Source organism: Bos indicus x Bos taurus, chromosome 3 (genome assembly GCF_003369695.1).
Source record: "Bos indicus x Bos taurus breed Angus x Brahman F1 hybrid chromosome 3, Bos_hybrid_MaternalHap_v2.0, whole genome shotgun sequence".
NCBI classification, from domain to species: domain Eukaryota; kingdom Metazoa; phylum Chordata; class Mammalia; order Artiodactyla; family Bovidae; genus Bos; species Bos indicus x Bos taurus.
In genome coordinates this window covers 22,693,236-22,763,797 of record NC_040078.1, presented here as the reverse complement: position 1 = coordinate 22,763,797, position 70,562 = coordinate 22,693,236, and the positions used below count along the sequence as shown (strand labels likewise).

General features: G+C 46.6%; 15 non-coding genes across 15 annotated transcripts; 12 read left to right on the top strand and 3 right to left on the bottom strand.

The window, feature by feature from the left end:
* Positions 1-6,487: 6,487 nt before the first annotated feature.
* On the top strand, positions 6,488-6,560 carry TRNAV-AAC. The gene has a single exon. It is a non-coding gene; the product is annotated as a tRNA-Val (tRNA).
* A 10,791-nt stretch (positions 6,561-17,351) lies between these two features.
* On the top strand, positions 17,352-17,424 carry TRNAV-UAC. Its single transcript has one exon. It is a non-coding gene; the product is annotated as a tRNA-Val (tRNA).
* A 1,493-nt stretch (positions 17,425-18,917) lies between these two features.
* TRNAQ-CUG lies at positions 18,918-18,989 on the bottom strand. The gene has a single exon. It is a non-coding gene; the product is annotated as a tRNA-Gln (tRNA).
* Positions 18,990-20,177: 1,188 nt separating this feature from the next.
* On the top strand, positions 20,178-20,251 carry TRNAN-GUU. Its single transcript has one exon. It is a non-coding gene; the product is annotated as a tRNA-Asn (tRNA).
* Positions 20,252-20,853: 602 nt separating this feature from the next.
* On the top strand, positions 20,854-20,926 carry TRNAV-CAC. The gene has a single exon. It is a non-coding gene; the product is annotated as a tRNA-Val (tRNA).
* Positions 20,927-21,444: 518 nt separating this feature from the next.
* On the top strand, positions 21,445-21,516 carry TRNAE-UUC. The gene has a single exon. It is a non-coding gene; the product is annotated as a tRNA-Glu (tRNA).
* A 690-nt stretch (positions 21,517-22,206) lies between these two features.
* TRNAG-CCC lies at positions 22,207-22,277 on the bottom strand. The gene has a single exon. It is a non-coding gene; the product is annotated as a tRNA-Gly (tRNA).
* Positions 22,278-30,213: 7,936 nt separating this feature from the next.
* On the top strand, positions 30,214-30,286 carry TRNAI-AAU. The gene has a single exon. It is a non-coding gene; the product is annotated as a tRNA-Ile (tRNA).
* Positions 30,287-42,282: 11,996 nt separating this feature from the next.
* On the top strand, positions 42,283-42,355 carry TRNAV-CAC. The gene has a single exon. It is a non-coding gene; the product is annotated as a tRNA-Val (tRNA).
* Positions 42,356-47,494: 5,139 nt separating this feature from the next.
* TRNAN-GUU lies at positions 47,495-47,568 on the top strand. The gene has a single exon. It is a non-coding gene; the product is annotated as a tRNA-Asn (tRNA).
* Positions 47,569-48,171: 603 nt separating this feature from the next.
* On the top strand, positions 48,172-48,244 carry TRNAV-CAC. The gene has a single exon. It is a non-coding gene; the product is annotated as a tRNA-Val (tRNA).
* Positions 48,245-48,763: 519 nt separating this feature from the next.
* On the top strand, positions 48,764-48,835 carry TRNAE-UUC. The gene has a single exon. It is a non-coding gene; the product is annotated as a tRNA-Glu (tRNA).
* Positions 48,836-49,538: 703 nt separating this feature from the next.
* TRNAG-CCC lies at positions 49,539-49,609 on the bottom strand. The gene has a single exon. It is a non-coding gene; the product is annotated as a tRNA-Gly (tRNA).
* Positions 49,610-57,782: 8,173 nt separating this feature from the next.
* Positions 57,783-57,855, top strand: TRNAV-AAC. The gene has a single exon. It is a non-coding gene; the product is annotated as a tRNA-Val (tRNA).
* Positions 57,856-64,664: 6,809 nt separating this feature from the next.
* Positions 64,665-64,737, top strand: TRNAV-AAC. The gene has a single exon. It is a non-coding gene; the product is annotated as a tRNA-Val (tRNA).
* Positions 64,738-70,562: the final 5,825 nt, after the last annotated feature.

The window sequence follows — 70,562 nt, the reverse complement described above, 5'->3', positions numbered from 1 at the left end:
GATTTATTCTTTTCCCCTAATCTATTACCACTTCTCACTGTGTCTCTTCAAGACCATTGTTGGATGCTGAGTGGACACGGCTTGAAGGAGATGCTGCCCTTCTCCTACTGGTCTCTTCTGGCCTGGACGTTACTGCCCGCAGGATCAGAACCAGGGGGCCAGGAGGGCACCGGCTGCCTGAGAACCAAAAGTCACCGCGTGCACCCAAGTGCGCCGCTCACCTGCGCCTTGCCTGCTCCGGGCAATTTGAATTTATGCCCCCTCCAGAGCTTCTCCACAGGCTCCACGCGAAGTGTGGGGCTCTAGACCTGGTGACAGGGGCTGCCTGAGGCGGCCTGGCCCTGCCCCTGCCCCTGGAGGACAGGCCGGAGAGAGGCCAATATTGACCAGTCTGGCCAAGAGAAGTCTCAACTGTGGCCCAGCTCACACACTGGAGGTTAAAATTCTCAAACCCTCAACTTTTAGTGGAGCTAGATCTCGAGTTGAATCCATCTCCATGCCTTTATGAGGAAATCAGACCAAGAAAAAGATTATGTGTATAAAAATGCGCAACTAATCAAAGAAAAACAGGATTTTCTGACAAGTTGGCAGTGTGGTATGAAGGACTGGTGTTAAAGAGAAGTGTGTTTGGTCTGAGTAAACAGAGCATCAGATAAGATGGGAAAACACCCTTGTCACAGGGGTGGAAGGGGAAAGACCCAGAATTTTGCTTGGAGCCCTGGGGCCTTCCCTGATAGCGTTATCCATTGAGGCCATCCACTTTCCTGAATCCGCCATCCTTAGTGATATTTCGGAACCCAGGTCTCAGTTGGGGGCCTCCTCATCCCCCTCCTTTTTTCTTTCTGAAGACAGAATCCCAAAGGTTTCAGCACTATGATGTTTGCTTTTCACCTATCAAGCTACCTAGAGCACCTGGGCTTCACTAATTGAACAAGTAACTGACCAGAAGCAGCTCACTGACTTGCCTGAACTTCAAGCTTAGAAGAAGAGTGGAGGGCGAGGAGAGCAGATTGTATGGCTCCTGAGTGAATTCAAAGGTCTGATCATTTCTGAGAGCCGAGGCTACCGACTCCCTGTGTGATGAACAGGGCAACCCAGGTGCGGGTCCACAGCACTGGAGGATCAGGGTCTACATTGTTGCACAACAGGCTCCCTCGGGTTCAAACAAAGATAACCCCACTTTCCCCACTCCTGTAGCTTCCCGGAGCTGAGGCATCTGCCGGGCCAACTGCTGCTCTCAGGGGCATAGCAGTGGGACTGGAGACTCTGTGGTGGGTGTGGGATCTGGAAGCCAGACTCTGGGTGCTCAAGGATCCTGGTTTCAGGAGGAAGGGAGAAGCCCTAGAGCAGGGGCTGCAGTCTCCTTGTCTGACTTATCACTGGTGGTTCCAGGTTCATTCTTCAGTTTGAAAGACTGGTGACCAGGAGAATGTGGGCAGGACCAGAGGTTTACATGGACATAGCATCAAGCCAAACATAGGCCTTGTTTCCATACTGCAGTGGTTATCACGTTCACCTCACATGTGAAAGGTCCTGGCCGGAAACAGAGTTTCCCTTTTCCTGAGATTTACATTCCCATTCAAGAAATACAAAGCAGGGTGGAAGTTGTGGGGCATTTTCCTTTGCCCCAGAAACAGGGGGACAGAAAAAGAAAGGCAAAACGGTTGTCTGAGGAGGACTTACCAGTAGCTGAGAAAAGAAGAGAAGCTAAAGGCAAAAGAGAAAAGGAAAGATATATCCATCTGAATGCAGAGTTCCAAAGAATAGCAAGGAGAGATATGAAAGCCTTCCTCGGTGATCAATGCAAAGAAATAGAGCAAAACAATAGAATGGGAAACACTAGAGATCTCTTCAAGAAAATTAGAGATACCAAGGGAACATTTCATGCAAAGAAATGGTATGGACCTAACAGAAGCAGAAGATATTTTTAAAAGGTGGCAAGAATACACAGAAGAACTGTACAAAAAAGATCTTCATGACACAGATAACCACAATGGTGTGATCACTCACCTAGAGCCAGACATTCTAGAGTCCGAGGTCATGTGGGCCTTGGGAAGCATCACTACAAACAAAGCTAGTGGAGATAATGGAATTCCAGCTGAGCTATTTCAAATCTTAAAAGATGATGCTGTTAAAGTGCTGCACTCATATGTCAGTAAATTTGGAAAACTCAGCAGTGGCCACAGGGCTGGAAAAGGTCAGTTTGCATTCCAATCCTGAAGAAAGGCAATACCAAAGAATGTTGAAACTACTAAACTATTGCTTATCTCATATTTAGCAAAGTAATACTCAAAATTCTCCAAGTTAGGCTTCAACAATATGTGAACCAAGAACGTCCAGATGTTCAAGCTGGATTCAGAAAAGGCAGAGGAACCAGAGATCATATTGCCAACATCTTTTGGATCATAGAAAAAGCAAGAGAATTCCAGAAAAACATCTACTTCTGCTTTATTGACTATGCCAAAGCCTTTGTTGTGTGGATCACAACAAACTGTGGAAAATTCTTCAAGAGATGGGAGTACCAGACCACCTTACCCATCTCCTGAGAAATCTGTATGCAGGTCAAAAAGCAGCAGTTAGAACATGACATGAAACAATGGACTGGTTCCAAATTGGAAAATGAGTATGTCAAGGCTGTATATTGTAACCCTGCTTATTTAACTTTTATGCAAAGTACATCATGTGAAATGCCAGGCTAAATAAAGCACAGGCTGGAATCAAGATTTCTGGAAGAAATATCAATAACTTCAGATATGCAGGTGACACCACCTTTATGGTAGAAAGTGAAGAGGAAGTAAAGAGCTTCTTGACGAAATTAAAAGAGGAGAGTGGAAAAGCTGGCTTAATACTCAACATTCAAAGAACAAAGATCATGGCATCTAGTCCCATCACTTCATGGCAAATAGATGGCGAAACAATGAAAACAGTGACAGACTTTATTTTCTTGGGCTCCAAAATCACTGTAGATGGTGACTGCAGCCATTAAATTAAAAGACACTTGCTCCTTGGAAGAAAAGCTATGACCAGCCTAGATAGCATGTTAAAAAGCAGAGATGTTACTTTGCCAACAAAGGTCCATCTAACCAAAGCTATGGTTTTTCCAATAATAATGTGTGGATGTGAGAGTTGGACTATAAAGAAAACTGAGCACCAAAGAATTAATTGATGCTTTTAACTGTGGTGTTGGAGACAACTCTTGAGAGTCCCTTGGACATCCAGAAGATCAAAGCAGTCAAACGTAGAGGAGGATATCAGTCCTGAATATTCATTGGAAGAACTGATGCTGAAGTTGAAGCTCCAATACTTTGGCCACCTGATGTGAAGAACTGACTCTTTGGAAAAGACCCTGATGCTGGGAAAGCTTGAGAGCAGAAGGATAAGGAGACGACAGAGGATGAGATGGTTGGAAGGCATTACCAATTCCGTGGACATGAGTTTGAGAAAACTCAGGAACTGGAGATGGACAGGGAAGCCTGGAGTGCTGCAGTCCATGGGGTTGCAAAGAGTCAGACAGGACTGAGCAACTGAACTGAAGAAATTTGGGAGGAGTTCCTTACCACCTGAAAGCCCAATGGGCCTACAACCAGCCCTCCTCCTTTCTCTGCTCTGAGTCACCTTGCAGAACAAGCCACAGTCTGAATCCAACGAGGGCACAGGACAAGGCTGACTGCAGGATACTTTTATCTCCTGATATCCCCTCACCTTTTCATCTGGGCCCTACATCGTCTTTAATGGTGACATCTATTATCTCTCTGAAAACCAAGAAGTTCATCCCTTGTGAAGAAACTTAGCTTTCCATCAGCCTGGCCCACCTGTGGGACAAACAGATTTGAGGTCAGAGAACAAAAGAGAACAAATTCAACTCTCCCCCAGGGCTCAAGCCAGAGACCCAAAGGTGAAGACGGTCAGGCTCTACAGATTCAGCTGGTCGCGGAGGAAAAACAGTTGGTCCTCCTGCCATTATCAGGGGAGGCCCCGGAGTCAGGATAGAGCTCAGGGAGTAGATTGACACGCTCTTCACCGGCTGAGAACCAAGTGGCCCCTGCTTCACAAGAAAATAGGTTCGGGAAGAGAGCTTGACCTCTCACCACACCTGGATTGCAGGTCTTCCCCCACGACCTGCGGCACTTACTTTGATCGGCCTAGGATGAGGCTGAACCTCTGATCGAGATGAAAGGCAGCCGGTGTTGCGATTTGTCTTGGGCTGCGTCTCTCTTTCGGGCATTTCTTCGGGGGCAGGGGATGGATCCCTCCCTTCAGCGCGCTCCAATCGCCGGCTCTGGATCCCCGCCCCTTCCCCTGGTGCTGCAGGGCGCTGTGTGTCTGTGGTCCCTCGGGCGCCCGCTGTGCGTCCATCCTGACCGAGAGAGGACCACCGCACCCTCGTCAGGTCCAAGCAGGAAGGCAGCACGCCGGACGCGACAGAAAGACGACGAACCCGTTTCCTCTGTCTGGACGTGGGAGGTGAAAACTAGGACCTGTGGGGGAGGAAAGCAAGGGGAAATCTCATGAAACTGAAAGGTTGTTGTTGAATCATGCAAAGACACCGGGATTCTTGGCCCCCAGAGGAGAAGAATTCAATCCAGAGCCAGAGACGAGGCTTGATCGCTCAGAGCTTTTGTGTAATAAAGTTTTATTAAAGTGTAAAGGAGATAGAGAAAGCTTCTGACATAGGCATCAGAAGGGGGCAGAAGAGTACTCCCCTGCTAGTCTTCGGCTGGATGTTATATAGTCACTAGCAAGCAGTCTGTTAATGAAAGAAAGGAATGTCTTAAAATTCAGAATGGCACCAGGCCCCTCACCCATAAGATGCATTTTGGGATAATCTTGGCACCAAATGGTTTATCCTGGGCCATAAAATGATTAACTTGAATCTTGAAGAAGGGCAGACCACCATACAAATAGTTTCGTTTACATAGATTAGGGGAACAATATCTGAGTATAACAAACTGGTTTGTCAAGTAGGTTCTGAGCCAAGAGGCAGAACCGACTTGAAGAGAGTTTGGGGGTAAATGCATAGTACATTAGCATAGCTTAAGACAAACATTTCCATAAGAAAAAGGCACTGCTTAACTTCAGGTGAAACCAGGTGTCATGGCAACACAGTATTTTAAGAGAAACCTGCTTTTAAATTTGTATAGAGAAGGAAAAAATATCGCTAGTTTGTTTCCTCCTGCCGCTTAAGAGAGAGAAAAATGTCTGACACTTGCAGGCTATTTCCTCCGTTTGGAGACCCCTGGCCTTCCTGCCTGTTACCCTCTCAAAACGTCCTGATCTAAAGCCATTTTCAAGTCCGCCTCTTTGGGGACTCAGACCTCCAGACGCACTCGGAATCCACGCGGAATCAGCCGGAGCCCCGCGGCCCTGGGGGCCGGTGTGCACCCTGGGTTCGCCTTCCTGGGGTTTAAGCCCCTGAACCTCAGACGGGAAGGAAACGCAGTGACCGCCGCCCTAAGAAAAGGAGAAAAGCCACTGCTGGAAAAAACGGCACATGCATCCCTAAACTTGAGAATATTTATTTCTAAAGGAAACCAGAGACAGACAAACACACAGACAACATTGCATTAAAGTCTTTCAGCGAAAAGAAATTCTGCCTGCTTTGAGGTGAACAAGAAAACTCTTCAAGACACCTGCTTTCTGAGAAAACCGCCTTTACCTCTCTGTTAAAATTCACTCTCCATGAAATGTTGAACTGGAAAATTATAAAAGGCAAACAAAAGACGTTTCAGACATTGTAAAACGTAAAGCAAAGCTGTCCTTCAAGAAGAATCCCAAGTTTGATGAGAAAGGAATGAAGACCGTCAGATCTGCGTGGACCGCGCCTGGCTCCTCCGCGGCTTTATGCGGGGTCAGGTCGGCAAACGAATTAAACAAATGACCTGAGCCTCAGCCTTTGCTGCACTTCCTGCTAAACGTGAAAATGTGATGCAAGTCTTGCATTATCTCAGTGGTTCCTGAGGAACCCCTGCCCCCACCCCCGCCCAGTACCCCACGGCACCATAGAAGTGCTGTGATGGGGCTGTGAGAGAGCGCGGGGTCAGGCGCATCGGAGCAGAGGGGAGGGCAGGTCAGAGGAGAGGGCATGTCATTCATTTCACGAGTGGAATTTAAAGCATCGAGCTCCCTGCCCGCTGGCGCCATAAAGAGGGACTGTAAAGCGCGCATTCGCAGCCTGAAAGGGCTGTGTCCACCTTGCAGGACGTCGGGCGGCCTGGGGATCAGACTCACCTAACTCCCCTGGCTGCTAGGGCTCCTGAAAACTGAGGACTCAGCGGAGGCGACCTCTGAGCTTGGGCGCAAAGCTGGCACACAGGGACCTCGCTCCTGGAGAGGCGTGGAACCCTAAATCAGCCTCTTTCAGGAACTGCAGATCCTTACTTGACGGATTGCCTGTGTTTCCAGAGTCCTCTTCCTTTGAAAATTTGAAGGGCAGGTGTGTTCCAATATGCAATTCTTCTGTACGTCTCTGCGCACTATTAACCGCGTGGTTTCCGTAGTGTAGTGGTTATCACGTTCGCCTAACACGCGAAAGGTCCCCGGTTCGAAACCGGGCGGAAACAACTCCACTTTCCCGCAAACTTTTAGATTCATATTTTAAACATAAAATGAAGGCCTGCCGCGTGGAGTGAGACTTGGAACTTCAGCTTCACCGTCAGTCCTTCCAGTGAATATTCAGTGTTGATTTCCTTTCCTGACTGGTTTGAACTTTCCTTGACCTGCATACAGGTTTTTCAGGAGGCAGGTAAGGTCGTCTGCTATTCCCATCTCTTGAAGAATTTTCCACAATTTGTTGTGATCCAAACAAAGGCTTTAGCGGAGTCAATGAAACAGAAATAGATGTCTTTCTGGAATTCTCTTGCTTTTTCTATGATTCAATGAATGAAAAACGGAGGAAAAGAATAGAACAAAATTATTCGGAAAAATATATGGAAAAAGTTAAATAGAGACTACTACTAACAGTGGAAGAAACTTCATTGGTAAAAGGAGTTTACAGGATGATGATGATGATGAGCCTACTCTTTCATGAATTCTAGGATTCCCAGTCAACCTGTTTTCCTGCAGAGATCCTCTCTGAGGATCAGGTACTATCTGGTCGTACGTCCTTCTGTGTGTGTGTGTATACAAGACACAGTGGAGTAGGGTAGTAGTGGAGCTTGGGAGAGGATGCCCAGACTGGAAGCAATCATACATCATTTACATTCTAAAAGAGAGAAACAAGTCCCTGGGTGGGCTCGAACCACCAGCCTTTCGGTTAACAGCCGAGAGTGCTAACCGATTGTGCCACACAGACCTGAGACAAGTTATTCCTCCCTCCCACCGAAAGCAGCATCTTTGGGACCTAGGCAGAGCCACCTGTGTTTCACAGCATGCAGTTTCCGCCTAAAATTGTGTCCCTAGCACGGCGTTTCTCCAGACAACTGGAGAGATGCAGTCCACTCAGCCTGTTCGTTCCCGTCGGGAAGCCGAGATGTTCCTAGGGCAGAAGGTCACCTGAGCGCCCCCGCCGCGCATTGCGCCCAAGAGACGCCCCGAGCTTGAGCCGAGGGGCCCGAAGGAAGCTGCTGGCTCTTGGTGTTTGCTATCCCTTCATCCGACCATTTGTGCTTCTGGGCAGCGGTTTAGTGCGTGTGGTCCGTGTGGCTGCAGCTGGCAAGAGATCAGTTTGTCGTGATCCACACAGTTAAAGGCTTTACCTGTCTTTGGACTTAGGGAAAAGAAAGGTGTGAGGCCGGCGAAAACATCCGAGGAAGGACAAGACCAGGAGAGAACAGAGAATGAGCCAGAAGAAAGAAAGGGACTGGAAGGGAGAGGGGCGGGCTGGTACCGCGGTGGGAGCCGTGGCTGGGTTGGGGGCATCGCAGCGCCTCACTCAGGAGCCATGCCCACCCTTTACTGGGGTGTCCAGGAATCCGGTTCACCCCAAATTGCAAAGCTGCTGGCCTGGCATTTGTTCTGGCATTTTCCTTTGCCAGTTCCATGAGGAAGTGCGAGGTGGGTGGTGTGGGTTAGCAGGTGAATGCAAGACCTATGGGCTACCTTGGGGATGACTGGTGGGAAAGGAAACACACAAATTCACTTTCCCCTTTGCAGGCTGGTCTTCAGGGTCTGGGTGGGAAACTGGAAAATCTGAGTGCCGATATCAATACTAGTTTTGAGATAAGGAGATCAATAGCCAAGCAGTCAGTGAAAGTGGTTATGTTGGTGGGGTAGTGGGAATGGGAACCTGACTGGGGCCAGTGGAGTACTCTTTGGGGTATATGTAACTTGGTATCATTCACATGTGTGTTTGTGTGTATACAAACATATATACATAGTAAGGAGCACTGCTTATATTTTAACTTTAAATTTTTACATAGTCATAAATAAATATATATCTTATCTAAAATTCTGGGTTTTGTGTCATGTGTAAGAAGGTTTTCCACTTAAAACCTTAATTTTTTTAATTGGGGGATTTTTGAGGTAAGGAATTGGACTACTGTTCTTTTGATGAGCTGAGCAGATGAACTGGTAAACTGGCAGATCCCACTAGCCCAGGAGGCTACCACTGCCACTGTAAGGTATCAGGAACTTAAAGCCACACCCAGACTTTATGCAGTGCAGTGCCCAAATGCAAGACCTTACACTCAGTGGTGACATGCAAAGTGCCATGTGCTGAGGCATGGTCTACAAGTTTTACATGGGTGTACTCACTTTATTCTTTCAACAGGCTTCTATCATATCATCATCCTCATTTCACATATGAGAAACCTCAGATATGGAAGGTTAAGTAACTTGTCTAGTCACTCAATCAGTGAGTGGGAATCTGAAACCAGCATTTTGAACTGGAAGCCTGCCTGGCTCCACAGGATATGGTGCCCATCAAAGAGGAACACAAATAGTAAAAATGTTTGGCAAGAAATTTAAGACTGTATATGTCTTTCACAAAACACCAAGGAGGAGTCACGTAACATGAATAAAATTGTCTGCAATATTCTCATGAACCACTTGCCTCCCAAACACCTTTCTTATTCCAAGAGCTGCTCCCCTTGAATCCCCAACTTAAACACACCTTCCGCAAGAACTAGATTTTCCCTCCCTTTGATCCTTTCCTCTCACCTTTCTAATACCTCTTCCATAGCTCTTCTGTTCTTTCACTTCCAGGTCATTCATTTTTTAAATTACAAATATTAAATATATCTAAAGAAGGAAATAAGCAGTCATCCATAGTCCCACCTCCTGGAAGGGACCACTGTTATCATCTTTGCATGTTTTCCTCCAAATCTGTTTTTAAATTATTCTAAGCTGTAGCAAAAGGTGCATGGGTTCATGCTAAGTCATTTCAGTCCCGTCTGACTCTTTTGGACCCCAGTGACTGTAGCCTGCCAGGCTCCTCTGACCGTGAGAGGATTCCAGGCCAGAATATGGAGTGGGTAGCCATGCCCTCCTCCAGGGAATCTTCCTGAACCAGGGATAGACCCCACATCTCTTGTGTCTCTTGCATTGGCAGGTGGGTTCTTTACCATTAGTATCACCTGGGAAGCCCCTAAAGTATGTAGGTTTATTTTTAAAATTTCAAATAATGCACAAAATACAAATATGTAAAATTTTGAAACATCTTAAATTCAAAAGTAACTTCTGTTAATGTAGGTAAATGCTGCTGGAGTCATTTAGTTATATCAACAGAGAAAATAATATATATAAATATGCTTTTATATGATTGAGCTCTTATAGGTTCTATTCCTATTTTCAAGTATTTCAATTTAATAGTGCATAAATTTAATGAAAAAATACAAAAATGAAAAAACTGTTGAACTTTCAGTCAAATTGTTTACCTTAAGAGATATACATTTCTAAAAGAACCCTCTAATGCTAATAATAATTATAATTGAATTAAGTTATTAAAATTTGGAATGATTCTTCTCATTACTTTTTAAAAATCAAATTTTTAAGACTTAATTTAAAAATACAGTCTATCCATTTCAAGATTGATGACTTTTGACAACTGAACATGCCTATGTAAACATTACCATGTTCAAGAACATCTCCAGCACTCCAAAATAGCCTCTTGAGCCCCTTTGCCGACAATCTCCCTGCCACGCCCAGTCCCAGGTGCTCAATGATCTAGTTCTTTTCACTAGGGATTAGTTTGCCTCATCGAGTAATTTGCATAAGTGGATCCACAGAGTATATACTCTTCATCATTCAGGGTGACGTTTTAATCCGTATTGTTGCCATGTATCAGGAATTTGTTTCATTTTATTGAAGAGTAGTATTCCTTTGAGTGAATATATCACCATTATATCTATTCACTTCGTGATGGACATTTGAATGGTTTTCAATTTGGAAACCATTATGAACAAAGCTGATATTAGCAGGTTCCTTTTGTGGGTATATGGTTTATAAATTCCATTTAAAACTTTTTATAAATTCACAAATTTATTTTGTGAATGTGAATTCATTCACAAATTATGAATAAATTCATAAAGACAAAATTTATTGAAATGTTTAAAAAATGTATTCAAATATTACAAAAGACTGATCTGTGTGCTTGAGGCTGACCCTAGCAACCAGCATTTCCAGGTCTTTTGCTCATGGACTCCAATGGGTGCAGCCAAACAAATGAGATCAGAAGGGAGAGGGGAGGAATGTGAATGAAAAAGGTTGCCTGCCATATCAGCAAACAAAGCATGCTGTGCCATCTAGCCACCAGCCACTACCAACTTTAATAAGTGCATTAAGAATAAACCTATCTGTTGTTGGAGTAGGAAATGGCAATCCACTGCAGTGTTCTTACCTGGAAAATTCGATGAAGAGAAGAGAGTGGTGGGCTACAGTTCATGGAGTAGCACAGAGTTGGATATGACTGAGCATGCATGACTGAACACAGACTGTGGTATCTTAAGTCCACAAACCCTGGCCCACAGCTGTGAAAGCACCAAGTTCCAACCACTAGACTGCCAGGGATTTCTTATCACATCTTAAGATATCAGTTGCTGCTGCTGCTAAGTCACTTCAGTCGTGTCCTACTCTGTGTGACCCCATAGACGGCAGTCCACCAGGCACCCCCGTCCCTGGGATTCTCCAGGCAAGAACACTGGAGTGGGTTGCCATTTCCTTCTCCAATGCATGAAAGTGAAAAGTGAAAGGGAAGACACTCAGTCATGTCCGACTCTTTGCTACCCCATGGGCTGCAGCCTACCAGGCTCCTGCATCCATGGGATTTTCCAGGCAAGAGTACTGGAGTGGGTTGCCATTTCCTTCTCCAAAGATATCAGTTACCTGGGTGTAAACTTTGTTGAAGCACTTCATTATATGTTTATTTGAAAGATGCAAGAGACTGGATTGTAAATATTCTCATCACAAAAAAGAAATGAGAATTATGTGATGGGATGGAGGTGCTAGTTAATGCTCTGGTGGGAATCATTTTGCCATATATAACTGTATCCAATCAACGTGCTGCACACCCTAAACTCACACAGTGTCATATGTCAATTATATCTCAATAAAGCTGGAGAAAAAATTTATGAAAAAAGAAAGAAACCTATCTCTTGTATCTTTGGAACCCATCAAAAGCCTAGGGAGACACATTCCAGTGCCTCGAGTTCAAGTGCTACCCAGCTGGGGAAGAAGAAGGCCTGCTTACTCACTGGCCGCCTAGCCAAGAATGTCTGCTTTGGCTCCAGCTGCTGAGGACAACTCCACCCGCCTTCACCGGTGCCAGGAGGGCCTGGTCCCTGCCTATATTCACTTCATCCTCAGGAGTGGTTTAGATGAGGAAATCACCGAGGATTCCTTCTTTTCCCCTAGTCTATTCCCACTCTTTCACTGTGTGTCTTCAAGACCACTGTTGGATGCAGAAAGTACAGGACTTAAAGGAGATGCTGCCCTTGTCCTACTGGTCTCTTCTTGCCTGGACGTTGCTGACCCGGGGTTCAGAACCAGAGCGGCCGGGAGGCCACTGGCTGCCTGAGAACCTCTGTCGCCAGGTGCATCCAAGTGCATTGTGCACCTGTGCCTCTCCAGCTCCCTGCAATTTGAATCTGCTGCCCCCGAGCTTCTCAGGTGGCAAGAGAAGAGTAAAGCAGTCCTCTTTGACCTGCAGTTATCTCCAGGGCTGGGAGGATCTGTGAGTTTATCAGCTCATCTGATCAGATCAATGAAAGAGCAATAATGGTCCAACTCCTTCCTTCCGGAATGCTGAACTTTTTCAAAAAAAATCATGGTTTTACAGTGGAAAACACTCCCCTACACATGACAATAGACCCAGAATTTTTAAAGACTGATACTTATGACTACACACAAATTTAAATCCAAAATACAAGCAATGAACTTTTGAAAATATCCTGTATGTAATACAATGTTACACACGCCCCCAAACAGTAGTTTCCTGATCCCTTCCCATGTTCCTTTTTTCCAGGGATAACCATTTTCACTGACTGTTTGGCTGTAAATCTCCTTATCTCTAAGCAAATATTGACACTCCGATTTTCCGGAGCCCGACGCTGCAGACCAGCCTGCAAAGCTGAAAGTGGAGTGTCTGTGTAATTCCTGCCCTCCAGTCATCTCCAAGGCAGCCTCCACCTGCAGATCTACATAACCCACTTCACCACTCCACACGGAACCCGCAAAGGGAACTTTGTCAGAACAAATGCCAGGCCAGCAGCTTTGCGATTGGGGTGAATCGGGTCCCGGGACACCTCAGTAAAGGGTGGGAGCTGCTCGCAGTGAAGCGCTGTGGTCGCCCCAATCCAGCGACCGCCCCACCGCAGTACCTGCCCGCTCCTCCCTCTTCCAGTCCCTTTCTGCTTCTGGCTCATCCTCTGTTCTCTCCTGATCTTGGCCCTTCCTCGGATGTTTTTGCCGGCCTCATACCTTTCCTTGTAACCTCTGAAAATTTCAAGTTATAAAGATAAGAGAGATGCTTCTCAGCACCGCGAAAGGAAAACTAACTAGCTATTCTGGTCCATCACGGGCCTCATCCGTACTTTTCTCCCAAGCAGTAAAGGACACAAATGTTTCCATCCGCTCACGTCGTGACAAATCATCTCGGCGGAGCAGAGTCGCGGCAGAACGAAGGGAACCCAGCCCTCGGCTCCGGACTCCCAGCGGCTCGTCTCCCCTTCTGCCCCGGAGCAGCCTGGCCGGGCAGCCCTGGGTCAGGGACCTGGGTCTCAGACGCCGAAATCTGCGACCTCTTTCGGTCTGAGCTTGGGACCAAAGGAGGAGATTTCCAGGAGTGAAGGTTAGAATCTTGACCAAAGAGCGGCTTTGCGTGTCCAATGGTGACTTAAGAGCAAGAAACTCTGAATAAAATCATAATAAACTGGGACAGGGCCAATAAAAAGTCGGAAGAATAGAGAACTTGAATAAAACACAGTTCTTCTCATTCAGGTCTGGAACCCTCGACCCTAAAGCTGTCGAGATTTCCGGCTGATTATCAACATCGCAGCCCCTCCACGTCACCATTTAGTCACAGGGACAACTTTTCTAATTAAACAGAAAGGTTCCACGAGATTTGAACTCGGATCGCTGGATCCAGGGTCCTCACCTTACACCATGGAGCCTATTTGGCAGTTCCTGTCTCTCCACTGCCAGGGAAAGGGTATCTGTTTCTTCAGCCTCCATATGTCCCATTGACTTGAACACAGTTGACCCTCACCCCTTTTGCTTTCTTTCAGCTCCTTTTCTTTGATAGGCTCAGTTCACTCTCACCTCAGAAAATGAGGTAAAGTCCACCATTCTTCTGGTTAAGCAGAATGTCCCATCTTGAGGTAAAATTTCTGCAAATAAGAGTGCTATTTGCCTTTTCCTTGCCTTCACCTTTTCTCATTGCTCCAAGAGGGCAGATGGTTGTCAGGGCAGGAGGCAGGATTTCCTGGGTCCCTTAGTTTTCCCATAGTACAGATTACCCTCCAAAGCCACTGCCACCACCTCTTATCTGTAACATGTAAAGTGTGTCGGCAGTGAAGTGGGAATGGAGGTAGGAGAACTCGCCTTTTCTTCATACATTTCTGATTTGGGAGGGGTAAGGTTTTCTCACAAGTGTATATTTGTTAGATTTACAATATAAGTAAAAATAGCCATTTACATCAAACACTCAGACAAACCAGCTATACTCACCTAGAAGTGAAGTGAACCTCGCTCAGCCTAGTCTGACTTTGTGACCCCATGGAGTGGAGCATGCTAGGTTCTTCTGTCCAAGAGATTCTCCAGGCAAGAATACTGGAGTGGGCGGCCATTCCCTTCTCCAGGGGATCTTCCCAACCCAGGGATTTAACCTGGGTCTCTTGCATTGCAGGCAGATTCTTTACCTGCTGAGCCACTAGGGAAGACCCAAAGTCACCTGGGGTGACTCAAAATCAACCACATGTTGAGGAGGACATGAGGCACAGCTCTGACACTTAGGCAGTCACAGACTCTTTGGTCAGGTCGGTCAAGTCAGTTTCTCTTCCATTTCTTAACATATCAAATCTAGAAATTGCAGTTTTAAAAAAGGCGTACAAATATCAAGGTACACAAGAGAACTGTTTGCTGAATCATAGAGGATGCACATCCAAGTTGTCTTACAGTACAGACGGTACTTATGTACCCAAAATACCACCACATTAAATATTTGCATGTATAATAGGTATAAATCGTATCAGGGCTCAGACTAATAATCTTTACTTCTTCATTGTATCTCAAAAGTGTTTCTTCCCTAAGGCAATACACATAACAGAAAATATAGCACCAGTTTTTGGCCGGTCAAAAGAGTCGGAAAGATGGCTAGTGTTGCCTTGAGACATATTGTTTCCAGAGACTGGAGAGAGGTTGACTCAAAGAGGAAGGAGGCAAAAGGGATGCTCTTGTTATGAGGAGGAAGTTCACAGCTCCAGGGTGAGAATATGAATCTTCTTTTTGGAAAATCAAGTTGCTGAGTGGTAACAAACAACACAAAGTCAAGGTTTATGAGTTCAAGGACCTGAAATGGACTCTGACTCATTAAGGAAAAAATGTTACATAAGAAAATATGTTGAGGGATCCCAGAATGGCCAGGAAACCTGGAGAACAGGGCTCTCACAAGGGGCAAGGACAGAATCATGTGAGGTTAGAACTGGGATGGGTGGAGATGTGTGTTCTTCCCATTTCCTCCAGCCTGCACATCCGTCCTGATCTGCAAGCAGAGAACTGGCAATGAAGGGTGGTCAAGCTACATCAGAGCAAACTTCAAGAACACTCACAGAGCAAACTGCAAGAGCAATCATGGGAGGCTTTGTCTTGATTCTGTTTACAGAAATTTCTAGAAGTATCAAGTTAATTCAAGGTGAAATAAATAAGGGTAGAGTTTGTCAAAAGATTCTGAGAGTAGTGACAACAATATTTATGATTTCACAGCTGATAACATGATTCATCCAGTAGTTTCTAAACCCAGGCACATCTGACAACAAATGCTTACATTCCTCCCATTTTAAAGAAGAAAGAAGGGAGGCACAAGAAATTTTCTTAATTTGTCTAAGGCCACATAAGGACAGAACTATTTTTACAACCCGGAATTTGTACACAGATAGTTGGGTCTCTCTTCTCAGAAGGTGGGTGTATCAAGATTTCTCAGTTGTAGGGATGGGAAGAAGACCAAGAAGAGGAGAGAAGGCAAGAGAGGGATGGGGGAAGGGTAGAAGCACAAATTCTTTTATTCTCTCCTTCCTCCCCTCTCCTTAGGCCTCCTTGATTCTTTTTTTTTTTTTGGCCTCCTTGATTCTTGCCTGCACCAGCCCTTTCCCTCCTTCCCCACTCTGCTACCTGGAGTGGAGCACTGTTCAGCTCTAAGGATTCCTGCCCAAGCCTCCTGGGAGGTCTCAATGCCTTCCTCCCAAACCAGCCTTCCCAGCTTGGTTTTCACCCTTTCCCGCTCCCAGGCAAATCTCACAGAACGCAGCCTACCCAGGCTGGGATGCAGGAGCTCCAACCTGCTGGGGCTGCTCTGGGGCCTTTCTGTTGCCCAACCCACTGGATGCTGCGGATTCCAAAAACTGGGATGAAGGCTTTCAAAAAGAAACCGTTCACTTGGAAAACTTTTCTCTATTTCCCTTCTCAACAGTCTTCATGGGACGAAGGGCTAAAGACGACAATGTATTCATCCAAGTCTTAGAGCATCGCAGTGAGTGCGGGACTCTGTCGCCTGCGCGGACACAGAACGACTATCCCCGAGATCTCTGTGCTTAGTCTCTAAGTCCTGTCCGACTCTTTGCCACCCCATGGACTTAGCCCGCCAGGCTCCTTGTCCATGGGGATTCTCTAGGCAAGAATCCTGGAGTGGGTTTCACACCCTCCTCCAGGGGATAGTCCCAAACCAGGGATTGAAACTGGGTGTCCTGCATTGCAGGCAGATTCTTACCGTCTGAGCCCCAGGGAAGCCCACTCTGGTGGAAATCGCCTGGTGGACACAGGAAACCTAACACAGCCCCGGAGGCCTGTGCCAGGGTAGGCAAACTCTCATTCGTTGGGTGTAGGCGAGGACTTGGGAAGAGCCATCATGGGAACCCACCGTGTGTTCAGCTGTCCTTGGATCTATTTCGGTTCAGGCCCACAGGATTGGAGCCCTGGTTCCTGGTATCTCTGGGGGATCTGGCATCTGTGGTCGGTAGACGGCACGGAAGTGGCACCGTTTCCCTGGGATCAGGGGTCTTATGCTAGGAAGAAGTGTCAACCCCAAAGATTCCAGGAAAAGCCGGTACTACTCTCTCCGTAGCGTTCGGCGGTTAACCGTAAAGGTTTTTGGTTCGAGCCCACCCAGGGACGAAGGGGTGGCATTTTAGAGGCCACCAAAGAGACTCCCTTTTGCCAGGAGAACATCAGAAAGTGCAGCGGCGAGCCGGCATGCAAGAGCCCAGGAGTCAGGTACAAAAGAGCAGCGGAGAGGGCGGGTCCCAGGAGATTGGAAGCGTCGATCATTCCTGAGAGCCCAGAGTACTGACCGCCGGCGCTGTGAAAAGGGCCACCGCGGCGCGGGACTGCAGCGTGGGAGCGGCGGGGTCCACACCGCTGGGCCCCGGAGTCTCCTGGCCTCGGACACACCCACCGTCCCCGCCTCCTGGGGCTTCCGGGAGCTCGGCAATCGGCTGGGGCCACACCTGAGCTCGGGGGCGGAGCTAAGGGTCTGAGGCCTCTGCGTTGGGTGCGGGACCCCGAATGCAGCCTGTGGGGGCCCCAGTGTCCTCACTTGAGGAGAGATGAGGAACTGAAAGGCAGGGGCCTCGGGAACTGGTGTCTCCGCGTCTGAGCGAGCTTGGGGCTTCAAGGTTCCTGTTTGAGTGTTAAAATTAGGTGGTCTAGATGCTGGTGGCAGCATTCGGGATTTCATGAATACAGTGTTAAGTAGTGGAGGGTGTCCCGATTCCGTAGTGTAGTGGTTATCACGTTCGCCTTACACGCGAAAGATGCCGGGTTCGAGACTGGGCGGAAACAGGTTGCTCTCCCCCACCACCCCACCGCGGAGATTTCTGATTGGTGGAACCACCTCGTCCTCACCCCCACTGGCTCAGTCATGTCGTACTCTTTTCAACCCCATGAACTGTAGCCAGTCAGCCTCCTCTTTCTATGGGATTTTCCCGCTACTTTGCTAGAAACCCATCGGGTCAGTGCAGCTGCCCCCTTCACTCTTGCCTGGCTCCCTGTGTCCTGCAGGGATCATAAAGTGTTCTGTCAGGACACAGAGGTGAAAAGTTCTTCTCTGTGGCTGGTGGAATAGAGAACCAGATGGGAAACGCGTCCACAGGAGGGGGAGTATCCTCAAGAGCTTTCCAGGACTGTTGAGTGGATGCTGTCAGATGGGTCTAAGCCCCAGGATAATAATGCTTAGTCTTGTGTTGTTCTGGCCTTGACCCAGTCCCAGGTCCAGTCCGAATTCAAGCACAGAGGCATCCAGCTTTACCACACATATTCCACTCTCCCTCTCTCCAAAGTGGGGTAGTGAACCACCTTTTCTGTCTCAGTGAATAGAACCCATGTGGGTTGGGTTCTTTTTTTTCCCCCTTGAACTTTCTGATTTGCTGAAATGTAACTCAGGAATATAAAAAACATTTAGCTTCAGATAAATTAGTTCTCTCCGTGCTACTTACAAGAAAAAATTTCAAATTGATAATAAGGATGAATCTTTAATACTTTTAACACTCTAGACAATTCTAATAATTGATATATAATTGCATAGAAAATGTCCTGTCATACTCTCAGAGATGACTCCTGGTACACCTTACCCAGCTTTAATAATTTTGGTCTAAAACCTACTTCATGTTGACTTTCAGATTTTCTAAAAATGTGGAAAATATTGGAGCCACTCTATTAGACATTGTAGAAGTCTTGCATTTATTTTCTATTCAAAATCCTAATGAAAGTGAACTGCCTAAATTTTCTGTAGTGCTTTGATTCCCTTAAGCAAACTCTAATTCCAAAAAAAATTTCCATTTATAAAATTCAAAATTTGTGCCACAGAAAATTAAATATACCATATAATATTTTTTCAACGAAGATTAAGTCATATAATCATAGAAATCATAGTTACTTATATTCCCCTTTCAAAGTGGGGGAAAATGTTTTTAGGTATCATCTATTATGTGAATATCTGACCGGCAACCATTTACCCACAGGGATACCTGTGCAGTTACAAGACGGGCAGTGCGCAGTCCCCTCGCGGGGCAGGACTTTGTGAGCTCAGCCTCTGCCTTTTACGCCAAAGACCCAGGGCACCCGACGATGGGGCGGCCCTGGCTGGGCGGCTGCGCCCATGGCCGGGGCTTGGAAGGCAGAGATGGGCAGAGCCGCCCGGGTCCAGCGAGGACGCCCCGGATCGGTCCCACAACTGTCCGCCGTGTCCGTGTGAACCACGCCGCTGAGGGTCGCGGGAGACCTCAGGTGGGTCCTATTAGAGGAATAAAAAGTGTTTCTTTTCTAACTAGGCAGAAAGGTCCCACCGAGCTTTGAACTCGGATCGCTGGATTCAGAGTCCAGAGTGCTCACCATTACACCATGGAAGCTCCTCAGGAGCCATCTGGCCTCCATCGCCAGAGAACGGTATCCGCTTCTTTAGCCTCCATACGTCCCACCCATAAGCTCAGGGCAGTTCTTCTAAGGCCCTGAGGAGACTCCAATATGGTTGACTCCCCTAGGTGCTCAACCCTCTCACTTTCTCTCTGCTCTTTTCCTTTGATCGACTCAGCTCACTCTCACCTCAGAAAATGAGGTGAAATCCACTTTGGGTTTTGTGCCAGGGAGGACCCCCTAGGTCTCTATCACCAACCACATATTCTGTTTAGGTTAACCAGAGTGTCCCATCCGGAGGTAAAATTTCTGCAAATAAGAGTGTTATTTTCCTTTTCTTTGCCTTCACCCTTTTCCCATAGCCCAGAGGGGGCAGACGGTTGTCAGGGCAAGAGGCAGGGTTTCCTGGGTCCCTTAGTTTTCTCACAGCGCTGATCACACTCCTAAGCGGCCACCACCTCTTACCTGTAACATATAAAGTGTGTCAGCGGTGGAGTGGGAATGGAGACAGGAAAACTCTTATTTTATTCTTCATATATTTCTGATTTGGAGAGGGATAAGTTATTCTCACAAGTGTATATTTGTTGAATTTACAAGGTGAGTAAAAGTAACCATTTGAAGAAAACACTCAGACAAACGAGCTATACTCAATTAAAGTGAAGTCAATGTCGCTCACTCGTGTTTACTCTTTGTGTTCCTAGGGACTGTACCTGCCAGGCTTCACTGTCCAAAGATTCTCCAGGTAAGAATACTGGAGTGGGTGGTCATTCCCTTCTCCAGGGGATCTTCCAAAATCAGGGACTGAACCAGGGTGTCCTGAATTGTAAACGGATTTTTAATGTCTGAGCCCCCAGGGAAGCCCACTCTGGTGGAAACCGCCTGGTGGACGCAGGAAACCGAAGCACATGCCCGGAGGCCATTGCCAGGGTGGGCAAACTCATTCGTTGCGTTTAGGCGAGGAAACGGGAAGCGCCATCGTGGGAGCAACCCGGTGTTCAGCTGTGCTTGGATCTATTTCGGTTCAGGCCCGGAAGTTTCGAGGCCTAGATGGCGGTTTCTCCAGGGGCGCTGGCATCTGTGGCGGGTAGGGGCAGGGAAACGGCACCGTTTCTCTGGGGGACAGAGCGCTCACCCCGGGAATGAGTGTCTACTCCAGAGAGTGTCCAAAAGAACCCCGTAGTGCTGTCTCTGTGGCGCAATCGGTTAGCGCGTTCGGCTGTTAACCGAAAGGTTGGTGGTTCGAGCCCACCCAGGGACGAAGGCGTGGCATTTTACGCAACACCAGAGAGAACTCCCTTTTGCCAGAGGACACCGGAGAAGTGATGCGCCCAACGGACTTTCAGAGAAACACAACAGGAGTCAGGTGCAAAGGAACAGCGGGGAGGGCGCGTCCCGGGGGGATTGGAAGCGTCGGTCATTCCTGAGAGCCCAGAGCGCTGATCGCCGGCGCCGAGAACAGGACCACCGAGGCGCGGGTCCGCAGCCATGGAGGGGCGGCTTCCACACCGCTGGGTTTCGGGGTCACCTGGGCCTCGGGCGCACCCACCGTCCCCGCCTCCTGCGGCTTCCGGGAGCTGGGGAGTCGGCGGGGGCGACCCCTGAACTCAGGGTGCGCAGCTGAGGGTCTGAGGATTCTGCGTTGGGTTCGGGGCCCCGAAAGCAACCTGTGGGGGCCCGAGGGTCCTCACTTCATGCGAGAGGAGGAACCCTAAAGCAGGGCCCTCCGGAGCCGCCGTCTCCGTGCCTGAGAGAGCTTGGGGCTTCAAGGTTCCTCTTTGAGTGTTAAGAGTTGGTTGTGTGGTTACTGGTGGCGGGACCTCGAATTTCATGGATACAGTGTTCAGGAATAGAGGGTGTCCCGTTTCTGTAGTGTAGTGGTTATCACGTTCGCCTCACACGCGAAAGGTCCCCGGTTCGAAACCGGGCAGAAACAGGATTTTCTCTTTCTTTTTGCCCCCCTGAGATATGTCTTCTCATTGGAAAAACCAACAGGCGCGAAAGGCACGGGGTGAGGCATGGGACGCAGCTGGAGGAAGACTTGGTGACCACCTGGAAGTCTCTTTATTCAGCTCTCGGAGAGGCCCCGGAGCCACGTCAGAGATCTGGAGGTGGACGGATCCGCTCATCACCCGCCACTCATCACCGAGCCTGACGACAAAGAAAACCGAGGTTCACAAGGAGAGCAAGACCTGGGCCCGGCAAAACGCAGCGCTACAGCTAGACCAGGAGGGACCCAGTCCGCTACTTTGTGTCCTTGCCCCAGAGCAAAAGCGACGCCCAAGTAAGGAGACGTGAAGGGCGATGAGCAGCGGGGCAGGGCTGGGAGTCTTGCATAGCGGCACACAGCCCTGGGCCGCTGCGACATTGCCTTTCCCGCTTTCTGACTTTCTGAAGGGTCATCTTCCACTCACCTTTCACCTGGAGAAGCTAAATAAGGTATTTGTCTACAGCTCCCTGGTGGTCTAGTGGCTAGGATTCGGCGCTTTCACCGCCGCGGCCCGGGTTCGATTCCTGGTCAGGGAAAACTTTCTTTCTTCCAGCGTCTGCACTCACACAAGTCTCTCTCTTGCTGCCCAGATCGGAACTGTATTTTGCTTAAAGGTCCAGTGCAGAACATTTCTGCACAGAGTTTCTAAATGCCGCTGAGTCCGGGCCTCAGGGTCCTGGACCTCGGGCTGGCTGTTGGAGCTGAGATGCCGTGAACAGCCTGTGCTGGCCAGCTCTGGCCTCCACTCTTTTCTCCTGGCATGGTAAACCCAGAGTCTTACTTAACAGTTTTCATTCAAAGAGAATGTGAGGCTTCAGTTCCAAAAATTCATTAAAATCCAATACCAAAAGCTTTTGTAAGATACCAAAAGTTTGCAAGAATACGAACATCGTATATTCTGTACCTAAGTGCTCGGTTAACATCACATTCTTTCTTTATGTAAGAGTCATGACATCAGTTGATAGTAACGTGCCGGTATCTCGGGATTGTTCCTTTCCTTTGGCGTCCCTCTGAAAGCTAACTTCTGTGGGAAGGCCAGGGAACAGCTTTCCCGTCCGGAAAGGGGCCCGCTTGGCCCTTCAGGAACCTGGAATCCGTTCTCTTTAGGGTGTAGAAAAGGTACATATGTGTTAGTCGCTCAGTCCTTTTGGACTTTTGGCCATCCCTTGGACTGTAGCATTCCTCTGTCCATGGGCCAGTGAAGCTCAAAACAAACACAAGAAAAATGCATTGGCCGGAAATCGAACCCGGGTCTCCCACGTGGGAGGCGAGAATTCTACCACTGAACCACCAGTGCCAATATATAAAGCATATTTGCAAGGATAGCCAAATGGAGTTTTATTCAGGTCTTTCTCAAGTTGCAGGCCACTCATACCCTGTGCTTGTAGACGGCCTAGGCTTTCATCCTCAGCCCTCAGCTGTACCGGCTGCCCTCTGCCCTCTGGCCTCCTGCGGGTTGCTTTGGGGGGCACTCAGGTGGGCTTTGGATCCGTCTGAGTGGTGGAACAGCCTGGTGCTCGTGCTCACTGGCCCAATCTTGTCCAAAACTCTTTAGGATCCCTTGGACTCTAGCCCACCAGGCTCCTCTGTCCATGGGATTGCCACGCTCCTTTGCTAGAAACCCATCGAGGCAGTACAGCTGCCCCCTTGGCTCTTGCCTGGCTCTCCGCACCCTGCAGGGAGCATAAAGTGTTCTGTCAGGACACAGAGGTGAAGAATCCTTCCCTGTGGTTGGAAGATGAGAGAACCAGATGGGAAATGCTACAAAGGGAGGGGAATATTCTCAAAAGCTTCCCAGAACTGCTGTGTGGGTGCTGTCGGTTGGGTGGCTGCCCTATGACAATAATGCTTAGCCTTGTGTTCTGGCCTTGATGCAGTCCCAGGTCCAGTCTGAATTCAAGCACAGAGGCACAGTGTGCTTTCCCACACATATGTCATTGTGCCTCTCTCCAAGGGGAGTTCTGAACCACCTTTTCTATCTCAGTGAAGAGCAATCATGTAGGTCTTTTCTTTTCTTTTTTTTTTTCCCCTTTGTTTTGTTGAAGTGTAACTCAGGAATATAAAAAAGGTTTAGCTTTAGATAAATTAGTACTCTCCATGCTACGAACAAGAATAAAATTCAAGTTGATAATAAGGATGAAACTCAAATACTTTTAACACTCTAGAGAATTCTAATAATTGATGTGTAATTACATAGAAAATGTTTGTCCTGTCATGCAGCCAGAGATGACTCTTGGTATGCACCACACTACTTTAATAATTTTGGTCTAAAAATTACATCATGGTTACTTTCAGATTTATTATTATTTATAAAGTTTAAAATTATGTGTCCCAGTAAATTAAATATACCATATAATATCTTGTAAATCAGGATTAAGTCTTTTGAGTCTCGAAATCATAGTGACTTAATTATTCCCTTTTCAATTTGGGTTCAGTGTTTTTAGGTATCATCGAATATGTGATTTTAAGCAGCATTTATCAGACACGACTCAGGTCAAACTGTGATGTTAAGATCTATCACTAACTGTAAGTTCTTTGACTGATATTAAATTGGTTGAATTAATGTATAATCTTTGCCTGGAGAATGTCTAAACAAGGTAGAAATAATAATGCCCATATTTTTATAGGTTATATATAGAAGGGCTCTAGCTTAACAGCTTAAGAGAATGTGTGGGTGCATTTAGGAGATGTTCCTGAATGTAGCCATAACGTCACTTGAAGAAGAGTACAACACATGGACTCTCTAAGTTACCTGTTGCTTACCTGATGTACTCCTTTATTAAAAAAAAAAAAAATCCTGATTCTTAGTTACCTGCTTTCTAGATCTCAAGTCACCCATTTTCCCATGTGCTATGTTATTATTTTTTTAGTCACTGCAGGGTCCTTAGGTGCTGGCAGGCAGGTGAACCTGAGAAGAACATGACAGGCTGCTCTCCTGCTGTGATTCTTATTTGTCTGTGTGTGTGTGAGTGAGATTCCTATTTTTGATGCCTCCTGGTGTGAATGCACCAAGGAGTGGGACCTTGACTTTGCTCCTGATACAGCAGTTTTCCTGGAGAAGGGCCTGGTGCCTGGTGAGCACCTAGTAAGTGCTTGCTGACTGAAGGATTCCTAATGCACAGTTCTGGAAAACTGATGAAGAGGACAGAATGTGGGTAAGATCCACAGAGGCCTAGAGTATAAGGGACAGAAGGACACAAACTCCAAGAGGGAGAGATAAGGGCAGAGAGAAATGTCCTAGAACCTAGAGACATCCTCAACTGAGTACGGAAAATCTGAAGAGCTCTTCTTTCCTCATGAACTTCAACTGAGGAATCAGTGGAAGGTGAACCAGGAACTCTAAGGATCCAAGTTTGCACAAGATGTATTATCGGTGCAGGATTCTGTAGCTTGCAACAATGTGTCTCAAATGAGATAATTTTTGCAGATAGCCACGTACTGTCGAGATATCATACAGAGACAGTCTCAGGCTTGCAAATGCACCCACATACCAGAGGGAGACCCCTCATTAGATTGTGTGCATCCAACCAAAGCCAAAATACAACTCATGAAGGGAAGAGGATAAATGTCTGGGACCAGTGGGCTTTTTTTTTTTTTTAACTCCTGTAATCCATAAGCTGCTCTGCAAGAGGCTCTCTGGAGTCATTCTGGCTGGTCTCCTCTGGACTCAATGACTTGGTCACTACTGAAAACAGTTACAATTTTTAGAATACTTTCCAATCAGCTTGTAAGTTTAGCTGTTGAATATGTGCAATCTCTGGGAAATGTACACATTGTCTTTTCAATGTACCTCCTGCTAAGTTGAGTCAGTAGGGCACAAATACCTTTGTTAGAGTAACAGACAGGTGTATTGACAATTTCTTGTGATGGCAAGACCATGAAGCAAAAGACTCTTTCCTTGAGTGGGCAAAATAGATTGGAATATAAGTTAGCACCTCTATTTAGGGAAAACTAAGAACATAAAGAGATGCCTTCCGTTTCTAGCCAAGGTGCAGTGACAGAAATCAGATCAACCCTCCTTCCTAAATCTCACTCTCCCTCTTTGTCCCACTCCCAAAGGAACAAAAAGACAAAACACACGAAATACTGATTTCTAAGACACTGGAAATCAGGCAGCAAAGGATAGCAAGCCTTGAGAGGTGACAAACAAACAAGGTGAGTCTTGCCATGGGCCCAGCTTCCTGCTTTCAGTGAGTTTGCAGGCTGGGCACAAAGAGGAGGATTTCAGGTAGTGTTGGTGGAAAGCAAGGCAGCTAGAGATCACAGGACAAAGATCCAGTGATTCTTATTTGCAAAGCAGATGTAGAGCAAAGGTATGGCTATCAAGGCTGAAAGGGGAGTTGGGGGAATTGGGAAATTAGGATTTACCTATATACACTGTTGATGACATTATGTATGACACCACCCTTATGGCAGAAAGTGAAGAAGAACTAAAGAGCCTCTTGATGAAAGTGAACGAGGAGAGTGAAAATGTTATTTTAACACTCAACATTCAGAAAACTAAGATCAGGGCATCCAGTCCCACTACTTCATGGCAAATAGATGGGGAAACATCGGAAACCATGGCAGACTTTATTTTTCTGGGCTCCAAAATCACTGCAGATGGTGACTGCAGCCATGAAATTAAAAGATGCTTACTCCTTGGAAGGAAAGTTATGACCAAGCTAGACAGCATATTAAAAAGCAGAGATATTACTTTTCCAACAAAGGTCCATCTAGTCAAGGCTATGGTTTTTCCAGTGGTCATGTATGGATGTGAGAGTTGGATATAAAGAAAGCAGAGCACAGAAGATTTTATGCTTTTGAACTGTGGTGTTGGAGAAGACTCTTGAGAGTCCCCTGGACTGCAAGGAGATACAACCAGCCCATCCTAAAGGAGATTAGTCCTGGGTGTTCATTGGAAGGACTGATGTTGAAACTGAAACTCCAATACTTTGGCCACCTAATGCAAAGAGCTGACTCATTTGAAAAGACCCAGATGCTGGGAAAGATTGAGGGTGGGAGGAGAAGGGGACGACAGAGGATGAGATGGCTGGATTGCATCACTGACTCAATGGACATGGGTTTGGGTGGACTCCGGGAGTTGGTGATGGACAGGGAGGCCTGGTGTGTTATGGTTCATGGGGCTGCAAAGAGTCGAACACGACTGAGCGACTGAACTGAGCTGAACCAGTACAATAAATAACAAATGAGAACCTATTGTATGGCACAGGGAATTACTGGATGCTCTGTGGTTACCTAAATGAGAAGGAAATCCTAAAAAGAGGGGATACATGTATATGTATGGCCGATTCACTGTGCTATTAACACAACATCATAATTAACACATCCTAAAACAGCTATACTCAAATAAAAGTTAATAATAAAAAAAAAAGAAACATGAAGAAAGGTCCAGTGATGAGAGAGAGAGAATGCTGGGATATGAAAGGGGCTCCCTCAAGTACTCAGCAGAGTAATGATCAGGGTATCCTTATGAAGAAAGTGCCTGAGGCCAAGGAAAGAATGTTTTAACAAGATCCTGGAACAACTCCTGGTGCTCACACAGGACAAGCAATTGTATGTAAGCGATCTCCCCACACAGACTGGACTACTTATAACTCATGGGCCATTGGGAAGAACATTCAAAAAACTCTTGTGATGGACAGGGGGGCCTGGCTGTTAAAATGCTGCACTCAATATGCCCATAAATTTGGAAAACTCAGCAGCAGCCACAGGACTGGAAAAGGTCAGTTTTCATTCCAGTACTAAAGAAAGGCAATGCCAAATAATGTTCAAACTACTACACAATTGTGCTCATCTCACATGTTAGCAAAGTAATGGTTAAACTTCTCACTGTGAGGCTTTCACAGTATGTAAACTGAGAACATCCAGATGTGCAAGCTGGATTCAAAAAAGGCAGAGGATCTAGGGATCAAATTGCCGACATCCCTTGGTTCACAGTAAAAGCAAGAGGGTTCCAGAAAAACATCTACTTCTGCTTTATTTACTTCGCCAAAGACTTTGACTGTGTGGATCACAACAAACTGTGGAAAATTCTTCAAGAGATGGGAATACCAGACCACCTTACCTGCCTCCTGAGAAATCTGTATGCAGGTCAAGAAGCAACAGTTAGAATCAGACATGAAACAACAGACTGGTTCCGAATTAGGAAAGGAGTATGTCAAGACTGTATGTTGTCACCCTGCTTATTTAACTTCTATGCAAAGTACATCATGTGAAATACCAGCCTGGATGAAGCACAAGCTGGAATCAACATTTCTGCAAGAAATATCAATAACCTCAGATATACAGATGACACCATGTTTATGGCAGAAAGCGAAGAGGAAGTAAAGAGCCTCTTGATGAAAGTGAAAGAGGAGAGTGAAAAAGCTGGCTTAATATTCAACATTCAAAAAACTAAGATCATGACATCCGATCCCATCACTTCATAGCAAATAGATGGGGAAACTATGGAAACAGTGAGAGACTTTATTTTCTTGGGCTCCAAAATCATTGTAGATGGGGACCACAGCCATGAAATTAATGCTTGCTCCTTGGAAGAAAAGCTATGACCAACCTAGACAGCATATTAAAAAGCAGAGATATTACTTTGCCAACACAGTTCAGTCTAATCAAAGCTGTGGTTCCTCCAGTAGTCGTGTATGGATGTGAGAGTTGGACTATAAAGAAAACTGAGTACCAAAGAATTGATGCTTTTAAACTGGAGAAGACTCTTGAGAGTCCCTTGGACTGCAAGGAGATCCAACCAGTCCGTCCTAAAGGAAATCAGTTCTGAATATTCATCAGAAGGACTGATGCTGAAGTTGAAGCTCCAATATTGTGGACACCTGATGGGAAGAGCTGACTCAGTATAAACGTCCCTGATGCTGGGAAAGATTGAAGGCAAGAGGAGAAGTGGGTGGCTGAGGATGAGATGGTTGGATGGCATCACCGACTCAATGCACATGCATTTGAACAAACTCCAAGGTTTGGTGATGGACAGGGAAGCCTGGAGTGTTGCCATCCTTGGATCACTACTGAACTGAAGAAATTGGGGAACAGTTCCTTACCACCAGAAAGCTCCATAGGGCCTCCAACCAGCCCATCTTTCTCTGCTCTGAGTCACCTTGTAGAACAGTCAGTGAATCTAAGAGGGCACAGGACAAAGCTGACTGCAGGATACTTTTACCTCCTAATATCCCCTCACATTTTCATCCGGGCCCTACATTGTCTCTACCTGTGACACCTATTATCTCTCTGAAAACCAAGAAGTTCATCCCTTGTGAAGACACTTCACTTTCCCTCACTCCAGCACACCTGCGGGACAATCTGATTTGAGTTAGAGAACAAAAGGGAAGGAATTCAACTCTACAGCCAAAGACACAATGATGGAAGAGGGTCAGGCTCTGCGGATTGAGCTGATCCAGGAGGAAAAGCAGCCGGTCGTCGAGCTGCTATCAGGGGAGGCCCCGAAATCAGGTTAAGATCAGGGAGTAGATGGACCCGCCCATCATTGGCTGAGAACCAAGTGGCCCCTGCTTCACAAGGAAACAGGTTCAGAAAGAGAGCTTGACCTCTCACCACACCTGGATTCCAGGTCTTCCCACACAACCTGTGGAGCCTACCTTGTCCAGTTCTTGGATGAGGCTGAGCCTCTGATCCAGGGGTTGGGCGGCCGTCGTTGCGCTTTGTCACATCTTCGGGTACAGAGGATGGATCCGTCCCCTTGGCGCGCTCCACTCGCCGGCTCTGAAGCCCTGGGCCTACCATTTCTGCTGCAGGGAGCCCTGTGTCTGTGGTCCCTCGGGCGTCCGCTATGCGTCCACCCTGACGAGGAGAGGACCACCTTACCCTCGTCCCGTCCCAGTGGGACGTCAGCATGCCGGACGCGACAGAAAACGATGTATCCGCTCCTCTGTCTGGACGTGGGAGGTGCAAACTAGGACCTGCAGGGGAGGAAAGCAAGGCGAAATCTCAAGAAACGCCCTGATCTAAAGCTATTTTCAAGTCCGCCTCTTTGGCAACTCAGGCCTCTAGGGCGATTGAGGGTGCTGTCGAGCCGTCGCACTCTCGACCGCACTCGGAGTCCACGCGGAACCAGGAGGAGCCCTGCGGCCTGGGAGCCGCTGCGCATGCGGCCCGCGCCTCCCTCGGGGTCTGAGCCCCTGAACCTCAGACGCGAACGCAACGCCGCACTGAGAAAAGGAGGAAAGCCACTGCTGAAGAAAAGGGCACATGCATTCCCCAAATTGAGAAGCTCTACTGCTAAAGGAAACCAGAGACAGACAGACACACAGACACCATTGCAGTAAAACCTTTCAGCGAAAAGAAACTCTGCCTGCTGTGAGGTAAATACGAAAACCCTTCAAGACACCTGCTTTCTGAAAGAAAAAAAAAAAAAAAACCCCGCCTTTACCTCTCTGTTACATTGGCGCTCCACGACCTGTTGAACTGCAAAATTATAAAAAGAAAAGAAGAGGCGTTTCAGACATTGTAAAATGTAAAACAAAGCAGTCCTTCAAGAAGAATCTCAAGTTTGGAATGAAGACATCAGATCTGCGTGGACCGCGCCTGACTCCTCCGCGGTTTTATGCTGGGCCTGGTAGGCAAAGGAATTCAACAAATGACCAAGCCTCAGTCTTTGCTGCGGTTCCTGCTAAACGTGAAAGTGTGATGCAAGTCTGGACTGAAACTAGAGGACTAGAACCAGCCAAAGACGCAGGAATCTGAGGAACCCCCAGTGCCAGGCGGCGCCGGAGAAGCGCTGCTGTGAAAGGCCTTCGAGAGAGGAGCGCACGGGTCAGGCGGGATAGAGGGGACGGCGGGTCCTTTGTTTCTCAAGTGGGATTTGAGGCATCGAGCCTGGTCCCCGCTGGCGCCATGAAAAGGGACTCTAAGGCACTGGATCTGCCTCTGGAAGGGCTGTGTCCACCTTGACAGACGTGGGACCACCTGGGGCTCAGACGCACCTTACTCCCCCCACCCCGCTCCCGCTCCTGAGGCTTCTGAGAACTGGAGAGTCAGGGCGGGGGGGGGGGGGGGGGGGGGGGCGCGACCTCTGGGCGCAAAGTTGGCACAAAGGGACCTTGCCCCGGAAGAGGCAACGAACCCTAAATCAGGCCCTTTCAGGACCTGCAGATCCTTACTTGACGGATTGCCTGTGTTTCCAGAGTCCTCTTCCTTTAAAAATTTGAAGGTCAGGTGTGTTCAAACATGCAATTCTTGGATATGTCACTAGACTAACTGGCCTTGTGGTTTCCGTAGTGTAGTGGTTATCACATTCACCTAATACGCGGAAGGTCCCCGGTTCGAAACCGGGCGGAAACAATTCCACTTTCCCTCAAAAGTTTTGGATTCATATTTTAAACAGAAAATAGAGGTCTGCCGCCTGGAGTGAGGCTTGGAGCTTCAGCTTCCCCATCAGTCCTCCCAAAGAATATTCAGGGTTCATTTCCTTTAGGACTGACTGGTTTCATCTCTCCTTGACCTGCATACAGGATTTTCAGGAAGCAGGTAAGGTGGTCTGCTATTCCCATCTCTTGAAGAATTTTCCATATTTTCTTGTGATCCACACAGTCAAAGGCTTTAGAGGAGTCAATGAAGCAGAAATAGATGTCTTTCTGGAATTCTCTTGCTTTTTCTATGATACAATGGAGGAAAAGTGGAGGAAAAAAGGAAAAGGATAGAACCAAATTAATTGGAAAAGTATATGGAAAAGGTTAAATAGAAAGTATATAAGCAATGGAGGAAATTTCATTGGTAAAAGGCGTTTACAGGGTGATGATGATGAGCCTACTCTTTCATGCATTCTAGGATTCCCAGTCAACCTGCTTTCCTCCAGAGATCCTCTCTGAGGATCACAGACTACCTGGACCTAGGTACTTGTGTGTGTATGTACACAAGACACAGAGGAGTAGGGTAGTAGTGGAGCATAGGAGAGGATGCATAGACTAGAAACATTCATACATCATTTACATTGTAAAAGAGTAAGCCCTGGGTGGGCTCAAACCACAAGCTTTTGGGTTAACAGACGAACTCGCTAACTGATTGCCTGATTGTGCCACAAAGTCGGGAGGAGAGTTTCATCCTCACTCCCACAGAAAGCAAGCATACTTACGGAACTGGGCGGAGCCACCTGTGTTTCACAGAATGGCGTTTCCACTTCGGAGCCTCGGACAACCTGAGAGATGGAGTCCACTCAGCCTGTTCGTTCCAGTCGGGAAGCCGGGAGGTTCCGAGGGCAGAAGGTCTCCTGAGCGTCCTCGCCGCTGCAGATGTCAGCGCCCAAGAGAAGCCCCGAGCTTGAGCCGAGGGGTCCCAGAAAGAAGCTGATGGCTCCTGGTTTGCTCCGCCTTCGTCGGACCATTTGCGCTTCTGGACATCGGTTTAGTAGATGGCGTGTGTGTGGCTGCAGCTGGAAAGAGGTCAGTTTGTTGTGATCCACTCAATGTAAGGCTTTAGCTGTCTTTTGAGGACGGGAAAGGAAAGGTGTGAAGAGGGCGAATAGATCCGAGGAAGGCCAAGGGCAGGAGAAAACAGAGAAGGAGCCAGAAGGAGAAAGGGACTGCAAGAGAGAGGAGCGGGCTGGTATCTCGGCGGGGGCCATCGGCGCTGGGTTGGGGAGATCACAGGGCCTGACTCTGGCGCAGCTCCCACGCTTTCCTGAGGTGTCCAGGAATCCGGTTCACCCCCAATCGCAAAGCTGATGGCCTTGCATTTGTTCTGGCAGTTTCCTTTGCTGATGGGCTGTGTGGGTTTGCAGGTGAATGCAAGACCTATGCGCTACCTTGGAGATGACTAGTGGGCAAGGAAACACACAAATTCACTTTCCCCTTTGCAGGCTGGTCTTCAGGGTCTGGGTGGGAAACTGGAAAATCTGAGTGCCGATATCAACACTGGTTTTGAGATAAGGAGATCAATAGCCAAGCAGTCAGTGAAAGTGGTTTTGTTGGTGGGGTAGTGGGATTGGGAACCTGACTGGGACCAGTGGAGTACTCTTTGGGGTATATGTAACTTGGTATCATTCACATGTGTGTTTGTGTGTATACAAACATATATACATAGTAAGGAGCATTGCTTATATTTTAACTTTAAATTTTTACATAGTCATAAATAAATATATATCTTATGTAAAATTCTGGGTTTTGTGTCATGTGTAAGAAGGTTTTCCATTTAAAACCTTAATTTTTTTTAATTGGGGGATTTTTGAGGTAAGGAATTGGACTACTGTTCTTTTGATGAGCTGAGCAGATGAACTAGTAAACTGGCAGATCCCACTAGCCCAGGAGGCTACCACTGCCACTGTAAGGTATCAGGAACTTAAAGCCACACCCAGACTTTATGCAGTGCAGTGCCAAAATGCAAGACCTTACACTCAGTGATGACATGCAAAGTGCCATGTGCCCAGGCATGGTCTACAAGTTTTACATGGGTGTACTCACTTTATTCTTTCAACAGGCTTCTATCATATCATCATCCTCATTTCACATATGAGAAACCTCAGATATGGAAGGTTAAGTAACTTGTCTAGTCACTCAATCAGTGAGTGGGAATCTGAAACCAGCATTTTGAACTGGAAGCCTGCCTGGCTCCACAGGATATGGTGCCCATCAAAGAGGAACACAAATGGTAAAAATGTTTGGCAAGAAATTTAAGACTGTATATGTCTTTCACAAAACACCAAGGAGGAGTCACGTAACATGAATAAAATTGTCTGCAATATTCTCATGAACCACTTGCCTCCCAAACACCTTTCTTATTCCAAGAGCTGCTCCCCTTGAATCCCCAAACTAAACACACCTTCCACAAGAACTAGATTTTCCCTCCCTTTTATCCTTTCCTCTCACCTTTCTAATACCTCTTCCATAGCTCTTCTGTTCTTTCACTTCCAGGTCATTCATTTTTTTAATTATAAATATTAAATATATCTAAAGAAGGAAATAAGCAGTCATCCACAGTCCCACCTCCTGGAAGGGACCACTGTTATCATCTTTGCATGTTTTCCTTCAAATCTGTTTTTAAATTATTCTAAGCTGTAGCAAAAGGTGCATGGGTTCATGCTAAGTCATTTCAGTCCCGTCTGACTCTTTTGGACCCCAGTGACTGTAGCCTGCCAGGCTCCTCTGACCGTGAGAGGATTCCAGGCCAGAATATGGAGTGGGTAGCTATGCCCTCCTCCAGGGAATCTTCCTGAACCAGGGATAGACCCCACATCTCTTGTGTCCCTTGCATTGGCAGGTGGGTTCTTTACCATTAGTATCACCTGGGAAGCCCCTAAAGTATGTAGGTTTATTTTTAAAATTTCAAATAATGCACAAAATACAAATATGTAAAATTTTGAAACATCTTAAATTCAAAAGTAACTTCTGTTAATGTAGGTAAATGCTGCTGGAGTCGTTTAGGTATATCAACAGAGAGAAGAATATATATAAATATGCTTTTATATGATTGAGCTCTTACAGGTTCTATTCCTATTTTCAAGTATTTCAATTTAATAGTGCATGCTGCTGCTGCTGCTAAGTCACTTCAGTCGTGTCCGACTCTTCGAGACCCCACAGACGGCAGCCCACCAGGCTCCCCTGTCCCTGGGATTCTCCAGGCAAGAACACTGGAGTGGGTTGCCATTTCCTTCTCCAATGCATGCAAGGGAAAAGTGAAAGTGAAGTCGCTCAGTCGAGTCCGACTCTTAGCGACCCCGTGGACTGCAGCCCACCAGGCTCCTCCATCCATGGGATTTTCCAGGCTAGAGTACTGGAGTGGGGTGCCATTGCCTTCTCCGTTAATAGTGCATAAATTTAATGAAAAGTTACAAAAATGAAGAAACTGTTGAACTTTTAGTCAAATTGTTTACCTTACGAGATATACATTTCTAAAAGAACCCTCTAATGCTAATAATAATGATTATAATTGAATTAAGTTATTAAAATTTGGAATGATTCTTATTACTTTTTAAAAATCAAATTTCCTAACAATTAATTTAAAAATAATATAATCTATCCATTTCAAGTTTGATGACTTTTGACAACTGAACATGCCCATGGAACCACTACCACGTTCAAGAACATCTCCAGCACTCCAAAATATCCTCTTGAGCCCCTTTGCTGACAATCCCCCTGCCACGGCCTGTAGCCCTGTTCCAGGTGCTCAATGATCTAGTTCTTTTCACTAAGGATTAGGTTGCCTCATCTAGTAATTTGCATAAGTGGATCCACAGAGTATATACTCTTTTCATCACTCAGGGTGATGTTTTAATCCATATTGTTGCCATGTATCAGGAATTTGTTTCATTTTCTTGAAGAGTAGTATTCCTTTGAGTGAGTATATCACCATTATATCTATTCACTTCGTGATGGACATTTGAATGGTTTTCAAATTGGAAACCATTATGAACAAAGCTGATATTAGCAAGTTCCTTTTGCAGGCATATGATTTATAAATTCCATTTAAAACTTTTTATAAAATCACAAATTTATTTTGTGAATGTGAATTCATTCACAAATTATGAATAAATTCATAAAGACAAAATTTATTGAAATGTTTAAAAAATGTATTCAAATGTTACAAAAGACTGAAGTACCAGTTTATCTTCTATTGTTCCTTACCAGAACATCCTTAATATTAGCCACATGCTCTACCAGCTGTATTATTTGCTTATCTCATTTAATCTACACAATAGCTTTATGAAGTACTTATTATTTCTTTTATATGACACTTGCAAAATTGGCCAAGCAAATTGGAGTTGACCCAAGGTCAAAGGGAAAGTAAGTGGTGGCACCAGGACTAAAAGGAGGCCCCCCAGATGTTGGGCTCATTACACGCTTGGGCTAAATATTCTCTGCCCTTCCTGATTTCCTATCTACCTTTCACCCCTAATCTGTGTGCTTGAGGCTGACCCTGGCAACCAGCATTTCCAGGTCTTTCTTGCCCATGGACTCAAGTGGGTGTAGCCAAACAAATGAGATCAGAAGGGAGAGGGGAGGAATGTGAATGAAAAAGGTTGCCTGCCATATCAGCAAACAAAGCATGCTGTGCCATCTGGCCACCAGCCACTACCGACCTTAATAAGTGCATTAAGAAGAAACCTATCTGTTGTTGGAGTAGGAAATGCAAGCCACTGCAGTGTTCTTACCTGCAAAATCCCATGAAGAGAGTAGCGTAGTGGGCTACAGTTCATGGCGTCCCACAGAGTTGGATGTGACTGAGAATGCATGGCTGAACACAGACTGTGGGGTCTTAGGTCCACAAACCCTGGCCCACAGCTGTGAAAGCACCAAGTTCCAACCACTAGACTGCCAGGGATTTCTTATCACATCTTAAGATGTCAGTTACCTGGGTGTAAACTTTGTATAAGCACTTCATTATATGTTTATTTGAAAGATGCAAGAGACTGGATCATAAATATTCTCATCACAAAAAAGAAATGAGAATTATGTGATGGGATGGAGGTGCTAGTTAATGCTCTGGTGGGAATCATTTTGCCATATATAACTGTATCCAATCAACGTGCTGCACACCCTAAACTCACACAGTGTCATATGTCAATTATATCTCAATAAAGCTGGAGAAAAAATTTATAAAAAAAGAAAGAAACCTATCTCTTGCATCTTTGGAACCCATCAAAAGCCTAGGGGGACACATTCCAGTGCCGAAAGTTCAAGTGTTACCCAGCTGGGGAAGAAGAAGGCCTGCTTACTCACTGGCCGCCTAGCCAAGGATGTCTGCTTTGGCTCCAGCTGCTGAGGACAACTCCACCCACCTTCACCGGTGCCAGGAGGGCCTGGTCCCTGCCTATATTCACTTCATCCTCAGGAGTGGTTTAGATGAGGAAATCACCGAGGATTCCTTCTTTTCCCCTAATCTATTCCCACTCTTTCACTGTGTGTCTTCAAGACCACTGTTGGATGCTGAACATACAGGACTTAAAGGAGATGCTGCCCTTGTCCTACTGGTCTCTTCTTGCCTGGACTTTACTGCCCTGGGGTTCAGAACCAGAGCGGCCGGGAGGCCACTGGCTGCCTGAGAACCTCTGTCGCCAGGTGCATCCAAGTGCATTGTGCACCTGCGCCTCTCCAGCTCCCTGCAATTTGAATCTGCTGCCCCCGAGCTTCTCAGGTGGCAAGAGAAGAGTAAAGCAGTCCTCTTTGACCTGCAGTAATCTCCAGGGCTGGGAGGATCTGTGAGTTTATCAGCTCATCTGATCAGATCAACAAAAGAGCAATAATATTTCAACTCCTTCCTTCCGGAATTTTGAACTTTTTTTAAAAAATCATGATTTTACAGTGGAAAACACTCCCCTACACATGACAATAGACCCAGAATTTTTAAAGACTGATACTTATGACTACACACAAATTTAAATCCAAAATACAAGCAATGAACTTTTGAAAATATCCTGTATGTAATACAATGTTACACACGCCCCCAAACAGTAGTTTCCTGATCCCTTCCCATGTTCCTTTTTTCCAGGGATAACCATTTTCACTGACTGTTTGGCTGTAAATCTCCTTATCTCTAAGCAAATATTGACGCTCGGATTTTCCGGGGCCCGACGCTGCAGACCAGCCTGCAAAGCTGAAAGTGGAGTGTCTGTGTAGTTCCTGCCCGCCAGTCATCTCCAAGGCAGCGGCCACCTGCAGATCTACATAACCCACTTCACCACTCCACACGGAACCCGCAAAGGGAACTTTGTCAGAACAAATGCCAGGCCAGCAGCTTTGCGATTTGGGGTGAATCGGGTCCCGGGACACCTCAGTAAAGGGTGGGAGCTGCTCGCAGTGAAGCGCTGTGGTCGCCCCAACCCAGCGATGGCCCCGCCGCAATACCTGCCCGCTCCTCTCTCTTCCAGTCCCTTTCTGCTTCTGGCTCATCCTCTGTTCTCTCCTGATCTTAGCCCTTTCTCGGATGTTTTCGCCGGCCTCATACCTTTCCTTGTAACCTCTGAAAGTTCCAAATTATAAAGATCAGAGAGATGCTTCTTAGCACCGCGAAAGGACAACTAACTAGCTATTCAGGTCCGTTACGGGCCTCATCCGTACTTTTCTCCCGAGCAGTAGAGGACACAAATGTTTCCATCCGCTTACGTCGTGACAAATCATCTCGGCGGAGCAGAGTCGCGGCAGAACGAAGGGAACCCAGCCCTCGGCTCCGGACTCCCAGCGGCTCGTCTGCCCCGGAGCAGCCTGGCCGGGCGGCCCTGGATCAGGGACCTGGGTCTCCTCAGACGCCGAAATCTGCGACCTCTTTCGGTCTGAGCTTGGGACCAAAGGACGAGATTTCCAGAAGTGACGGTTCGAATCTTGACCGAATAGCGGCTTTGCGTGTCCAACGGAGACTTAAGAGCAAGAAACTCTGAATAAAATCATAATAAACTGGGACAGGGCCAATAAAAAGTCGGAAGAATAGAGAACTTGAATAAAACACAGTTCTTTTCATTCAGGTCTGGAACCCTCGACCCTAAAGCTGTCGAGATTCCCGGCTGATTATCGACATCGCAGCCCTTCCACTTTACCATTTAGTCACAGGGACAACTTTTCTAATTAAACAGAAAGGTTCCACGAGATTTGAACTCGGATCGCTGGATCCAGGGTCCTCACTATTACACCCTGGAACCTCTTTGGCAGCTACCTTCTCTCCGCTGCCAAGGAAAGGGCATCTGCTTCTTCAGCCTCCATATGTCCCATTCTTACTCCCAAGACTTGAACACAGTTGACCTGCATAGGTGCACATCCCTTTTGCTTTCTTTCTGCTCCTCTCCTCTGATAGGCTCAGTTCACTCTCACCTCAGAAAATGAGGTAAAATCCACTTTGGGTTTTGTGCCAGGGAAGAGCCCCCTAGCTCTCTATCATCAACCACATATTCTGCCCTGGTTAAGCAGAATGTCCCATCTTGAGGTAAAATTTCTGCAAATAAGAGTGTTTCCCTTTTCCTTGCCTTCATCTTTTCTCATTGCTCCAAGAGGGCAGATGGTTGTCAGGGCAGGAGGTGGGATTTCCTGGATCCCTTAGTTTTCCAATAGTACAAATTACCCTCCAAAGCTGCTGCCACCACCTCTTATCTGTAACATGTAAAGTGTGTCAGCAGTGGAGTGGCAATGGAGGCAGGAGAACTCTCCTTTTCTTCATACATTTCTGATTTGGGAGGGGTAAGGTTTTCTCACAGCAAGTGTATATTTGTTAGATTTACAATATAAGTAACAATAACTATTTACATCAAACATTCAGACAAACCAGCTATACTCACCTAGAAGTGAAGGGAACTTCGCTCAGTCTTGTCTGACTTTGTGACCCCATGGACTGGAGCATGCCAGGTTCCAAGAAATTCTCCAGGCAAGAATACTGGAGTCGGTGGTCATTCCCTTCTCCAGGGGATCTTCCCAACCCAGGGATTTAACCTGCACCTCTTGCATTGCAGGCAGATGCTTTACCTGCTGAGCCACTAGGGAAGACCCAAGCTCACCTGGGGTGACTCACATATCGAGGAGGGCATGAGGCACAGCTCTGACACTTAGGCAGTCACAGACTCTTTGGTCAGGTCGGTCAAGTCAGTTTCTCTTCCATTTCTTAACATATCAAATCTAGAAATTGCAGTTTTAAAAAAGGCGTACAAATATCAAGGTACACAAGAGAACTGTTTGCTGAATCATAGAGGATGCACATCCAAGTTGTCTTACAGTACAGACGGTACTTATGTACCCAAAATACCACCACATTAAATATTTGCATGTATAATAGGTATAAATCATATCAGGGCTCAGACTAATAATCTTTACTTCTTCATTGTATCCTAAAAGTGTTTCTTCCCTAAGCCAATACACATAACAGAAAAAATAGCACCAGTTTTTGGCCAATCAAAAGAGTCAGAAAGATGCCTAGTGTTGCCTTGGGACATATTTGTTTCCAGAGACTGGAGAGAGGTTGACTCAAGGAGGAAGGAGGCAAAGGGGAGGTGCTTGTTATGAGGAGGAAGTTCACAGCTCCAGGGTGAGAATATGAATCTTCTTTTTGGAAAATCAAGCTGTTGAGTAGTAACGAACAACACAAAGTCAAGGTTTATGAGTTCAAGGACTGGAAATGGACTCTGATTCATAAAGAAATCCATAGAAAGTATGTTGAGAGATCACAGAATGGCCAGGAAACCCGGAGAACAGGGTTCTCACAAGGGGCAAAGACAGAATCATGTGAGGTTAGAACTGGGATGGGTGGAGATGTGTGTTCTTCCCATTTCCTCCAGCCTGCACATCCGTCCTGATCTGCAAGCAGAGAACTGGCAATGAAGGGTAGTCCAGCTACATTGGAGGAAACTTCAAGAACACTCTCAGAGCAAACTGCAAGAGTAATAAGGGGAGCCATTGTCTTGATTCCATTTACAGAAATTTCTAGAAGTATCAAGTTAATTCAAGGTGAAATAAATAAGGGTAGAGTTTGTCAAAAGATTCTGAGAATAGTGACAACAATATTTATGATTTCACAGCTGATAACATGATTCATCCAGTAGTTTCTAAACCCAGGCACATCTGACAACAAATGCTTATATTCCTCCCATTTTAAAGAAGAAAGAAGGGAGGCACAAGAAATTTTCTTAATTTGTCTAAGGCCACATAAGGACAGAACTATTTTTACAACCCAGAATTTGTTCACAGATAGTTGGGTCTACCTTCTCAAAAGTGGGTGTATCAATATTTTTCAGTTGTAGGGATGAGAAGAAGACCAAGAAGAGGAGAGAAGGCAAGAGAGGGATGGGGGAAGGGTAGAAGCACAAATTCTTTTATTCTCTCCTTCCTCCCCTCTCCTTAGGCCTCCTTGATTCTTGCCTGCACAGCCCTTTCCCTCCTTCCCCACTCTGCTACCTGGAGTGGAGCAATGTTCAGCTCTAAGGATTCCTGCCCAAGCCTCCTGGGAGGTCTCAATGCCTTCCTCCCAAACCAGCCTTCCCAGCTTGGTTTTCACCCTTTCCCGCTCCCAGGCAAACCTCACAGAATGCAGCCTACCCAGGCTGGGATGCAGAAGCTCCACCCAGCTTGCGCTGCTCCAGGGGCCTTTCCGTTGCCCACCCCACTGGATGCTGTGGATTCCAAAAACTGGGATAAAGTCTTTTAAAAAATAACCATTCACTTTGAAAACTTTTCTGTGTTTCCCTTCTCAACGGTCTTCATGGGACAAAGGGCTAAAGACAATGTATTCATCCAAGTCTTAGAGCATCGCAGTGAGTGCCCAACTCTGTCGCCGGTGGGCGGACACAGAACAACCATCCCCGCGACCTCTGTGCTTAGTCGCTAAGTCCTGTAGACTCTTTGCCACCCCATGGACTTAGTCCGCCGGGCTCCTTGTCCATGGGGATTCTCCAGGCAAGAATACTGGCGTGGGTTTCACGCCCTCCTCCAGGGGATAGTCCCAAAACAGGGATTGAACCTGGGTGTCCTGCATTGCAGGCGGATTCTTACTGTCTGAGCCCCAGGGAAGCCCACTGTGGTGGAAATTGCCTGGTGGACACAGGAAACCTAACACAGCCCTGGAGGCCTATTCCAGGGTGGGCAAACTCTGATTTGTTGGGTGTAGGTGAGGACGTGGGAAGAGCCATCATAGGAGCCCACCGTGTGTTCAGCTGTCCTTGGATCTATTTCGGTTCAGGCCCACAGGATTGAAGCCCTGGCTCCTGGTACCTCCAGGGGCTCTGGCATCTGTGGTCATAGAGGGCATGGAAGTGGCACCATTGCCCTGGGGGCAGGGGTCTTATCCTAGGAAGATGTGTCAACTCCAAAGACCCCAGGAAAAGCCAATACCTCTCTCTCCGTAGCGTTTGGCTGTTAACTGTAAAGGTTGGTGGTTTGAGCCCACCCAGAGACGGTGGGGTGGCATTTTAGAGACCACCGAAGAGACTCCCTTTTGCCAGGAGAACACCAGAAAGTGCAGCGGCGAGCTGGCATGCAGAGAAAGAGCACAGGAGTCAGGGACAAAGAAACAGGGGAGAGGGCAGGTCTCGGGGGATTGGAAGCGTAGATTGCCTGAATCCAGATGCAGCAGCCAGGGATTCAGCCTGAAGAGATGGACGGTGTCGGCAAGAAAATGAGGCAGCCTCTCAGTTTTCTTGGACTGCCTATTTATTTCAAGTTTAAAATTCTCTTTTATACTTTTACAAAAACATTAGGTCAGAGGTTTGACATTTTCAGTTCCCCCTCACCCAGATTTACTATCTCCATAAATCATTGTTGCCCTTCAAACAGAGTTTCTGCTTCAGCCATTCTCTCAGAATCAGCTTTACCATCTATTATCTACTTCCTCTTATGTGTCCTATAGTTAACTTGATTACATTGTAATTCATGCTACATTCCTCAGTTTATTTTTTATCTTTCTAAATCCTGTTTGCCCCTAACATCCTGAGCTCACTCTCTTAAAAAGGCTTCTAGCTATTAGTATCTCTAAAATTCCTAACCTCTATAAGCTATAGTAAAATATGCTAACATTACAACATTCCTTAAATCTGTAACTTCTAACTATTTTAATTATTTCTAAGCCCTAAATTCAGTAAACTACTTTGCCATAAATATTTTCCTCACAAATAGGCTTCAGATAGCAATCTCTCCCATGGCCTCAAGCTGCCGCTTATGTGCTCATCCTGGAACACTCTTTTGTAAAAGTCCTTAAACAAATGTCAATGATTAACTTTATGAATTATTCTCTGAGCACAGCTGCAGAAGGCTTTGTGCCTTCTCATGCTCCTCTCAAGAACAATAAGCAACTTAATATTCCTTTTCAGTCAACTCAGCCGAGGAGAGGAAAAAACAAGACAGAATCACAAGGCCTAACTCCTTCATCCCAGGTCCGTGCCTGCGGGACAAAGAGAGGGGCTTGTGGCCGTACCTCCATTTTGTCAGTAATGTCTAGCGCGGCACCCGACAGTCAATCATTCCTGAGACCCGAGTACTGACCACGGGCGCTGTGAAAAGGGCCACCACGGGAGGGGCGGCGTCTACACGGCTGAGCCGCAGAGTCCCCTGGCTTCGGACACACCTACCCTCCCCGCCTCCTCCGTCTTCCGGGAGCTCGGCAATCGGCTGGGGCGACCCCTGAGCTCCGGTGTGGAGTTAAGGGTCTGAGGCCTCTGCGTTGGGTGCAGGACCCCGAATGCAACCTGTGGGGGCCCCAGTGTCCTCACTTGAGAGGAGATGAGGAACTGTAAAGCAGGGCCCTCGGGAACTGGCGTCTCCGCGTCTGAGCGAGCTTGGGGCTTCAAGGTTCCTGTTTGAGTGTTAAAATTAGGTGGTCTAGATGCTGGTGGCAGTATTCGGGATTTCATGAATACAGTGTTAAGTAGTGGAGGGTGTCCAGTTTCCGTAGTGTAATGGTTATCACGTTCGCCTCACATGAGAAAGGTCCCCAGTTCGAACCCGGGTGGAAACAGGTTGCTCTCCCCCACCGCCCCACCGCGGAGATTTGCATTCGCATTGGCAAAGGCGAAAGGCACAGGGTGAGGCAACGGACTCAGCTGTAGGTCGTTGAGGTTTTTCCTTTCCTGATTTCTGACGATTCATCTTACACATCTTACATCTTTCTCCTGAAGAAGATAAATAACCTTTTCTCTACAGCTCCTTGGTGGTCTAGTGGCTAGGATTCGGCGCTCTCACCGCCGCGGCCAGAGTTCGATTGCTGGTCACGGAAAACTTTCTTTATTCCAGCGTCTGCACTCACACAAGTCACTCTCTTCCTGCCCAGATCAGAACTGTATTTTGCTTAAAGGTCCAGGGCAGAACATTTCTGCACAGAGTTTCTAAATGCCACTGAGTCCGGGCCTCAGGGTCCTGGACCTCAGGCTGGCTGTTGGAGCTGAGATGCCACGAACAGCCTGTGCTGGCCAGCTCTGGCCTCCACTCTTTCTCTTGGCATGGTAAAACCAGGGACTGACTTACAGTATTTCCATTCAAAGAGAATATGGGGCTTCAGTTCCAAAAATTCATTCAAAACCAAAAGCTTTTATAAGATACGAAAAGTTTGCAAGATAGTATATTCTGTACCTACGTGGGCAGTTAACATCATATTCTTTCTTTATGTAAGAGTTATGACATCACTTGATAATAACATGCCAACATCTCAGGATCGTTCCTTTACTTTGGAGTCCCTCTCAAAGCTATCTTCTGTGGGACCTGTCTTCCAAGGACAGGAACAGCTTGGCCGTCCAGAAGAGGGCCGGCCCTCTTGCCCTGCAGGAACCTGGAATCTGGTCTCTTTTGGATGTAGAGAGGGTATGTGTGTTAGTCGTTCAGTCGTGTCAGACTTTTTGAGATCCCTTTGGACTGTAGCCCACCATGCTCCTCTGTCCATGGGATTCTCCAGGCAAGACTACTGGAGTGAGTTGTCATTTCCTTCTCCAGGGGATTTTCCCAACCCAGGTCTCCTGTATTGCAGGCAGATTCTTTACCATCTGAGCCACCAGGGAAGCCCTAAACAAACACGACCAAAATGCATTCACCAGGAATCAAACTGGGTCTCCCGCGTGATAGGTGAGAATTCTACCACTGAACCACCAATGCCCCTACTCTCGAGAGGCTTTTTAAGAGAATAACCTAGATGGTGTTTTATTCAGCTGTTTTCCAAGTGCAGGCAGGCCTGTCATGCCCTGTGCTTGTAGGATGTCTAGGCTTTGATCCTCCGCCCTCCATAGCACCAGCAGCCCTCTGGCCTCTTGCAGGTTGATTTGGTGGGCAGTCAGTGGTGTTTTGATCATCTGATTGGTGGAACCACCTCGTCCTCACCCCCACTGGCTCAGTGATGTCCTACTCTTTTCAACCCCATGAACTGTAGCCAGTCAGCCTCCTCTTTCTATGGGATTTTCCCGCTACTTTGCTAGAAACCCATCAGGTCAGTGCAGCTGCCCCCTTCACTCTTGCCTGGCTCCCTGTGTCCTGCAGGGATCATAAAGTGTTCTGTCAGGACACAGGGGTGAAAAGTCCTTCTCTGTGGCTGGTGGAATAGAGAACCAGATGGGAAACACGTCCACAGGAGGGGGAGTATCCTCAAGAGCTTTCCAGGACTGTTGAGTGGGTGCTGTCAGGTGGGTCTAAGCCCCAAGATAATAATGGCTAGTCTTGTGCTGTTCTGGCCTTGACCCAGTCCCAGGTCCAGTCCGAATTCAAGCACAGAGGCATCCAGCTTTACCACACATATTCCAGTCTCCCTCTCTCCAAAGTGGGGTAGTGAACCACCTTTTCTATCTCAGCTGAATAGAACCCATTGGGTTGTTTCCACCCCCCCTTGAACTTTCTGATTTGCTGAAATGTAACTCAGGAATATAAAAAACATTTAGCTTTAGATAAATTAGTGCTCTCCATGCTACGTACAAGAAAACATTTCAAATTGATTGTAAGGATGAATTTTGAATACTTTTAACACTCTAGATAATTCTAATAATTGATATATAATTGCATAGAAAGTGTCCTGTCATACTCTCAGAGATGACTCCTGGTACGCTTTACCCAACTTTAATAATTTTAGTCTAAAACCTACTTCATGTTGACTTTCAGATTTTCTAAAAATGTGTAAAATATTGGTATCATACTATTCTAGGTTGTCAGACCAGATCAGATCAGTCACTCAGTCGTGTCCGACTCTTTGCGACCCCATGAATCGAAGCACACCAGGCCTCCCTGTCCATCACCAACACCCGGAGTTCACCCAGACTCACGCCCATCGAGTCAGTGATGCCATCCAGCCATCTCATCCTCTGTCGTCCCCTTCTCCTCCTGCCCCCAATCCCTCCCAGCATCAGAGTCTTTTCCAATGAGTCAACTCTTCCCATGAGGTGGCCAAAGTACTGGAGTTTCAGCTTTAGCATCATTCCTTCCAAAGAAATCCCTGGGCTGATCTCCTTCAGAATGGACTGGTTGGATCTCCTTGCAGTCCAAGGGACTCTCAAGAGTCTTCTCCAACACCACAGTGCAAAAGCATCAATTCTTCATCGCTCAGCCTTCTTCACAGTCCAGCTCTCACATCCATACATGACCACAGGAAAAACCATAGCCTTGACTAGACAAACCTTTGTTGGCAAAGTAATGTCTCTGCTTTTGGATACGCTATCTTGGTTGGTCATAACTTTCTTTCCAGGGAGTAAGCGTCTTTTAATTTCATGGCTGCAGTCACCATCTGCAGTGATTTTGGAGCCCAGAAAAATAAAGTCTGACACTGTTTCCACTGTTTCCCCATCTATTTCCCATGAAGTGGTGAGACTGGATGCTATGATCTTCGTTTTCGGAATGTTGAGCTTTAAGCCAACTTTTTCACTCTCCACTTTCACCTTCATCAAGAGGCTTTTGAGTTCCTCTTCACTTTCTGCCATAAGGGTGGTGTCATCTGCATATCTGAGGTTATTGATATTTCTCCCAGCAATCTTGATTCCAGCTTGGTTTCTTCCAGTCCAGCGTTTCTCATGATGTACTCTGTAGAAGTCTTATATTTATTTTCTATTCAAAATCCTAATGAAAGTGAACTGCCTAAATTTCCTGTATTGCTTTGTTTCCCATAAGCACACTCTAATTCCAAAAAATATTTCCATTTATAAAATTCAATATTATGTGCCACAGAAAATTAAATATACCATATAATCATATTTTTCAATGAAGATTAAGTCTTTTAATTATAGAAATCATAGTTACTTATATTACCCTTTCAACGTGGGGGTAACCAGGCTCCTCCATCCATGGGATTTTCCACGCAAGAGTACTGGAGTGGGGTGCCATTGCCTTCTCCGTAAATGCTTTTGCTGCTGCTGCTGCTGCTAAGTCACTTCAGTCGCGTCCGACTCTGTGCGATCCCATAGACGGCAGCCCATCAGGCTCCCCCGTCCCTGGCTTTTAGGTATCATCTAATATGTGAATATCTGACATGGCAGCTCATCCCCGGCACTATTTACTAACAGGGACAACCATGCAGTTACAAGACTTGCGGTGCGAAGCCCCCTCGCGGGAGAGGACTCCCTGAGCTCAGCCTCTGCCTTTGACTCCAGAGACCCAGGGGACCCGACGAGGGGGCGGCACTGGCTGGGCCGCTGCGCCCGTGACCGGGACTTGGAGGGCAGGGAAGGGCCGGGCTCTGATGGCCAGCGATGAGCAGAGCCGCCCGGTTCCAGCGAGGATGCCCCGGGTCGGTTCCACACCTGTCCGCCGTGTCCCTGTGAACCACGCCGCTGAGGGTCGCGGGAGCCGGAAGGCGGGTCCTATTAGGGGAATGGGGTCCCCTAGGGTTCCCTATTAGCAAAAGTGTTCTTCTACTAACTAGGCAGAAAGGTCTCACCGACATTTGAACTCGGATGGCTGGATTCAGAGTCCAGAGTGCTCACCATTACACCATGGAATCCCCTCGGGAGCCACCTGGTCTCCATCACCAGAGAACAGTATCCGCTTCTTTAGCCTCTATACGTCCCACCCGTAAGCTCAGGGCAGTTCTTCTAAGGCCCTGAGGAGACTCCAATATGGTTGACTCCCCTAGGTGTTCAACCCTCTCGCTTTCTCTCTGCTCCTCTCCTTTGATCGACTCAGCTCACTCTCACCTCAGAAAATGAGGTGAAATCCACTTTGGGTTTTGTGCCAGGGAGGACCCCCTAGGTCTCTATCACCAACCACATATTCTGTTTAGGTTAACCAGAGTGTCCCATCCGGAGGTAAAATTTCTGCAAATAAGACTGTTATTTTCCTTTTCTTTGCCTTCACCCTTTCCCCATAGCCCAGAGAGGGCAGACGGTCGTCAAGGCAAGAGGCAGGGTTTCCTGGGTCCCTTAGTTTTCTCACAGCGCTGATCACACTCCTAAGCGGCCACCACCTCTTACCTGTAACATATAAAGTGTGTCAGCGGTGGAGTAGGAATGGAGGCAGGAGAACTCTTCTTGTATTCTTCATATATTTCTGATTTGGAGAGGGATAAGTTATTCTCACAGCAAGTGTATATTGTTAAATTTACGATGTGAGTACAAATAACCATTTAAAGAAAACACTCAGACAAACGAGCTATACTCACCTAAACTGAAGTCAATGTCGCTCAGTCGTGTTCAACCCTTTGTGTCCCTAGGGACTGTAGCCGGCCAGGCTTCACTGTCCAAAGATTCTCCAGGTAAGAATACTGGAGTGGGTGGCCATTCCCTTCTCCAGGGGATCTTCCAAAATCAAGGATTGAACCAGGGTGCCCTGCATTATAGACGGATTCTTACCGTCTGAGCCCCGAGGGAAGCCCACTCTGGTGGAAACCGCCTGGTGAACACAGGAAACCGAAGCACATGCCCGGAGGCCTTTGCTAGGGTGGGCAAACTCTCATTCGTTGGGTGTAGGCGAGGAAACGGGAAGAGCCACCGTGGGAGCAACCCGGTGTTCAGCTGTGCTTGGATCTATTTCGGTTCAAGCCCGGAAGCTTTGAGGCCTGGATGGCGGTTTCTCCGGGGGGGCTGGCATCTGTGGCGGGTAGGGGCAGGGAAACAGCACCGTTTCTCTGGGGAACAGAGCGCTCACCCCGGGAATGAGTGTCTACTCCAGAGAGAGTCCAAAAGAACCTTGTACTGTTGTCTCTGTGGTGCAGTCGTTTAGCGCATGCGGCTGTTAACCGAAAGGTTGGTGGTTCGAGCCCACCCAGGGACGTGGGGGTGACATTTTAGGCAACACCAAAGAGAACTCCCTTTTGCCAGGAGGACACCGGAGAAGTGCTGCGCCCAACGGACTTTCAGAGAAACAAAACAGGAGTCAGGTGCAAAGGAACAGCGGGGAGGGCGCGTCCCGGGTGGATTGGAAGCGTCGGTCATTCCTGAGAGCCCAGAGCGCTGATCGCCAGAGCCGAGAGAAGGACCACCAAGGCGTGGATCCGCAGCCATGGAGGGGCGGCTTCCACACCGCTGGGTTTCGGGGTCACCTGGGCCTCGGGAGCGCCCACCGTCTCCGCCTCCTGCGGCTTTCGGGAGCTGGGGAGTCGGCGGGGGCGACCCCTGAACTCAGGGTGCGTAGCTGAGGATCTGAGGATTCTGCGTTGGGTGCGGGGCCCCGAAGGCAACCTGTGGGGGCCCAGGGGTCCTCACTTCATGGGAGAGGAGGAACCCTAAAGCAGGGCCCTCGGGAGCCGCCGTCTCCGTGCCTGAGAGGGCTTGGGACTTCAAGGTTCCTTTTTGAGTGTTAAGAGTTGGTTGTGTGATTACTGGTGGCGGGACTTCGAATTTCATGGATACATTGTTCAGGAGTAGAGTTTATCCCGTTTCCGTAGTGTAGTGGTTATCACGTTCGCCTCACACGCGAAAGGTCCCCGGTTCGAAACCGGGCGGAAACAAGTTTTTCTCTTTCTTTTCACCCCGCTAAGATATGTCTTCTCATTGGCAAAACCAACAGGCGCGAAAGGCACGGGGTGAGGCATGGGACGCAGCTGGAGGAAGACTTGGTGACCACCTGGAAGTCTCTTTATTCAGCGCTAGGAGAGGCCCCGGAGCCACATCAGAGATCTGGAGGTGGACGGATCCGCTCATCACCCGCCACTCATCACCGAGCCTGACGACAAAGAAAACCGAGGTTCACAAGGAGAGCAAGACCTGGGCCCGGCAAAACGCAGCGCTACAGCTAGACCAGGAGGGACCCAGTCCGCTACTTTGTGTCCTTGCCCCAGAGCAAAAGCGACGCCCAGGAAAGGAGACGTGAAGGACGATGAGCAGCGGGGCCAGGGCTGGGAGCCCTGCACAGCGGCACACAGCCCTGGGCCGCTGCGACATTGCCTTTCCCGCTTTCTGACTTTCTGAAGGGTCATCTTCCACTCACCTTTCACCTGGAGAAGCTAAATAAGGTATTTGTCTACAGCTCCCTGGTGGTCTAGTGGCTAGGATTCGGCGCTTTCACCGCCGCGGCCCGGGTTCGATTCCCGGTCAGGGAAAGCTTTCTTTCTTCCAGCGTCTGCACTCACACAAGTCTCTCTCTTGCTGCCCAGATCGGAACTGTATTTTGCTTAAAGGTCCAATGCAGAACATTTCTGCACAGAGTTTCTAAATGCCGCTGAGTCCGGGCCTCAGGGTCCTGGACCTCGGGCTGGCTGTTGGAGCTGAGATGCCGTGAACAGCCTGTGCTGGCCAGCTCTGGCCTCCACTCTTTTCTCCTGGCGTGGTAAACCCAGAGTCTTACTTAACAGAGTTTTCATTCAAGGAGAATGTGGGGCTTCAGTTCCAAAAATTCATTAAAATCCAATACCAAAAGCTTTTGTAAGATACCAAAAGTTTGCAAGAATACGAACATCGTACATTCTGTACCTAAGTGCCCGGTTAACATCACATTCTTTCTTTGGATAAGAGTTATGACATCTCTTGATAGTAACGTGCCGATATCTCGGGATTGTTCCTTTCCTTTGACGTCCCTCTGAAAGCTAACTTCTGTGGGACTTGTCTTCCAAGGCCGGGGAACAGCTGTACCGACCAGAAGAGGGCCCTCTTGGCCCTTCAGGAACCTGGAATCCGTTCTCTTTAGGATGTAGAGAAGGTATATGTGTGTTAGTCGCTCAGTCCTTTTGGACTTTTGGCCATCCCTTGGACTGTAGCATTCCTCTGTCCTTGGGCCAGCGAAGCCCAAAACAAACATAACCACAATGCATTGGCCGGGAATCGAACCCGGGTCTCCCGCGTGGGAGGCGAGAATTCTACCACTGAACCACCAATGCCACTATAGAGAGCATATTTGCAGGGATAGCCTAGATGGAGTTTTATTCAGGTCTTTCTCAAGTGCAGGCCACTCATGCCCTGTGCTTGTAGGACGGTCTAGGCTTTCATCCTCCACCCTCAGCTGTACCGGCTGCCCTCTGCCCTCTGGCCTCCTGCGGGTTGCTTTGGCGGGCACTCAGGTGTGCTTTGGATCCGTCTGAGTGGTGGAACCGCCTGCTGCTCGTGCTCACTGGCCCAGTCTTGTCCAAAACTCTTTGCGATCCCTTGGACTCTAGCCCACCAGGCTCCTCTGTCCATGGGATTTCCACGCTCCTTTGCTAGAAACCCATCGAGGCAGTACAGCTGCCCCCTTGGCTCTTGCCTGGCTCTCCACTCCCTGCAGGGAGCATAAAGTGTTCTGTCAGGGCACAGAGGTGAAGAATCCTTCCCTGTGGTCGGAGGATGAGAGAACCAGATGGGAAATGCTGCAAAGGGAGGGGAATATTCTCAAAAGCTTCCCAGAACTGCTGTGTGGGTGCTGTCGGTTGGGTGGCTGCCCTATGACAATAATGCTTAGCCTTGTGTTCTGGCCTTGATGCAGTCCCAGGTCCAGTCTGAATTCAAGCACAGAGGCACAGTGTGCTTTCCCACACATATGTCATTGTGCCTCTCTCCAAGGGGAGTTCTGAACCACCTTTTCTATCTCAGTGAATAGCATCCATGTGGGTCTTTTCTTTTCTTTTTTTTTTCTTCCTGTAACTCTGTTTTGCTGAAATGTAACTCAGGAATATAAAAAAGGTTTAGCTTTAGATAAATTAGTACTCTCCATGCTACAAACAAGAATAACATTCAAGTTGATTATGAGGATGAATCTCAAATACACTTACACTCCTGAAAATTCTAATATTTGATGTATAATTATATAGAAAATGTTTGTCTGGTCATGCTCCCAGAGATGACTCTCAGTATGCACACACTACTTTAATAATTTTGGTCTAAAAACTACCTCATGGTTACTTTCAGATTTATTATTATTTATAAAACTTCAAATTATGTGCTCCAGTAAATTAAATATACCATATGATGTCTTTTAAATCAGGATTAAGTCTTTTGATTTAAGAAATCATAGTGACTTAATTATTCCCCTTTCAATTTGGGGTCAGTGTTTTTAGGTATCATCGAATATGTGATTTTAAGCAGCATTTATCAGACACGACTCAGCTCAAATTGCAGTTTTAAGATCTATCATTAACTTTAAGTTCTTTGATATTAAATTGGTTGAATTAATGTATAATCTTTGCCTGGAAATTTCTAATTAAGGTAGAAGTAATAATGCCCACATTTTTATAGGTTATATATAGAAGAGCTCTAGCTTAACACCTTAAGAGAATGTGTGGATACCTTTAGGAGATGTTTCTGAATGTAGCCATAACGTCACTTGAAGAGCACAACACGTGGACTCTCTAAGTTAAGTAAGGACGTGTTGCTTACCTGATGTACTCCTTTATTAAAAAAAAAAAAAAGAAATTCCTGATTCTTAGTTACCTGCCTTCTAGATCTCAAGTCACCCATTTTCCCATGTGCTAGGTAATTCTTTTTTTAGTCACTGCGGGGTCCTTAGGTGCTGGAAGGCAGGTGAACCTGAGAACATGACAGGCTGCTCTCCTGCTGTGATTCTTATTTGTCTGTGTGTGTGTGAGTGAGATTCTTATTTTTGATGCCTCCTGGTGTGAATGCCCCAAGGAGTGGGACCTTGACTTTGCTCCTGATACAGCAGTTTTCCTGGAGAAGGGCCTGGTACCTGGTGAGCACCTAGTAAGTGCTTGCTGACTGAAGGACTTCTAATACACACTTTCGGAAAACTGATGAAGAGGACAGAATGTGGGTAAGATCCACAGAGGCCTAGAGTATAAGGGACAGAAGGACAAAAACTCCAAGAGGGAGAGAGAAGGGCAGAGAGAAATGTCCTAGAACCTAGAGACATCCTCGACTAAGTATGGAAAATCTGAAGAGCTCTTCTTTCCTTATGAACTTCAACTGAGGAATCAGTGGAAGGTGAACCAGGAACTCTAAGGATCCAGGTTTGTACAAGATGTATTATTGGTGCAGGATTCTGTAGCTTGCAACAATGTGTCTCAAATGAGATAATTTTTGCAGATGTAGCCACGTACTGTCCAGATACCATACAGAGACAGTCTCAGGCTTGCAAGGAAGGAGACCCCTCATTAGATTGTGTGCATCCAACCAAAGCCAAAATACAACTCATGAAGGGAAGAGGATAAATGTCTGGGACCATTTGTGTGTGTGTGTGTGTGTGTGTGTGTTTAACTCCTGTAATCCCTAAGCTGCTCCACAAGAGGCTCTTCAGAGTCATTCTGGCTGGTCTTGTCTGGACTCAATGACTTCGTCAGCACTGAAAACAGTTACAATTATTAGAATACTTTCCAATCAGCTTGGAAGTTTGGCTGCTGAATACGTGCAATCTCTGGAAATGTACATATTGTCTTTTCATTGAACCTCCCACTAAGTTGAGTCAGTAGGGCACAAATTCCTTTGTTAGAGTAACAGACAGGTGTATTGACAATTTCTTGTGATGGCAAGGCCATGAAGAAAAAGATTCTTTCCTTGAGTGGGCAAAATACATTGGAATTTAAATTAGCACATCTATTTAGGGAAAACTAAGAACATAAAGAGATGCCTTCAGTTTCTAGCAAAGGTGCAGTGACAGAAATCAGATTAACCCTCCTTCCTAAATCTCACTCTCCCTCTTTGTCCCACTCCCAAAGAACATAAAGACAAAAACCATGAAATACTGATTTCTAAGACACTGGAAATCAGGCAGCAAAGGATAGCAAGCCCTGAGAGGTGACAAACAAACAAGGTGAGTCTTGTCATGGGCCCAGCCTCCTGCTTTCAGTGAGTTCCCAGGCTGGGCACCAAGAGGAGGATTTCAGGTAGTATTGGTGGAGAGCAAGGCAGCTAGAGTTCACAGGACAAAGATCCAGTGATTCTTATTTGCAAAACAGATATAAAGCAAAGGTATGGATATCAAGGCTGAAAGGGGAGTTGGGGGAATTGGGAAATTAGGCTTTACCTAAATACACTATTGATACTATGTATGACACCACCCTTATGGCAGAAAGTGAAGAAGAACTAAAGAGCCTCTTGATGAAAGTGAACGAAGAGAGTGAAAATGTTGCCTTAAAGCTCAATATTCAGAAAACTAAGATCAGGGCAACTGGTCCCATTACTTCATGGCAAATAGTGGATGGGGAAACAGTGGAAACCATGGCAGACTTTATTTTTTGGGGCTCCAAAATCACTGCAGATGGTGACTGCAGCCATAAAATTAAAAGATGCTTACTCCTTGGAAGGAAAGTTATGACCAACCTAGGCAGTATATTAAAAAGCAGAGATATTACTTTGCCAACAAAGGTCCATCTAGTCAAGGCTATGGTTTTTCCAGTGGTCATGTATGCATGTGAGATTTGGACTAAAAAGAAAGCTGAGCACTGAAGAATTGATGCTTTTGAACTGTGGTGTTTAGAAGACTCTTGAGAGTCCCCTGGATTGCAAGGAGATACAACCAGTCCATCCTAAAGGACATCGGTCCTGGGTGTTCATTAGGACTGATGTTGAAACTGAAACTCCAATACTTTGGCCACCTGATGCAAAGAGCTGACTCATTTGAAAAGACCCTGATGCTGGGAAAGATTGAGGGCAGGAGGAGAAGGGGACAACAGCGGATGAGATGGTTGCATGGCATCACCGACTCAATATACATAGGTTTGGGTGGACTCCGGGAGTTGGTGATGGACAGGGAGGCCTGGCGTTCTACAGTTCATGGGGTTGCAAAGACTCAGACACAACTGAGCGACTGAACTGAGCTGAACTGGTACAATAAATAACAAATGAGAACCTATTTTATGGCATAGGGAATTACTGGATGCTCTGTGGTTACCTAAATGAGAAGGAAATCCAAAAGAGAGGGAATATATGTATAGCCAATTCACTGTGGTATTAACACAACATCATAATTAACACACTGGAAAACAGATATACTCAAATAAAAGTTAATAATAAACAAAGAAACATGAAGAAAGGTCACGTGATGAGAGACAGTGACGGAGAGAGAGAATGCTGGGATATGAAAGGGGCTCCCTCAAGTACTCAGCAGAGTAATGATCGGGTTATCCTCATGAAGAAAGTGCCTGAGGCTAAGGAAAGAACGTTTTAAAGAGATCATGGAACACAACCTGGTGCTCACACAGGACAAGCAATTGTATGTAAGTGATCTCCCACACAGACTGGACTACTTATAACTCATGGGCCATTGGGAAGAACATTCAAAAAACTCTTGTGATGGACAGGGGGGCCTGGCTGTTAAAATGCTGCAGTCAATATGCCTGTAAACTTGGAAAACTCAGCAGCAGCCACAGGACTGGAAAAGGTCAGTTTTCATTCCAGTCCCAAGAAGGGCAATGCCAAAGAATGTTCAAACTACTACACAATTGCTCTCATCTCACATGTTAGCAAAGTAATGGTCAAACTTCTCACTGTGAGGCTTTCACGGTATGTAAACTGAGAACATCCAGATGTGCAAGCTGGATTCAAAAAAGGCAGAGGAACCAGAGATTAAATTGCCGACATCCGTTGATTCATAGTAAAAGCAAGAGCGTTCCAGAAAAACATCTACTTCTGCTTTATTGACTATGCCAAAGAATTTGACTGTGTGGATCACAACAAACTGGAAAATTCTTCAAGAGATGGGAATACCAGACCACCTTACCTGCCTCCTGAGAAATCTGTATGCAGGTGAAGAAGCAACAGTTAGACATGAAACAATGGACTGGTTCCAAATTAGAAAAGGAGTATGTCAAGACTGTGTGTTGTCACCCTGCTTATTTAACTTCTATGCAAAGTACATCACGTGAAATTCCAGCCTGGATGAAGCACAAGCTGGAATCAATATTTCTGCAAGAAATATCAATAACCTCAGATATGCAGATGACTCCACGTTTATGGCAGAAAGCAAAGAGGAAGTAACAAGCCTCTTGATGAAAGTGAAAGAGGGCTTCTTTTCATCCTAGTGGATAAGGTAAGGGAGCAGGTCCTGGAATGGGCCTCTCCTTTTAAATACGATCTTGTTCCCAGCTCTGGAGCGCAGGATGGGCACGCTGCCTTGTCCCACCTGCTGTTTCTGTTTGTTTGATGCAAAGAGGACAATTTAGAAAACCTCTTTTTGGTTCAGGAGATCCTACCAGAGGAAGAAACATAGGACCTGCCTGCAAAAAAAAAAAAAAAAAAAAAAGAAAGTGAAAGAGGAGAGTGAAAAAGCTGGCTTAATATTCAACATTCAAAAAACTAAGATCATGGCATCTGATCCCATCACTACATGGCAAATACATGGGGAAACAATGGAAACAGTGAGAGACTTTATTGTCTTGAGCTCCAAAATCATTGTAGATGGGGACCACAGCCATGAAATTAATGCTTGCTCCTTGGAAGAAAAGCTATGACCAACCTAGACAGCATATTAAAAAGCAGAGATATTACTGTGCCAACACAATTCCATCTAATCAAAGCTCTGATTCTTCCAGTAGTCATGTATGGATGTGAGAGTTGGACTATAAAGGAAACTGAGTACCAAAGAATTGATGCTTTTAAACTGGAGAAGCCTCTTGAGAGTCCCTTGGACTGCAAGGAGATCCAACCAGTCCATCCTAAAGGAAATCAGTTCTGAATATTCATCAGAAGGACTGATGCTGAAGTTGAAGCTCCAATATTGTTGTCCAATGGACAACTGATGGGAAGAGCTGACTCAGTATAAAAGTCCCTGATGCTGGGAAAGATTGAAGGCAAGAGGAGAAGTGGGTGGTTGAGGATGAGATGGTTGGATGGCATCACCGACTCAATGCACATGCATTTGAACAAACTCCAGGGTTTGGTGATGGACAGGGAAGCCTGGAGTGTTGCCATCCTTGGATCACTACTGAACTGAAGAAATTGGGGAACAGTTCCTTACCACCAGAAAGCTCCATAGGGCCTCCAACCAGCCCATCTTTCTCTGCTCTGAGTCACCTTGTAGAACAGTCAGTGAATCTAAGAGGGCACAGGACAAAGCTGACTGCAGGATACTTTTACCTCCTGATATCCCCTCACATTTTCATCCGGGCCCTACATCGTCTCTACCTGTGACACCTATTATCTCTCTGAAAACCAAGAAGTTCATCCCTTGTGAAGCCACTTTGCTTTCCCTCACCCCAGCACACCTGCGGGACAATCTGATTTGAGTCAGAGAACAAAAGGGAAGGAATTCAACTCTACACCGCGGTTTCCAGCCAAAGACACAATGATGGAAGAGGGTCAGGCTCTGCGGATTGAGCTGATCCAGGAGGAAAAGCAGCCAGTCCTCGAGCCGCTATCAGGGGATCCCCCGAAATCAGGTCAAGATCAGGGAGTAGATGGACCCGCCCATCACCAGCTGAGAACCAAGTAGCCCCTGCTTCACAGTGAAACAGGTTCAGAAAGAGAGCTTGACCTCTCACCACACCTGGATTCCAGGTCTTCCCTCACGACCAGCGGAGCCTCCCGTGTCCAGTTCTTGGATGAGGCTGTGCCTCTAATCCAGGGGTTGGGCGGCCGTCGTTGTGGTTTTTCACGTCTTCGGGGGCAGGGGATGGATCCGTCCCCTTGGCGCGCTCCACTCGCCGGCTCTGAAGCCCTGGGCCTACCATTTCTGCTGCAGGGAGCCCTGTGTCTGTGGTCCCTCGGGCGTCCGCTATGCGTCCACCCTGACGGGGAGAGGACCACCTCACCCTCGTCCCGTCCCAGTGGGACGTCAGCATGCCGGACGCGACAGAAAACGATGTATCCGCTCCTCTGTCTGGACGTGGGAGGTGCAAACTAGGACCTGCAGGGGAGGAAAGCAAGGCGAAATCTCAAGAAACGCCCTGATCTAAAGCTATTTTCAAGTCCGCCTCTTTGGCAACTCAGGCCTCTAGGGCGATTGAGGGTGCTGTCGAGCCGTCGCACTCTCGACCGCACTCGGAGTCCACGCGGAACCAGGAGGAGCCCTGCGGCCTGGGAGCCGCTGCGCATGCGGCCCGCGCCTCCCTCGGGGTCTGAGCCCCTGAACCTCAGACGCGAACGCAACGCCGCACTGAGAAAAGGAGGAAAGCCACTGCTGAAGAAAAGGGCACATGCATTCCCCAAATTGAGAAGCTCTACTGCTAAAGGAAACCAGAGACAGACAGACACACAGACACCATTGCAGTAAAACCTTTCAGCGAAAAGAAACTCTGCCTGCTGTGAGGTAAATACGAAAACCCTTCAAGACACCTGCTTTCTGAAAGAAAAAAAAAAAACAAAAAACCCGCCTTTACCTCTCTGTTAAATTCACGCTCGACGACCTGAACTGCAAAATTATGAAAGGAAAACAAGAGGCGTTTCAGACATTGTAAAATGTAAAACAAAGCCGTCCTTCAAGATTAATCTCAAGTTTGGAACGAAGACGGTCAGATCTGCGTGGACCGCGCCTGGCTCCTCCGCGGCTTTATGCTGGGCCTGGTAGGCAAAGGAATTCAACAAATGACCAAGCCTCAGCCTTTGCTGCGGTTCCTGCTAAACGTGAAAGCGTGATGCAAGTCTGGACTGAAACTAGAGGACTAGAATCAGCCACAGACGCAGGAATCTGAGGAACCCCCGGTGCCAGGCGGCGCCGGAGAAGCGCTGCTGTGAAAGGCCTGCGAGAGAGGAGCGCACGGGTCAGGCGGAGCACAGGGGACGGCGGGTCCTTTGTTTCCCGATTCGGATTTGAAGCATCGAGCCCGGTCTCCGCTGGCGCCATGAAAAGGGACTCTAAGGCCCGGATCTGCCTCTGGAAGGGCTGTGCCCACTTTGACGGACCTGTGGCCACCTGGGGCTTAGACGCACCTTGCTCCCCCCGCTCCTGAGGCTTCTGAGAACTGGGGAGTCAGCGAGGCGACCTCTGTGCTTGGGCGCAAAGCTGGCACACAGGGACCTTGCCCCGGAAGAGGTGAGGAACCCTAAATCAGGCCCTTTCAGGAACTGCAGATCCTTACTTGATGGATTGCCTGTGTTTCCAGAGTTCTCTTCCTTTAAAAATTTGAAGGTCAGGTGTGTTGAAGCATGCAATTCTTGGATATGTCACTAGACACAACTGGCCGTGTGATTTCCGTAGTGTAGTGGTTATCACGTTCGCCTAACACGCGAAAGGTCCCCGGTTCGAAACCGGGCGGAAACAATTCCACTTTCCCTCAAAAGTTTTGGATTCATATTTTAAACAGAAAATAGAGGTCTGCCGCCTGGAGTGAGGCTTGGAGCTTCAGCTTCCCCATCAGTCCTCCCAAAGAATATTCAGGGTTCATTTCCTTTAGGACTGACTGGTTTCATCTCTCCTTGACCTGCATACAGGATTTTCAGGAAGCAGGTAAGGTGGTCTGCTATTCCCATCTCTTGAAGAATTTTCCATATTTTCTTGTGATCCACACAGTCAAAGGCTTTAGAGGAGTCAATGAAGCAGAAATAGATGTCTTTCTGGAATTCTCTTGCTTTTTCTATGATACAATGGAGGAAAAATGGAGGGAAAAAGGAGGAAAAGGATAGAACCAAATTAATTGGAAAAGTATATGGAAAAGGTTAAATAGAGATTATATAAGCAATGGAGGAAATTTCACTGGTAAAAGGCGTTTACAGGGTGATGATGATGAGCCTACACTTTCATGCATTCTAGGATTCCCAGTCAACCTGCTTTCCTCCAGAGATCCTCTCTGAGGATCACAGACTACCTGGACCTATGTCCTTGTGTGTGTGTGTGTGTGTGTGTGTGTGTGTGTGTGTGTGTACAAGACACAGAGGATTAGGGTAGTAGTGGAGCATGGGAGAGGATGCATAGACTAGAAACAATCATACATCATTTACATTCTAAAAGAGTGAGACACGTCCCTGGATGGGCTCAAACCAGGAGCTTTGCGGTTAAAAGACCAACGTGCTAACCGATTGCGCCACAAAGTCGGGAGGAGAGTTTAATCCTCACTCCCACAGAAAGCAAGCATACTTACGGAACTGGGCGGAGCCACCTGTGTTTCACAGAATGGCGTTTCCACTTCGGAGCCTCGGACAACCTAAGAGATGGAGTCCACTCGGCCGGCCTGTTCGTTCCAGTCGGGAAGCCGGGAGGTTCCGAGGGCAGAAGGTCTCCTGAGCGTCCTCGCCGCCGCAGATGTCAGCGCCCAAGAGAAGCCCCGAGCTTGAGCCGAGGAGCCCCAGAAAGAAGCTGATGGCTCCTGGTTTGCTCCGCCTTCGTCTGACAATTTGCGCTTCTGGACTTCGGTTTAGTAGATGGGGTGCGTGTGGCTGCAGCTGGAAAGAGGTCAGTTTGTTGTGATCCACACAATGTAAGGCTTTAGCTGTTTTTTGAGGACGGAAAAGGAAAGGTGTGAAGAGGGCGAATAGATCCGAGGAAGGCCAAGGGCAGGAGAGAACAGAGAATGAGCCAGAGGGAGAAAGGGACTGCAAGAGAGAGGAGCCGGCTGGTATCGCGGCCGGGACAGTCGCTGGATGGGGACATCACAGCGCCTGACTCTTGCTCAGCTCCCATGCTTTACTGAGGTGTCCGGGAATCCAGTTCACCCCCAAACGCAAAGTTGCTGGCCTTACATTTGTTCTGGCAGTTCCTTTGCTGGTTCCATGAGGAGGGGCAAGTTGGACTGTGTGGGTTTGCAGGTGAATGCAAGACCTGTGGGCTACCTTGGAGATGACTAGTGGGCAAGGAAACACACAAATTCACTTTCCCCTTTTCAGGCTGGCCTTCAGGGTCTGGGTGGGAAACTGGAAAATCTGAGTGCGGATATCAATATTGATTTCAAGATAAGGAGATCAACAGCCAAGCAGTCAGTGAAAGTGGTTATGTTGGTGGAGGAGTGGGAGTGGGAACCTGACAAGGTGCCAGTGGACTACTTTTCAGCAGGCATGTGTAACTTGATACTGTGTGTGTGTGTGTGTGTGTGTGTGTGTGCTGTATATACACAGATATACACATAGTAAGGTCCATTGCTTGTATTTTAACTTTAAATTTTTATGTAGTCATAAATATATATATATATGTTATGTAAAATTCTGGGTCTTGTGTCATGTATAGGAATGTTTTCCACTGTAAAACTTTAATTTTTTTTTAATTGGGGGATTTTTGAAGCAAGGAATTAGGCTACTGTTCCCCTTTTGATGAGCTGATCAGATGAACGAGTAAACTGGCAGATCCCACAAGCCCAGGAGGTTACTGCTGGTCAGACAGGATTCCTTCACTCTCTCTTGAAAGTTCCACTGCCACTGAAAGATATCACTAACTTAAAAGAAAACCGCACCCAGACTTTATGCAGTGCAGTGCCAACATGCAAGAGCTTACACTCAATGGTGACATGCAAAGTGCCATGTGCTGAGGCACTGTCTACAAGTTTTACATGGGTGTACTCATTTTATCCTTTCAACAGGCTTCTATCATATCATCATCCTCATTTCACATATGAGAAATCTGAGACATGGAAGGTTAAGTAACTTGTCTAGTCACTCAATCAGTGAGTGGGATCTGAAAGCAGCAATTTGAACTGGAGCCTGCCTGGCTCCACAAGATATGGTGCTAGTCAAAGAGGAACACAAATGGTAAAAATGTTTGGCAAGAGATTTAAGCCCGCATGTTTCTTTGACAAAACACCAAGGAGGAGTCATGTAAGACGAATAAAACTGCAGTATCCTCATGACCCACTTGCCTCCCAAACACCTTTCTTATTCCAAGAGCTGCTCCCCTTGATTCCCCAACTTACACACACTTCTGCAAGAACTAGGTTTTCCCTCCCTTTTATCCTTTCCTCTCACTTTTCCAATACCTCTTCCATAGCTCTTCTGTTCTTTCACTTCCAGGTCATTCATTTTTTTTTTTAATTTAAAAATGTTAACTATATCTAAAGAAGAAAATAAGCAGTCATCCGTAGTCCCACCTCCTAGAATGGACTGCTGTTAACAACTTTGCACATTTTCCTTCAAATCTGTTTTTACATTATTCTAAGTATCAAAAGTGCATGGGTTCATGCTAAATCATTTCAGTCCTGTCTGACTCTTTGGGACGCAGGGACTGTAGCCCCCCAGGCTCCTCTGACCATGAGAGGTTTCCAGGTAAGAATATGGAGTGGGTGGCCATGCCCTCCTCCAGGGAATCTTCCTGAACCAGGGATAGACCCCACATCTCTTGTGCCTCTTGCAATGGCAGATGGGTTCTTTACCATTAGTATCACTTGGGAAGCCCCTACACTCTATATGTGTTATTTTAAAAAATTAAAATGATACAGAACATACAAATACGTAAAATTTTGAAACATCTTAAATTCAAAAGTAACTTCTGTTAATGTAAGTAAATGATAATGGAGTCATTTAGGTATACCAACCAAGAGAAAAAATATATATATGCTTTTATATGATTGAGCTCTTATAGAATCTATTCCAACTTTAAAGTATTTCAATTTACTAGTGTATAAATTTAATGAAAAAACACAAAAATGAAGAAACTGTTGAACTTTCAATCAAATTGTTTACCTTAAGAGACATACGTTTCTAAAAGAACCCTCTAATGCTAATAATAATAATGAGTGTCATTGTATTAAGTTATTAAAATGTGGGATGATTCTTCTCATTATTTTTAAAAAATCAAATTTCTTAAGAATTAATTTTAAAATAATACAATCTATCCATTTCAAATCTGATGACTTTTGACAACTGAACGTACCCATGGAAACACTACCCAGTTCACGAACATCTCCAGCACTCCAGAACATCCTCTTGAGCCTCTTTGCCGTCAATCCCCCTTCCACTTCCTGTCCCAGGTGCTCAGTGATCTAGTTCTTGTCACTAGTGATTAGTTTGTCTCATTGAGTAATTCCCATAGGTGGCTCCGCAGAGTATGTACTCTTTTCATCACTCAGGGTGATATTTTAATCCATATCGGTGCCATGTATCAGGAATGTGTTTCATTTTATTGAAGAGTAGTATTCCTTTGCAATGACACCCCACTCCAGTACTCTTGCCTGGAAAATCCCAAGGACGGAGGAGCCTGGTAGGCTGCAGTCCATGGGTCGCTAAGAGTCGGACACCACTGAGCGACTCCACTTTTCACTTTTCACTTTCATGCATTGGAGAAGGAAATGGCAACCCACTCTAGTGTTCTTGCCTGGAGAATCCCAGGGACAGTGGAGCCTGGTGGGCTGCTGTCTATGGGGTCGCACAGAGCCAGACATGACTGAAGCGACTTAGCAGCAGCAGTAGCAGTATTCCTTTGAGTGAATATGTCACAATTATATCTATTCACTTCCTGCCGGACATTTGAATGCTTTTCAATTTGGGGACTATTATGAACAAAGCTACTATAAGCAAGTCTCTTTGTGGGCATATGTTTTATAAATTCCGTTTCCATTTTCTAATCTTTAATATACATTTATTTTGTGAATGGATGTTACATTCATCATGACAAAATTTATTGAAATATTTAAAAATGTATTCAAATGTTACAAAAGACTGAAGTGCCAGCTTATCTTTGATTGTTTCCTCCCAGAACATACTTAATATTGGCCACCTTCTGTGCCAGCTGTGTTATTTGATTATCTCATTTAATCTACACAACAGCTTTATGAAGTACTTATTATTTCTTTCATATGACATTTGCAAAATTGGCCTAGCAAATTGGAGTTGACCCAAGGTCAAAAGGAAGGTAAGTGGTGGCACCAGGACTAATAGGAGGCCCCCTGAATGTTGGGCTCATTACATTTGGGCTAAATATTCTCTGCTGTTCCTGGTCCCTGGTTTCCTGTCTAGGTTTTGCCCCGATCTGTGTGCTTGAGGCTGACCCTGGCAACCAGCATTTCCAGGTCTTTCTTGCCCATGGAATCCAATGGGTGCAGCCAAACAAATGAGATCAGAAGGGAGAGGGGAGGAATGTGAATGATAAATGTTGCCTGCCATATCAGCAAACAAAGCATGCTGTGCCATCTGGCCACCAGCCACTACCGACCTTAATAAGTGCATTAAGAAGAAACCTATCTGTTGTTGGAGTAGAAAAAGGCAACCCACTGCAGTATTCTTACCTGGAAAATCCCATGAAGAGTGGAGCCTGGTGGGCTCCAGTCCATGGCGTCCCACAGAGTTGGATATGACTGAGCATGCATGACTGAACACAGACTGTGGGATCTTAGTTCCACAAACCCTGGCCCACAGCTGCGAAAGCACCAAGTTCTAACCGCTAGACTTCCAGGGATTTCTTATCACATCTTAAGATGTCAGTTACCTGGGTGTAAACTTCATCAAAGCACTTCATTATATGTACACTTGAAAACTGCAAGAGACTGAATCATAAATGTTCTCATCACAAAAAAGAAATGAGATTATGTGATGGGATGGAGGTGCCAGTTAATGCTCTGGTGAGAATCATTTTGTTATATATAACTGTGCTCAATTAACGTGGTCAACTCACACACTGTTATGTCAATTATGTCTCAAAAAAGTTGGACAAAAAAAACTTATGAAAAAAAGAAAGAAACCTGTGTTACTTCTTTAGAACCCATCAAAAGCCAAGGGGATACGTTCCAGGGCTGCAAGTTCAAGTGCAATGCAGCTGGAGAGGAAGAAGGACTGCTTACTCACTGGTCACCTGCCCAAGGTCGTTTGCTTTGGCTCCAGCAACTGGTGGGAACTAGACTGGCCTTCAGCAGCGCCAGGAGGACTGGGTCCCTGCAGGCTCCCACTTCATCCTCATGAGGTGTTTCGATGAGGAAATCACCAAGGATTTCTTCTTTTCCCCTAATCTATTACCACTTCTCACTGTGTCTCTTCAAGACCATTGTTGGATGGTTGGATGCTGAGTGGACAGGGCTTGAAGGAGATGCTGCTCTTCTCCTACTGGTCTCTTCTGGCCGGGAGGTTACTGTCCGCGGGATGAGAACCAGGGGGCCGGGAGAGCACCGGCTCTCTGAGAACCAAAATTCGCCGCGTGCACCCGGGTGCGCCTTGCCGACTCGTGGCGTACTGAATCCACGCTGCCGGCTGAAGCTTCTCCCGCGGGGCCACGCCTGCGTGGGGCTCTAGACCCCGCGACAGGGGCCATGCTGAAGTGGCCCGGCCCTGCCCCCGACCCTGGAGGACAGGCCACGGAGAGGCCAATCTTGACCGACCTGGCCAAGAGAGTTCTCGACCTCGGCCCAGCCCCACACACTCGAGGTTAAAAGACTCAAACCCTACAGTTTCAAAGGAGGGAGACTCTCGAGTTGAATCCATCTCCCGGCCTTTATGAGTAAAGCTGAGGGAGGAAATCAGACCAAGAAAAAGGTTATGTGCCTCAAAATGCATAACTAACCAAAGAAAAATAGGATTTTCTGACAAGTTGGAAGTGTGGTCTGAAAGACTGGTGTCAAAGAGAAGTGTGTTCGGTCTGAGCCAACAGAGCATCAGGTTAGGTGGGAAAACACCCTTGCCACAGGGGTGGAAGGGGAAAGACCCAGAGTATCTTTCGGAACCCGGGGCCTTCCCAGAAAGCATAATCCATTGACGCTGTCCCCTTTCCCACATCTGTGGTCCTTAGAGATATTTGGGATCCCAGGTCTCACCTGGGGGCCTCCATTCCAACTCCTTTTTTTGGAAGACAAATCCCAAAGGTTTGCATCGCTCTGATGTTTGCTTTTCAACTATCAAGGTCCTGAAAGCCTCTGGACCTCGCTAATGGAAGGAGTAACTGACCAGCTGCAGTTCACAGAGGAGCCTGAAATTTTGGCCTGGGAGAAGAGTTGGGGGAGTGGAGAGCAGATTCTGGGGCATCCTGAGGTCTAACTGCCTGGGTACCCACAGGGACCTCGCTCTGGGAGAGGTGAGGAACCCTAAGTCAGGGCCTTTCAGGAACCCCAGATCCTTACTTGAGGGATCACTTGGGCTTCCAGAGGCTTCTTCCTTTGAAAATTTGAAGGCCACCTGTGTCCAAACATGCATTTCTTGAGCATGTCACTAGGCGGTAGTAGCCATGTGGTTTCCGTAGTGTAGTGGTTATCACGTTCGCCTAACACGCGAAAGGTCCCCGGTTCGAAACCGGGCGGAAACAGCAGCACTTCTCCACAAACTTTTAGATTTTTATTTTAAACGAAACTGGAGGCCCGCCGCAGGGAGTGAGACTTGGCGCTTCAGCTTCACCATCAGTCCTCCCAAGGAATATTCAGGGTTCATTTCCTTTAGGACTGACTGGTTTCATCTCTCCTTGACCTGCATACAGGTTTTTCAGGAAGCAGGTAAAGGTGGTCTGTTTTTCCCATCTCTTGAAGAATTTTCCACAGTTTGTTGTGATCCACACAGTCAAAGGCTTTAGAGTAGTTCATGAATCAGAATCAGATGTCTTTCTGGAATTCTCTGGCTTCTTCTATGATCCAGTGGATGGAAAATGGAGGAAAAGAATAGAACCAAATTAATTGGAAAAGCATATGGGAAAGGTTAAATAGAGACTACTACAAACAGTGGAAGAAACTTCATTAGTAAAATGAGTTTACAGGGTAGATGATGAGCCTACTGTTTCGTGAATTCCAGGATTCCCGGTGACCTGCTTTCCCCCGAGATCCCGGACATAGGTCCTCCTGTGTGTGTGTGTGTGTGTGCGCGCGCGTGTGTATCCAACACACAGAGTAATGTAGTACTGGAGCTCAGGAGAGGATGCAGAGATTAGAAACAATCGTATATCATTTACACTCTAAGAGTGAGATGCCTCCCTGGGTGGGCTCGAGCCAGGAACTTTTCGGTTAACAGCCGAACTCCGTAACAGATTGCACCACAGAGACACGAGGAGAGCTTACTCCGACAGAAAGCAAGCATGCTTACGGAGCTAGCCGGAGCCACCTGTGTCTCTCAGAATAGCGTCTCCCCCTCCGAGCCTCGGACAACCTGAGAGATGGAGTCCACTCAGCGTGTTCATTCCCGCGGTTCCTGAAGCCGTGCGATTCCGAGGGCAGAAGGTCCCCGAAGTGTCCCCGCCGCGCGTTGCTCCAACTCCGCCGCAGATGCCAGCGGCCAGGAGACGTCCGGAGCTTGATCCAAGGGGCGCCCGAAGGAAGCTGATGGCTCCTGGTTTGCTCCGCCTTCATCCGACCATTTGCGCTTCTGGACATCGGTTTAGTAGACGAGGTGCATGTGGCTGCAGCCAGAGAGATCACGTCCAACGAGGAAACGTGAAAAGGAGCGGAGAGCAGGCAAAAGCATGGATGAGACAATGAGACCTCCCAGGAAGCCTGTGAAGAGGCTCAGACAGATCGTGAGGGATAAAAGATAATTTTATTAACTAGCAGAAACATCTGTTGTGCTGTTCAGTCACTCAGTCCTCTCGGACGTTTTGCGACCCCATGGACTGCAGCACGGAAGGCTTCCCTGTCCATCACCAACTCCCGGAGCTTGCTCAAACTCGTGTCCATTGAGTCGGTGATGCCATCCAACATCTCATCCTCTGTCACCCTCTTCTCCTCCTGCCTTCAATCTTTCTCAGCAGCAAGGTCTTTCCCAATGAGTCAGCTCTTCTCATCAGGTGGCCGAAGTACCGGAGCTTCAGCTTCAGCATCAGTCCTTCCAGTGAGTATTCAGGACTGATTTCCTTTAGGATTGACTGGTTTGATCTCCTTGAATCCCAAGGCACTCTCAAGAGTCTTCTCCAACACCACAGTTCAAACGCATCAAATCTTCCATGCTCAACCTTCTTTATGGTTCAGCTCTCACATCCATACATGACTATTGGAAGCACTGTAGCATTGACTATATGGACCCTTGTTGGCAAGTAATGTCTCTGCTTTTTAATACGCTGTCTAGGTTGGTCATAGCTTTTCTTCCAGGGAGCAAGTGTCTTTTAATTTCATGCCTGCAGTCACCATCTGCAGTGATTCTGGAGCCCTGGAAATAAAGTCTGTCCCTATTTCCATTGCTTCCCCATCCATTTGCCATGAAGTGATGGGACCGGATGTCATGCTCTTAGTTTTTTGAATGCTGAGTGATAAACCAGCTTTTTCATTCTCCTCTTTCACCTTCATCAAGAGGCTCTTTGGTTCCTCTTTGCTTTTTGCCAAAGGGTGGTGTCATCTGCATGTCTGAGGTTCTTGATCTTTCTCCCTGCAGTCTTGATTCCCGCTTGTGCTTCATCCAGCCTGGCATTTCGCATGATGTATTCTGCATACAAGTTAAATAAGCATGGTGACAATATACAGTCTTGACGTACTCCTTTCCATTTTTGAACCAGTCCATTGATCCATGTCTGGTTCTAACTGTTGCTTCTTGGGCTCCATACAGGTTTGTCTGGAGACAGGTAAGGAGGTCTGGTATTCCCATCTCTTGAAGAATCTTCCACAGTTTGTTGTGATCCACGCCATCAGAGCCTTGAGTGTAGTCAATGAAGCAGAAATAGATGTTTTTCTGGAATTCTCTTGCTTTTTGTATGATCCAAAAGATGTTGGCAATTTGATCTCTGGTTCCTCTGCCTTTTCTAAATGCAGCTTGAACATCTGGAAGTTCTCGGTTCACATACTGTTGAAGCCTGGCTTGGAGAATTTTGAGCTTTACACTGCTAGCATGAGAAATTAGTGCAAATGTGCAGTGGTTTGAACGTTCTTTGGCACTGCCTTTCTTTGGGCTTGGAATGAAAACTGACCTTTTCCAGTCCTGTGGCCACTGCTGAGTTTTCCAAATTTGCTGGCAAATTTGAGTGCAGCAATTAAACAGCATCATCTTTTAGGATTTGAAATAGCTCAGCTGGAATTCTACCACCTCCACTAGCTTTGTTTGCAGTGATGCTTCCTAAGTCCCTATGTTGACTTCGCACTCCAAGATGTCTGGCTCTACGTGAGTGATCACACCATCCTGGTCATCTGTGTCATGAAGATCTTTTCTGTATAGTTCTTCTATGTATTCTTGCCGCTTCTTCTTAATATCTTCTGTTTCTGCCCTTTATTGTGCCCATCTTTGCATGAAATGTTCCCTTGGTATCTCTAATTTTCTTGAAGAGATCTCTAGTCTTTCCCACTTTAATTGTTTTGCTCTATTTCTTTGCACTGTTCACTTTGGAAGGCTTTCTTATCTCTCCTTGCTATTCTCTGGAACTCTGCATTCATTTGGGTCTCTCTTTCCTTTTCTCTGCCTTTTGCTTCTCTTCCTTTCTCAGCTATTTATAAGGCCTCTTCAGACAACCATTTTGGGCATTTTTCTTTTCTTTTTCTTGGGGATGGTTTTGATCAAGGCCTCCCGGACAATGTTGCGAACCTCCGTCCATAGTTCTCCAGGCACTCTGTCTATCAGATCTAATCCCTTGAATCTGTCACTTCCACTGTATAATCAATCATAAGGGATTTGATTTAGGTCATACCGGAATGGCCTAGTGGTTTTCCCTACTTTCTTCAATTTAAGTCTGACTTTGGCAATAGAGCTTCTTCATCTTCGGGCTGCAAAGAATAGAACCAGTGTGATTTTGGTATTGACCATCTAGTGATGTCCATGTATAGAGTCGTCTCTTGTGTTGTTTGAAGAGAGTGTTTGTTATGCCCGGTGCGTTCTCTTGGCAAAACACTGAGGGAGAATCAGAGAAGAGCATGAAAGAGAGAAAAGCTCAGACTTCTGTTGGTGTCCACAAATAAAACAGCAAAAACAGTGTGAGTATATTTACGTGGGACAGTTACCTTATGCCATGTTGTGTATTGTAACTGTAGAGTGTGCGTGTTGCACTGTGGCAGCAGCAACCTTGGTTCAGATCCAGGCTAAGGCAAGGTAGTGTCTATAGCCTGTCTTGCCATTTGCCTTTTTTCTTTTTTTTTAACTTTGACTTATAGTTGATCTTCAATGTTGTGTTTGTTTCAGGTGTACAACAAAGTGATTCAGTTATACACACATATACATCTAGTTTTGGTTCAGATTATTTTTCCTTACAGATTACTACAAAATATTGAGTATAGGTCCCTGGCTATACCCGAGGTGCTTGTTGGTTATCTGTTTTCTGCATAGTAGTAGTGTGTATATATTAATCCCAAACTTCTAATTTACCCCTCCCCCTTTCCCGTTCAGTAACCATAATGTTGTTTTCTATGTCTGTGGGTTTATTTCCGTTTTGTACATATGTTCCTTTGTATTAGCTTTAGTTTTGCGTTTTAGATTTCTCGTCTAAGCGATGTCATATGATATTTGTCTTTCTCTGCCTGGCTTACTTCACTAGGATGACAATCTCTTGGTCCATGCATGTTGCTGTAATTGGCATTACCTCATCCTTTTTTTTTTTTTTTTTGGTTGAGTAATACTCTATCCATTTACTTTTAATTCCAGCACCAGCTTTGCCCCCTAGCAGTGGTGGGAGAGCAGAATTTGCCACTGGCCTGGAAGCAAAATGCAGCAAGAAGAGGAGTAAATCCCACAGCGCCCAAACCTGCCAGTCAAAGCAAAACCTAGAACAACTGCTTGACTCCCTGTTGAGCAGAACACATCCCCAAAGTTTAAATATTGCCCTTCAAGGAGCCTTGCCTATAGTTACACTAACAAGATAACATGGTCATTGTTGTTGTTGTTTTCTGGTAAAGATATTTCTAATATCAGTGAGGTTTTTCTTACACTAAAGGAGAAGGCGTATTTAAGAGGTTTACAATAAAATGCAAACTAGTCATCATGGTCTAGACCAGCTCCTTTCCATCCACCATCCACTGATTTTTACAGAAACAGTAAATCATTGAACTATAGGCACAGTTTGTTGAATTTTTGCAAACGTAATCAGCACCCAGATCAAGGTGTAGAAAATTTCCCCCACCCTTGAAATGTCACTTGAGCCACTTTGTAGGCAATTCCTACACTAGATCGCTTATTGTGTTACCATTCTGAGGTCTACTGCAAGAGTGTACTGTTGCCTGCTCTTGAAATTCAAATGAAGGAAGCTACATTTTTGGTAACTGACCTTGCTTTCATGCAACATTTTGTTCATTAAACATATTCATAGTGTTATGCACATTTCACTACTTTTGGTATTATTGGAGTAATTTTGTTGGGATTTTTTGGTGTTAGCTGGTGTTCTTGATGAATATCCCATACCAACTTCTTCTATATTGTGCATTCATAGAAGTACTACAATTGCTGGGTCATGAAGTAGGTACAAGATGAACTTCATTAGAAACTGCCAACAGTCTTCTAGAATGACTTTGAACTGGCTGCTACAGGTGCAAGTGCTCCACATTTGTCGGCACTTAGTGCACGAATTTTTTAAAAAGCAGTCATGCTGGAGGCTGTGTAATGATATCTCCTTGTAAGTGTGACGTTTATTTCCCGAATGAGTAAATATGTCAAAAGTATTTTCTTATAGCTTCTGGTCATTAAAATATTACCTTTGTGATCCCTGGCTTAGGCTTCACAGGAAAAGGGAACCAGGTGCTGTGGTCCGTCGCTGAGGTGAAGATGGATTTTCCTAAGTGTCTCTCAGAGACAGGGGCCCAGGCTCAGGGTATTCCCAGTGTCGACAGGTTTAGCTCCAGTGACTGGCCCGGCAATAGTGGACGTGCCCAGCCTCCCGGGCTTTTACCATCTCCACCCACTTTCAGTTGAGCAAGTGCAGAACATGTTTTTAAAATATTCTCTTTCAACCTATTCATTTCACATTCATTTCCCTGAGTACTTTGAACGGCCAATTCATCTCACTACCATAAAGGGAAAACTGATATCAGCAGCATAAGCAGATGGTTCATGTAAAAATCAACGTCAGTATATCAATAAGATGGTGATCCAGGGAAATGCCCTGACTCTCCAGCTGCTGTTGTTTGGAATCCCCTTGGTCTCTACCAGGCAGTGGGCACCGTTTCCCCTTTTCCCTTGGAAGCTCGCTTAGAAGACCTGTTAGGACAAATGTTATGTCCACTGTAGGGCAAGAGGTGAGCGAGGGAG